Below are 72,089 nucleotides of genomic sequence, written 5' to 3' on the forward strand. Positions count from 1 at the left end.
ACACCTGAGAAAAGGAACAACTGTCTGGCTTTGGGACTCCATTTGAGAGTGCTTAGAATAGCTAGTCATGCATTTCGCTTTTCACATCTTCTTCATGCTTCTTTCCTACGAAGCGTGGGCAAACAATCGGTCACCAAGCGCCGCAACGTTGTTCGAAAACAAGCAAAAAGTAATAAATTTGGATTGTTCATTTAGTTTCAGCAGGTTTTGTTTGATTGAGCATTTTGCAGTTCTTATGACAGTTTTCGAATCAACTCTCCAAGTACTATTACTTCTTTTCAACACTGTATTGTTTTCTTCATCAAATCAATTTAATATTATGAATCCATCGTCGAGCACCTTTCATCAAAATTAAAAATCTTTGATTACATAAGGTTTACGAATCTTGTGGCGTAATTTTCGGGTTATAAATAAATTTTCGGGACCCATTAGAGCAGGCGTTGACATACATAGTAAAGTTACATTAAAAGTAGTGCAAGATAAAATAAAAGAAATTTAATTATTGAACTTTTTAAAACATTTTCATACTTCTTTTTGTTGTATTTTGATCTTTTTTAGGTTAACAAATACATTTTGGTTCGTTGTACCGTTCATTAATTTCCTTAATTGTACTTGACATTAATTCTCTACTCAAATTGTTTGAAAGTGTTTTGGTTTTAATTCCCTGCTCCAATTAGTTTTAGGGTGATTAGTTTAAAGCTAATTTTTCAACCATTTTTGTATTTTTATACTTTTTAATTGTACCACGAGCAGTGAAACTTATGTAACTATGCACCTTTTGACCATAAGTTTTTTTATTTATATAATAATAAAAATGATTATGTGATGCCAGCCGAACTGTCAAACTGCAGTAGACATTTAATCTTCGCTTTTGTTTTCCCCGAATAGTTTGACAGCCGATGGCATTTGTTGGACAAGAAAGTTGATTTGTAAAACGCTGTAAGGCATCTTAGCGGTGAACTATCCGCGATGCAGTGAATGCAGAGAAGGCTCCAGGGAGTCGGATTCTTCGAAATGCCAACCCAGGATCCCAAGCCTTGCCAAAGTAGGGTTGGGCGAAAGTTTTCCCACATTTCATGCCATCGTTCTGGTGAGACGAAGTGGACGAGGTGAGTTCGAGCACCTCGGAGGAAGGCAAGTTTATAAGCTACCGTTCCCAGGCTCAAGGATCAATCAGCTTAGTTTTTCCCCCGTCCGGAAGCCAACCAGTGTGAGGTCTCGGGTGAGTTGACGTCCCTCCCTTTCCCAACCTTTCCAAGTAAATAGATTTGATCTGCAAACCATCGCCATCGGGTGTTCGGTCTCGTTCGGGTGGGTGGTTCTGATTGATTTCTTTCCGATCCCCCCCAAACACGCACACACACACACACTGGGCCAACTTCCTGTCCGCCGACTAGTTGCTGCGTGTGTTACGTTTGATTTCCGATTTAATCAAATGCTGCGTGCGCTAATCTCCGATGATTGGCAATTAAGCTCGCTGCCGGTTTTGCGTTCGTTACTTCGGGCCGGCGCCATTTACATCGTTATCCGTTGTTCTTTTGCGGCCCGCGGGTGCAGCAAATTGATAGGAAAACCACAATCGAATGGCACGTGCAGGTTTGTTTTTGGTTTTTTGACGTTTCGCTTATTAGCCGGCGCCGGTAGGTTTAATGAAATTGTCTTCCACGATCCGTCCACGAGCAAATCAAGCCAACGCACGCCTGTCTCTTGTGTATGCGCTTTTGCTGACAAACAAGGGACAGCTCATTAGCGATTAGCCGCCGGCCATCATCGACATACGATCCGGGCAGCTCGTGGAATGAAAAATAAAATCCCCACCGAAACATTTCCGCCCACACGCCCCAAACAGCAACAGGTGAAAGGCGACGCGTTTCCCAACTTCGCTAATGATTTCACTCCAACCTCGTTCGGGAACTTCCGAAGGGGAAGTGTGGCAAGTCAACATTCGCCCGGAGCATGCTGGGTCATCAATGTTTAGACGAATGTAATTATGTGTTGCTGAGGGAAAATCATTGCCCGAGGTTATTTATTTGATTCCACTTGCTACTGACATGCAACAGAACAAACACGCTGCCATCTTTTGATATAAAGTTAGTTACTTTACTTCATTGGTGTACCAGTTTATGCCTAACCAGCTTGAATCGTGTTGTCGAGTGAGTTTTTCTATTTTAACCCACTTCTGATTGCGAAAACGCATCTTTTATCTCTACCACATTTGTTTTATTGCCATAACACATCAATGTTCATCACCTTAAACAAAGTTTTATCAAGTTTTATCTCTTTGTCGGCTATTTTCTATTCAGCGTTCAATTCTCTCCCTATGTGAAATGGGATTAGTTAGCTTGAATGTAAACTGGGAGTTTATTACTTTCGATAAGGTTTACATAACACTTCGCTAACATTGTAATACGATGGAACCAACAAAGTAAAGGTTAATAATGAACGACGATAAGTGAAAATACAAGAAACACAAAATTAACACGAAAAATGTGAAACAATACATGATAATAGATACAATTTTATTTCAAAGTGCGAATTGATTAATTTCAATGAATGTGGGAGACAATAAAAGATGTGTAAGAGGTAAAAACAGAGGCGTAAGAGACATCAAATGATGTGCTGGATCAAAAGGAGGTGCCTTACGCCAAACAAGAATAATGGCAACCTTCAAAAGAAGGGTAACAGCAAATTTCATTTGTATTCTTCCACAATAAAACGCTAGAAAACAATCAACGCCTGTTCAATATGTCTGACAACTATCGAAAAACATGATACAAAAGCAAAACAATGAATTTTTGAGGGATTAACAAATTAATTTCAACGCAACGATTCCTTGGTGAAGCTGTGAAAAGTCAAAAGTTGCTGAACAAGGTAATAATCAAACAACCCGGGATGTTAAAAGTAAAGGAGAGTTGAGCTAATAAAGCATTTGATGTTGAAGGTCAGAAAGTGTTTGACAGTAGACGATAACTGAAAGCTACAATCTTTTAAATTGACTTTTGGGGACGAAAATTGAAGGAATGTTTGAAAAAATGGAAAACTGCTTTCCTGTTTTCGAGATAAAATTCACCGGAAGCGGCTGTTAGTCGACTGATGGTAAATAAAATCATCCAAACGATCTCACCTTCTGCAGCAGTCATTCCATTCTTTGCTCGCCCGACGAAAACGAACCGGTTCTACGGTTCTGAGGACGTCGTTCCTAACGCCATAGGCGGAATGAACTGCACGGAGTTCATTTTTTATTCGCGCGCTAGCTCTACTACACACGTCTAACAAGTTGTCACTCAACTGTCAACTGTCCAACGAATCCATTCTTTACGGCGCTGTATGTAACTACCGCTAAATTTCCGCCATCATTGATGCTGCGGTGCGGAGTTCGGCATATGGCAGGTTAGAAGTGGTCGCTGCCCTTCCGACGAGCTGCTTCCGGGGGCTTCCGTTCAAGATGAGAATGATGATTAAAAGACGACCCCCCCCACGTCGCACCACGACCCCCTGGTGCGCCGTACGAGCTATTCATCGCGCGTTCAGGTCATTGAGGGTGTCTTACGGTGGGAAGCAGTATTAGACCCCGACAGGTTCAAAGCGCCCAAAGCAGGCATGTATGCTCTACGGCCAGGTGCTGTGCCGAAGCATCAAAGCGCATGCAATGAAGCGCAATGTAAGGAGGCAAGCCATTTGGGGCTGCAACCGGCGTTGTGGGTGATTAAAAACGAACGGACAAAGACAAAACCTCGATAACGAAGGCTTCCACACACCGACAGGGTTCCATCACCCGATGGTGTCGGTGTCCATCGATCGCCCTTTCAACGCGACTCCTCCTTCGGCTCTCAGCGTCAAAGGTCCTTTTTGTATTTCTGCCTATTGCATCCTTCTTTTGCGTCTTAACCTCGATGCATAATTGCATCGGATTGAAGTTTTTGATGAAAAGATCCAAAGACTAACGGTCTGAAGGTATCAAAGGGCTGCAAACAGCAGATGATTAGTGCCTTAGGTAGCTACAACCCATCGGGTGCTCTTTGTAAAAAATAAGCTCAACTTTGCCGAAACCTGAAAAGTGTTACGAACTCAATGCGACCAATTACAACCTCTTAGTAAAGTTATAAAATATATTTTAAAAACTTGCTTGAACCAGAAAATTGATTACACAACAGTAAAACAGTCACGCAACTAATAAACTGTCCTTTAGGTTTAATATGATTTTAAGTAATCAAGTTATATTCACACTTTACGGTTCATAAAGAGGAGAAAAAAGTTGACAGAACAGATTTTACGAAGAAATATTGGAAGAAACATTCTTGAGAAGTGCAAATGACTATGGTAGAATTTAAAACAAACATTTAAATCGATAAGTTTTGATCAGTTAAAACGAAGAAAAGTAATTTTTTAGTTAACAGAAATCTTTTAGAGACAAAAAGTGAGAGAAGCATAAACAATCACCAGATATGAATCAACAGTGCGAGCAGTTTTTGAACTTTTATATGGCTCTTCGAAACCCTTAAAAGTTTTTTCTGTTTCTAAACGAAAAAAAAAACATACATAATAAATGAACTGTACTACTTTTGATGCCTGGAAAAATATCAATGAATTGACAACGTAAACCCTTTTTAGAAGTAATCCAAACCATTAGAACCAAAAAGCTACTAAGACCACGTTTTTGATGTAAAAATGGATGAAATCGCAAATGGATGGCAGTAGTTTTCAAGCAATTTTATTGAAATGAATTATTAAAGACAAAAATGTTGAACGTTAGAAAAGTACAAACATACGCTTAACAATTCAACCACTCGAAAAAGTATTTTTCAAAAGTTTAAAGTAAGTTGATTTGATATAATATCGTAGGCAACTTGTAACTGGTGTAACGAAATGCTTTAGTAACATAAAGTAACGGTTTAGTAACATAATATAACGCGTTAGTAACAAAATGTAGCGCAAGTGTACGTTGCTCCCTTGTTAATCTCTGCTGCTATACTTCCGGAACGTAAACAACAAGGCAGACATTTTTAAATGCACTGGAGTGTGGAACTTTCGCACCGACAATGGCAAACTTTGGCCGCGTTTCACAAAGGCCTTGGCCTGACTATTACTTCTCGCCAATTAGTTCAACCAAATTGAATTAGGTGGTTCGAAAGTGAAGTGTGCATTGGACCCTCTTCGCGGCAGTCTGCATTGGGACCGTAAAGGTCCTTGAGCCGTTCGATGTCAAGGATGCTTCCGGGCTGTGATTAAGAGACTCCCTTCGTTCCTTTCCTTCGGATCCCCCGTGCTTTCCGGTGCGCTCACCGATTCGTGGTATTTCGAAGGGAATGATTGCAAATTTACTTCCGCACAATTAATGTGCGATATTGCAGTGCTGCACTTGCATTCTGCAACCCGCGCGCGCGGTTGTGTTGGTTGCATTTTTGCGTGCTGGGAAAAAAGTCGATCCTTGCATTTTACGCTTTCCCGAGAGGCATCGAGAGAACGGTGTGAGAAAGGGCGAGAGAGATAGAAAGAAGAAGGGAAGAAACAGAAGAAAAGCTACAGGCTGAAGAGCCCTCCGACAAGGATGAGATCGTTGAAAATGTTCGACATCGGCAACTTCAGCCACCACTTCATTAGTATGTCTTCCACCGCACCCTCTCCATCATTCCCCTCCTCCTCTCTCCCCTGCCCCCTCCTTACTCCTCTGAAGAAAGAATTTCAATTTGTCACTCCCGGCCACCCTGTTCCCCGTCGGTTTGGAGAAAGTTCTAGTGCGACGGATGTTGACATCCTTCGGCTTCTATGTTGATTCATCCCCCGAAAAAACTTCACCCGCAAGGACATCCCTGCCTCTGGCCGATTTTTTCCACCAGGAAGCCTTTAAAACTAAATTAAGGCATAAAGAACATGTTGGAGTTGAAGTAAATCAAGTGTTGCAGTGCATCCCATACCTATCTGCAGCAGTGCTCGAACGCAGAACGTCAACTGCGATGGTTATAATTTTAATACTCATCTGTTATTAGTTGCAAAAAGTTATTAAGCCACAACTCTTGAGAATTCCTCCACCGTCTGGAATGTCAGTACGAAATCAGCAGTTGACAATCATCGGTTAGACGTCTCAATAGGTTCATCTACAGTTTTTCGGTATTGAAACCTTCATGTCAAATCTAGCAACTCTCTGATTCGTTTCATTCATACGAGTGTCCAAAATAAAGAAAAGGTACCTAAACTCTTGAAGATAACCTTACAGCGTCGCTTGTTGTGATGGGGTTTTTGGAGGTTCTTGTATAACGAAAGTTTTTGGAAGACACACCTTAGAACCCAACCACGTTTAGTTCGGGCTACTTCTCAATACTAAAAATACCAACAGGTATTAGCCAACCCTGGGAATACTATTTCCAAAACTTGCTCTGTTACCTCGTCGATGTCGAAATGTCGTAGCCAGCTTACGAAGGAAGCAGAGTGGATGAAGTGTCGTGTGGAAAAGGGCTCCATTTTAGGAACACAAAAACAAAACCGATCCGTTTTCCTGAGCCGACCGGGTTCTAGACTAACGACGAGCGGCACCGACCGTAAGCAAAGTAAACAATCCTGCTGTAACTCTTATCACATTTTCACTGCCCTGTCATTCGCTGGCTCTTCTTCTCGGTTTCTCTTTTTCTCTTTGTTTCGCCAGATCTTCTTTTTTAAATCGTTCTTTTACCCTCGCGAATGGGCTCCGAACATCCGTACTTGCTCGTATTCCGCTCCGTAGTCGACTCGACTCCTATCGATGTCGATGTTCAGTCCCCCGAAACGGGGTGATGAACGTCCAACGTCGGTCCAGAAGCAAACTAATCGGAGATATAGAGACGCCAAGCACCCAAATATTGCTCCGACCGGCCTTCGCGGTGTGGCGCCTTCGGGAAGGGGAGGGCTTTTTTAATCATCTCGATCATCGAACCGAGCTCGAACGGAAGGGCAAGGACGAGCGGCGTAGACGTAAGGGTTTGCGCTCGTTTGTTGGTTTTATTACCATTTTCTTCCCGGAAGTCTTGCGGCGGTTCGGTAGTTTCGGTTTCCCGGGTTTGGGTGGAAGTGGGATCTGAGTAAGCGGTCCAGCGGAGATAGGTAAACACCGATAGCCGTCTAGTTTACCCGGGGTTCCGGAACCACCGCCCGATTCGTTACGTAATGGCCGTTTTGCTTCCTCGATATTTCGAGGAACGTCCACTCATTCCCGGCTTAAGCATCGTATTAAATCGGAAAAAAAGGTCGCATGGTTCAGGTTCTTAATCGAAGCCTCATTCGCTCGCAGACGGACAAACAAGCGGGTACCTATACGTGCGAGACGAGGCGCCTGCAGGTCGCGAGCGATCCAGGATGGGTTGGAACGTGGGGGAACCCGAATGGATTAGAATCCCAGCCTTCGACCGAAGTAGTCAACCCTATCCCCTTCTTCCAAGGTTTGCTTGGTTTCGGGGGACTAAAAATATCTGCAACGGTAACGTGAGACCTTTTAAAGCCAACAGCAATCAATGTCTGTACGGTTTAGGTCAAAGTCTGAAAAGGTATTTCATTGGAACTGTCAGACAAAATAAACTCACAGGTCCAGCTGGTTCAAAACGAAGGAACGATGTCCAATCCTGCCGCACGAAAGCAATATCTCGCAGAATGATACTAACTGCAGCGTCTCTATGGAAATTGCAGTATTGAATTCCAGTAAAGCACTCTACACCAACTGACAGTTTACTAGTAAAATAGGCGTATCACGACGATACCTGAAGTATTTTGAAAGAGTAGACAGATGGTTTGTCTATACACTAGTATTCAAGGTTATTTCGGTGAAATTGGCACTAAAAGATATTGAGAACCTACAGAATTCTTCACTTCTACTTATTACGGCTTTCGTGTTGAGTAACAGGTTCCACGTCATCGCTTTTTCCTTCACTCAAACAGTTGATCCCAATACCTTAACAAAGCCTATACGGCACAGTTCGAATGTCAAATATTTCGTGAAGTACTTACCAAAAGCGTATCGAACCCTACCTCCTTCAACCCTTCGGATGTAAATTCTACAATGGGATGTAATAACTACGAACCACCTAGCGCTAGTACGTTGATAAATAAGTGTTGTTTTTATTTCACAGCGTTTCACAGACTAACACACATCGGTCGTCAACCTCTCTCCGGATTAGCCATTAGCCGAAGACCAGACGGTCCAGGTGCAGATGAGTGCTTGGGCACCTGCTGGGCTGTTGCCTCGCCTCACGTAGGATGTATGTGTGCGTGTGTGTGTGTTGTTTACCATCTCAAAATCGGCCAGGATTTCTTCCCGAAGGCCGGAGAATACTGCGACAAAAAAGCAGTGATGTGGTTGGTGTTTGGAGAAGGGGGGAGGGATATATTTAGCTATAGGTTAAGGTTTTCGGGTATCCTCCGCGGTGCCCAATTGACTAGCGATGATGTCGCCCACTGCCAGTTCCCGCCCTAGTCTCTCTCTCTGTTCTTTGGGGTATATATCTAGACAAGGAATGCATGTCGCTAATAGACAAACGTGTGTGTGTGTGTGTGTGTTCGGAGTTGATACAAAACGGTAAGTTACAGTCACAAGCTCTTCACGGTTGCCTCTGCGGGCGTTAACATCGAGCCACGGTCACCTGGCCGCGACATCTTTTGACATCTATGTTGTGTTCTCACAATGGTGTGGTAAGTTCCAAAACCTGCCACACTTCCCGCAGTGTTAGGGAGACTGGCGTGGTCGGCATGGTGCAGGATGGCTAGCTCCGACTCCAGACCGCGTGTATACGATAAATGCTATAGCTTAAACATCGATGTGGTTGGTTGTGCCGTGCAGCAGTCCCTCTCGCGATCGAACTGCTCTCCAGTCAGTCTAGTTCGTCTAATCCGAGGCGTTCGTACGACGGTATCACAGGCCGGGGTAGGGGGTGTGTAGGTGGGAACGCGCACGGCTTCGTCCGGCGGCTCAGGCGATGCGACAGGACTCGGCCCCCGACCTCGGCAGGTGCTGCTAGATGCTGCTCTTCGGCGACGGCGTGCGATCGATGTACTCGATGTCCGGTTGTCCGGAGCGTGCTGGAACTGGCACGGGACCGGACCCACCGCCGCCACCGAGTGGTTCCGCGGATCGGGACGTCGTCGGGCCACTCGTGAGTGCCGTCGCGCTCGACTCCGCCCGCTCACTGATGGGCGTGAGACGGTGGACGGAGCCGGAGCCGGACGATTCCGGGCACGAGACGTGCGAGTTAGCCATCGCCTGGTCGAGCTCCTGCTGCCACTCGGACTCCTTCGCCTCCATCGCCTTCCGCTTGAGCTCCTTGTAGCGATTGTAGACGAGGAACTCCTTCAGCAGCTGGCTGTCGAGCTGGCTGTGCAGCTGGTCGTTGTTCTCCTTGTGGATGGAGCGCTGCTTCGCCAGGCGCTTCTTCTTCTTGTGCAGTGGCTTCGTCTCGACGATCATCTCCTCCAGCTCGAGGCTCGGATCGCAGTTGAGATGGTCTTTCGAAGGCTTGAACGGTGGGTTGGTGCGCTTGGCGAGTACGCGCTCGAAGTCAGTCCCGCGCAGCAGCTTCGTCTGCTGCAGCTCCTTTAGCGTGCTGATCCGCGCACCTGGATGCACGTTTAGCAGCTGTAATATCAAACAAACAGCTCCGAGTTATTCCCCAAGTCCTTCGCACCTACCATTCAAAAGGAACTAATGCAATTAAGCGAATCTACCGTGTGAAACGGACGTCAATATACAGGCTAGACTAGAAGAGAATGAAATATGGAATCGAAATTCTACAAACGTGTCCTTGCATAGTTGTTACAGCCTTCAATGGGCATCGCTTGTGGAAATTTGACACCAACTTCCGCCGTCTAGACATGGCACGGTACGGATGCATTGGAGACGTGTCACCCTGCTCTGGTCACCTTACCTTGGTCAACATGTTGACGAACTGGTCGCCCCAGTGTCGGGGAAAGTGAGGCGGTGTGTTGAGAATGTTCTTCACCTCCGCCAGTGGCGTTGCCGAGTGCACGATGAACGGACGAGCGCCGCAGCGTAGCTCGTAGGCGACGACACCTAGACTCCACCAGTCCACCGGGTAGCTGTAGCCGGCTGTAATGAGTAGAGGTAGCGAGAGGAGAGCTGTAGAAACCGATCTCATCGCTATCTGATAGGCTAACGTTGTCCAACACTGAGCTAGGTCCTTTCCTCGATTTGAAGAACAGCATTGACTATCTGAAGCCGCATCCAAATCCGAACGAAAACTGTACTATACTCCTTATGCTCTGCATGATTCCGGACTGAATCCAGAATGTTCCGATATAATTCACAAACGTAGAATCAAACCTACCAATCGAAACATACATCGTTATCGGTTTGTTTTTGCACTACCTACATTCCTGGAGAATCATGAATCTTGGCTGAATCACTCGGAGTTGATCCGGATTCACCTATTTTGTCCAACACTTTCTTATACGCGAGTGAACCTGCACAAATGTTGATAGCGTAGCGAAGTGTTACATCGACTAAGCTTTTCCTCATCGTATTGGTGGCTCAGCAAAGTCTGCTAGAGTGGATGAGTCATTAAACCCACTTGCTCTGGTAGCTCACTAAAATCTGCTAGCTGCTCTGTTGGTCTACAAAACTCATTAGGAGTTTTTGACCGATAGTTCTATATAGAACCTATTTAGGGATCGTAGGTTGGTGAGCCATCAGCATTTTACCGAGCTAGAACGAGGCAACACTTGACTGAGCTGGATCACTTTACTTCTAAGCTCACTGAGAAGAGCTACTTCATACATCACTAGCTACACCTTTGTACAGCAGAATATCTACGTAAAGTATTTGTAGTAAATTCGTAATTATTTTTGGAGATACATTATTTTTCTCGATGCTAAAAATGTACCATTTGGATTTGGTTGAGAATCTCTGATCTGCTCCGGATGTGTATAAAGAGCGTTTCGCTAACATATCAATTTGCTGACTTGCTGCAGTTGCAGTTTGTCTCGGTGGAAGAAAGAGGCGGAGAGTAGATAATGCAAAAAGGGCTGGGAAAGCAGTAGAAGAAGGAGAAGAGGAAATAGGGAAATAGATTCAGAGATTCGTTCGACCGTTCCGGTGCGGGAGCGGTTCGTGGAGTTCCACTTTAATGATGTGGAATAATTTAATGGTTTATTGGTTCACACACTTCCGTTCGACCTAGCCCTCGACATTGCCCCCCCCCCCCCTCCCCCTTCCTCCTCCTTTCACCCGCCACCTGGCGAACCAGTTTCACCGAACAGACAACTTTTCGTGGGCGTGAGAGGTGCGAGGGAAGTATGCGGCGATGGCGAGAGGGTTGCTGTTGATATTTATAACGATCCTTTATTTTGTACGTATTTCCTCCCGGCCCGTTTGTTTGCGCTTACGTCCGAGGTCCGGGGCTTTTCACCATCGGGGTGAAAAAAGGGTTCTGGTGAGTTGTGTTGAGGGTAGGTTGTGGGAGGGGGGGCTATTATTAATTGCAGAAAATTATGACCACCACCAAGGGCGGGCCGAGTCCTTACCCACTTCCTCTAAGGCACACATAAATACTTCCGGGGCCATGTACGGCTTGGTGCCGGACATGCTGCAGGCGAGCCCGTCCGGGGGCAGGCGGGTGGCGATGTTGAAATCTGTCAGATGCGCGTGCCCTAGCGAGGAGAGAAACGAAAGAAACGAGAGAAAGCTTTGAAACGTTAACTCCACAATAAATAGCTAAAACGAGGTGAAGAGGAAAAAAAGGGAAACAACCTTAGACCTTTGTCCACCGCAACCGGACACAGTGCAAACCGGGTCTACCACAAAGCCGACCGCTAGGAGCCCGGCGTCGTGCAGAGCACATTAATTAGACAACGAAAGCCGTCACCCACTCCATTGCAGCTGTCGAGGCATCCACCCCTAAACACTTGTGTCCTACACTTTTCCCACCGTACACCGGGCCGGGTCTTTTCGGAACCCAAGGAAAATGGGGAAAGGAAATGAACGAAAAAAAACAGCCCGCCTCGTATCCAGCGCAATGCCTTTTACGCCTGATGACACAGAGATAACAATCGGAAGCGATCGATGGACGAAGAATGGGTTTCCGGTTCCGATCGCTCGTCAATTGTCAAAAGCTACATCGCACACCGTAAACACTTCAGCACCGGACACGTCGTCGAACGCGGAAGGGGAAGGAATTGTGTTCGGTTTCATGCTTGGTCTGAGTCCTTCGTTTTTGGAGTGTGTCATTATGCATCTGCCATTACCGTGTGCGATTGAAGTAAGCTGTTGCAATTGCTGCACGACTCCTACCCCAGCCTTATCTTACGTCATTCCGGTCGGGATCAATTTTGCTAATTTGCGTGCTGACTCATCCCCGTCCGTGCTCGATAATCCGCTTCGTGCATTCGAAGGAAAACATTTGGCATCGTGACGAAACGGTGCAAAGTAATCAATGGCGTACGACACTGGACGGGAGGAATACACTGCGTTCCAAAATTATAACTTCACCTAGTTTTTTTCTGTGCAGAGCTTACCCCGAGGATAGGATGTTTTTCAAAAAATATATAACTATTATATTTGTTAGTATTCCATGAATACTTTTCATTAATATTTTTTGGAGAAAAGGGAACAGTGATGTCCCAAAATGATAACCTCACTTAGGGTTTTGATTAACTAATCAACGGAAATAGCATAAAGTCATGATTTAGTAATCAGTGAGTCCTCAATTACGATATATTACTTGGAAAATTCTTGGCTAAACCTCCCCAACTAACATTTCCCAAACATTTTCTAGTGGATTAAGGTCTAAGACATTTTCTTGATAGCTGATCGTGCAAGGTAAGTTTTTGTTCTTTTGCTTACGTGCACGGCAGCATTATATTGCTGAAAAATGAGCTGTTGAGTGTAGTATGAACCACTAAACATAAGTTATTACTTTATAACCAAGACAATACTGTAAGCTAACAACTTCACTTTTCACTTCACTTTATATTCGACTTGTCATTAAAGTGATAAGGATCAATTCGACCTTTTGTTTCGTTCCGTGAGTTGTTTTCCAAGGCCCATGTTCAAATTAAGTGACAAATTAAAGGAAAAGAACTTAGTTACAACTTTTGCCAACTGATGACGTAGCTAGGAACTGGTTTTCTTAGTCAATTTGTATGATCTTTGAAATGGTCTTAATGATATTATGAATTATTTTTCTGAACAACCCAACTTGAAACATGTTTGTATTCTGCTAAGAAATATGTTTTTGTTGGTTATTTTTCCTTGCGATCATTTAGCATATGAATGAAAAAAGTACGTGAGGCTATCATTTTGGGACGCAGTGTGTATGAAAACTCAAATGGCACGTAGAACGGTGGGGAAAGCGACGGACCAACGCAATATGTCCGGGTCCAGACATAGTTGCGCCAATGTAAACCCGCCTCTCGGTCAGCTGTCGTGCTCGGTGGTATTTAAAATTTGTCTGCAGCCCTTCGCCAAGCTCCCACTCTGTCTCGCCACTGTCGGGGTCTTTTTTTTTTCCTCCACGGCCTCCAAGCAGTCATCAGTACGGCGCCAGCTGCCAGCACACAATCTGTGAAATTCCACTGAAATCTATTACCCCCCTCCTCCCACGGTTTCTTCGTCAGTCCACCCGCTTCCGAAACCTGGGAAACATCTGTCAATGTTTCAGTGCACATTGGGCAACCGCTGGGCCAAAAGTGTAAATAAAAACTGACGGATAGAGTCGAAAAAGTTGACAGATCATGTCGCCGAAAAAGTTTACAGACAAAAAATATAATATCAATATAAATTTTTTATTTCATATTCTATTATGAATAAATTAACAAATAATTAAATAAATAAATTGCTGTCCGATATTGCCTATTCCAGGATTCTGTTTTGCTGCCTGGCGGTGAAGTTTGATAGCAACGCGTTAGGCCAGCGGCACTCACCTCAGCGCCCACCGTGCGCCCTCGTTCCCAAAACGCTACCGATGCATGCAAAACGAAACACTTTGAATTCTTTCTGCGGCGTTTATTTCCTAATTTTATGGCTCCCAGCGGAGTTGCACATTACGGTCCGACCGGAACGATACTTTCGTGTTGTGTATGCGAGGGGGCAAGGGGGGGGGGGGGGGGGGGGGGGAACAGGGGCAGGAGTAATAACGAATAGGGGAAACAATTCTCTCGGCGTTTTTAAAGCGAAGCGGTGTGAAGGGCAGCCAAACCAAAAACCGAGAAACAAACGGCGGGCAACCAACGGATTAAGGTGAATCTTTCCTCGTAAAGGAGGGGTGTATCGGAGCCGTATCCTTGATCGGCTGTTTCCACCCATTAGCCTTCGTATCCTTCCGCCATCATCAAATAAACACACACACACATACATGCGTATCCAAATACAACGAAGGCCGTTTTATCGCTTGGTGGCTATCAAAAATTTCCCGCCCGAAAATGGAAATCGCAATCGTGGGCCGCTGTTTTGAGCGAGCCGTTCCCGGAAGTGTGTCCCCCTTATGTATGTATGTCGTCGCTGCGGGACGGCAGGGTTGGGGCCGTGTTGGGGGTATAATAAAAGAAAAATATTTCCTTTATTACTGCCATTTCCCAGCGCGTCCTACTCCCGCGTTCGGCCAATTGAAACCGGAAGTGTGGGTTACGGCAGTGACGCGTACGTGATCGCGCCCTTGACATGAAGGATAATGCCCCCCCCCCCCCCCCCCCCCCCTCCTCCCATGACGGGCAGAACGTGTTTTGATTGCACAAGTCGCGTCCCCCGGGAAAGGATGGAGGTTTCCAGCGCGATCGGAAGAATGCGTCGTCGATGCGCCGAACTGTCAAAACGAGATCCAACGATATAGCGATACGGAACACACACCCACACTCGTAACATAAAAAGCAATTTGTTCTTTCTTCTCTGCTGTGCGTCGCCATGTCCGGAATGGTTGCGAATGGGAATGTATGTTAATGAGGGTTTGGCAAAAAATGACAACCGTGTTTTGCGGACGCTGTTATCAGTTCGTGAGCATCTTGTCGCCAGTTGAGTTTTGACGGAGGTGATTAGACTTTTTAAGAAACGTTGCAATGAAGCGGGGGAGGAACAATGGGGAAAAGGCGGACATTAGTAGATGAATAGTATGATAATTTTAGTTACGTTTCCTTGTAGTAGACAAGATAACTAAGATCGATCAAAATGTCAAAGTAAAAAAAGTGAAAAAAAATGTCCCGTACAAGCTAAAGTTTTGTTTGTTTTTTTGATTGCTTGATATTAATCGTTTCAAGGGTAATAAAATCTTCTACTAAGCGTTCCTGGTCCTTATGAATAAAACATTTAAGAAATGAAACTTTTAACATATAACAAAGCTAATTGAAAACAAACAGAAACTAAACAGATAAGTGTAAAAGAGTTTTATAGTTTTGTTCTTCTCAGTGTGTTTATAGTTATTTTGGCGGACAGGAACTATGGTAGCCATCAAGAGCCAAGAAATTGTTTATCTCTTTGGTTTGAGTCAAGGCCAAGTAGAACACAGAAGTCCATGAAGGATGTTTGCAAACCTCAGAAGCGCCCCAGAATAGACTAAACTAAGCAAAAACAGTTCAGAAGAAGTGTTCTGAACACGAACATAACATAGAACAACACATAATAAACGAGGACTTTTTCAGTTTTAAAACAACTGAAAAGCTACCCAATCAAAAAGTAAAACCATAAATTATCTGTGAAGTTTTTCCACAGCAAAAGATAGTCTTGGACAAAGATATTCTTTTAAAGTAATTGACAGCTTCTTTTGAAATAAAGCAAATAATAACCCTTTCAATAATAAAAATCGAATAATAAATCGGCACAACAACAACTACAGGGTGTTACGTTTTCAACGCGCCGCAAGGTATGCAACTGTCAGCGCAGGCTTTTGGGAATTTTATTTAACGCTGAAAATACCTTTCACTTCCTTCCGCCACGATGCGTTACAAGCAATCTTTTCTTACGTTTCCTTCACAAGAAATAATAATCAAACTTCGTATGGCCACCGGGACGATTTGTTTTTTTTTTGGGGAACGATCCGGAATGTTCCCAAAAAATCATTTCCCGTGGGGAAACAAATTTCAAAAATATTTCTCATTGCCAATCCTGAAGGCACACACATACTTACACACAAACACACGGTGGAAAGTGACGAGAGCCATACCGCTTTGAATGGAAAACCCATCAAAAAGCACCCTTATGCGTGTGTGTTTGTGTGTGTGCGAATATGTTTTTGACGGCTTAGAAGAAATCGTGCTTGAACAAATCACATACTTACGGCTCACACACACATAAACACACATACGATGCAAACGAAAGGGATGCTGCCATCAGTAAGAGATGGCTTTTTTTTCGTTTTTGTTGTGAACAGAAACGAAACCGGACCGACGAGCTGGCGTGAAGGAGCCGTCCAATAATACTGGGTTCGTGTTCGATTGGATCCAATTTTCCAATCAATTGACGTCCGTCGTTTCAAGCTTACACGCACCCTTATTCTTTCTCTCTCTCTCTCTCTCTCTCTCGTCTTCTCTCCGGTTCCGGGGGTTTTGAAGTGACTCCCACCCGAGCGTTGCCGTTTTCCACCAGGCAAGGATTGTGATTTGCGACGATGACTATGAAAACACTTGAGATGGGTCACGCATTATTGCCGGCGAAGCCATTGTGGTACCGGGAGGGAGGAAAAGGGGGGGTTCGGGAGCATCAAGGAAGATTATCATTTTCCGAATTACTGCGGCCGGCGGGGAGGGTGAACCGTGTGTGCGTTCCGGATTTGCGGGCGGATGTCCCGTAAACGACAACAATATGCCCACCGGTGACAGGGTACGTGATTTCATTAAAACATCTTCTTCGGTCCGGGCGAAAGCTGGACATCGTTGCCTTTTTCCTCTCCACCCTCTGAACCTTCCGAGGTTGGTTGTGAAGTCTTTAATTCGGAACTTTTTCCGAAATGGTCGATCGGGTTGAAGAGCCTCTGACAGCCGAATGGGAAACTCGTAAGAAGACGATAATCATCCTAAACAGAGGCGTCGACGTCAATAACGGGAAAACGGTATAAAAATCGAGTGTTTTTTACTAAGATACATACCTGAAAAGGGGTAAAAAATGGGAAAGGTAGATCTATTTACCAATCGGTGCCTTTTTACGTGACTAAAAGTCATTAAACCAATACATTTACGAGGTGGCTACTACTCCTCATTGCAATTGCTTTGTAAAAAGGCAAAAAGGTAACAAAAAAACGCAACAGTGTTATGAACTCATACGAAAAGATAACGAGAAATGTTTTTGAGTAGAGTAATGAAGCAGTTAAAACAAACAAGCGCAAACAACCGGGCGCAAAATGTAACAATATACTATTTCATTATGTATGTTTTGTATTAAAAAGGTCGAAAAAACTACCAACTGCAAGTAAAATATTGGTTACAACGTTACTTCCATTTTTTTAAATTCTTCCAATGAAAAGCGCTCGTTTTTTGCTCTGTAGAGAAGTAAATCAAACGTAAGGAGAAAGCATGGAGAGGGTGGTTTAATTCATTTTGGTACAGGTTTGCATATTTTTAATAAATGTGTTATTTTCATAATTTATTTTTGTTGTTGTTTATTTTTTTAAAGCAATTATGCTTTCGATAATCAACTTTTGAAACTTTTAAGGATAAAATCTCGAACAATTGTGTATTGAAATATGTAATTTTCTGGTGATTTGACATTAAGCTAATTAATAAGTAGTTGAAATATCAAACCATAAGATTCTTCACACAGAACCACTGTGCAGTGGGAGCCTCTCGACGCTAGGAAAACAAAAGGGAAAAGGAGTGGCAAAATGAATTGGATCGGTTTGCTTTTGCCACTTCCCAAGACCATCTGGTCTGGAGTGGGCTTCGGAAGGTGGACATCGAGCGGTGTGCGGGTGGAAAACAATTTCTGATGCCGAGTTGCGGAGTTGCGCAATGAGCTTACCGATAATTTCATTACGGTCGCACTTTAGCCACCCCCCACCTCCTGCCCGGCCGCATCCTCGGTCCTCGGTTCGATTTAACCTCACACCATCGGGACGCCGCACTGATTTTGCCCGCAGCAGAGTTTGTTTGCTCGAGTTTTTCCTTTGCGGAGCCGATTGCAGTGCGGAGAAAAAGGAAAAACGGTAAGTCGACTGTGTGCATTGGTTGCGTTGGCCGCGTGAGCTGCCGGGGTGGAAATGCAGATGCTACGGTGGACGCTGGGCCAGCTGGGAAGAAAAGTGCTTTCCGGAGACGCAAGTGCTGGAAATCGTGGGAGTGCGGTTTCGGACGGGCAGTTACGTCCTTATGGGTTTTATGTAACCAACTCCCGGGTAGGAGTTCTTTTTCCACTGCAATTAGTTTCTGCCTCGATGGTACACCAACGTTCTCTGCCACGTGCCTCCCGAGCGGTTCAAGGCTTACGGGAAAATAATTGCTTTCCTATCGTTCCGTGCAGCGTTGCATCGAATGAAATCCAGCTGCTTTTGTCGTTATTACAACCTTTTGCGCTCGGTGATAGGGACCCCGTGGGGTGAGGGAGGAGGAATAGTGGGAGGGGGGTGGGAGGCATTTGTGTCATCTTACATCCTGCGAAACGATCACTCGCGCCCGCTCGGTTGTAAATCTCGGATGGCAGCGAAGTACCAGGCGCCTCCATCGCGATTTACACATTTTGTACGAATAATAATAATAAATTCCGGAAGAGCATCGGCGTCATTTTATGGCGGACATTCAATCCATCCCAAGGCCCCGCAGGCAGGAGGTGCGATACGTTGCGCGCGGAGATTCATACATCGTTTTTCTACAAAGTACCGGGCGCCTCCATCAAAACCGGTGCACAGTGGCCAGGTTGTAGCAAATAGCGGGATAAAAGCTTCACTATTGCAAACTGTGTTTTATCACGGTTTTTATTTATTTTTTGTTTATTTATCTATGTATTTATTCATTTTTATATTTACTATTACATGCTTGATAATGTTCAAGCTTCATATATAATTTCGACAAGTTCAAGTCAACAAGTTTAACTTTATAATGCTAACTTCTTGTTTGAAGATGAAAAACTGATAAATTGTCATTTTGCTATCATAAACATATTTATTTCTCAAGGATTACTATTAGCTGACTTTTCAAGCCGGAAAAATTAATAAGTCTATCTTTGATGAAGTTTTAATCCACAGGTGATTATCAAATTTCACTTCTTTACCGTCTGACAGTTCCAAATAAATCAAACCGTGGCAAAAGTGAGGTGTAACTGGATGAAAAAATTGTCAATTGTAGGAAAGATTGGAAAATGATTTATACAAGCGGTCATTTTCACGATGGAGACGCCTAGTACCTCGTGAGTTTTCATGAAGATGTAAAATAAACTTCCATTGTGCGATGGTGAGAAGTAGGATGAAATAAGCTGACATTTGACAACGGGTGCGCCAATGTGGGTGAGAATCTCCCGGACATTCAATCGCAGCTGTGAAAGTGTCTGTACATATTTTTTTTATTTTCAACATGAAATCCCTATCGATTCAAATTTCAAAAAATGGGATAGAAAATACACATACTTCGAATACTTTAGATTTGCACACGGTGCTCGAATACACGAAGCAACTTTGTCGCAAAGTCTTCCGTGGCCGTCTTCGGAGCACAACTTTCTGTAGCATTTTACGCGAACTGGGGGGAGTTATGCTCCTCGTCATGCAACATTAACCGCCCTTCTCACCCCGATCTCCATTTTGAGCTGCAATTGCGGTACACCACGATGCATAAAGCCCGAGTGACCTTCCTTTCTTGGCAAGCACTTCGCTTGCGATCGATGGAGAAAAAGACATTGAAGTGGAATTTTGAAGTGGAGACATTGTATTTTATTTTCTATATTATCTTGAAGGTATTCAAGTATGTGGTAGTGCTACATTCAATATATCAGCAATGTAAAACTCGCTTGACTTCGCGAGCCGCAATTTTTCCTTAAACAGAATGACGGTCCATAACGAAGTATTCGTTGGATTTATTAAAATTGGTTCGTATCAATCAATTCTTTTATCTTAAGCAGTCCTTGATACTCCAAATGTTTGTTTTAAGGTAAGTAGAATCATTTCGACTAACTTTGTATCAATTCTGTGTAGTTTTACTACCATGAACAGCTTAGTTTTATGTTTCTTGAGCGAATGTTTCTCGCCTCAAACAAATAACAAAAAACGTTTTTAAATGAAATATGAGCTTTGGATTTAAATTCGTTCCTTTTGAAGTTGTAGTCATCCACCACAAGTTGTCGGTATGATGCGGAAGTCGACGTTGAGTACCGTTTCCTTGTAGAAGTCGATAAAATTGCCGTTGGCTCAATCCTCTTGCTCGTATGAAATTGATCACAAAATCATACGAGAAGCAAACCATTCGATGCATTGTTCCAAGCGGTGGCCCTCTCTGCACTAGCTGTTTAATAGCGTTGGAAAGAACATTTTTCCAATCATTCATGAACGATTCGGAGCGAACACAAAAGTCCACCTTATGCAGGAAACGCTCGAGCGATGGCGTTTGACAAGAATGCAAGGATAAAGGATTAATTTTCCTCGAGCGGTCAACCGAGTTGGGCACGAGGGAGGGAGATGGGAGGGGGCCCTGGTTTTTCTCGTTCATTTCCCTCGCCGTGCCGTGCGGACCGTCGACATCCGCCACTAAACGAGCATCCTGTCGGCGCATCCTCGCTTGGAAGCTGCCTGTTTCGAATGCCCTTTGCAACGATGATGCTGCTGCGATATTGTGGCGCCAGTTGGAACCGGAACTCCGAAACCAAGGTCCGATTAGTGATGGGAACTACGGAATGAATTCACGAGTCACGAGTGGATCTGAATCTGAATTGCTCCGGTTGACCCAGGATTGATTCCGGGTAGTTTCGGTTAAATCCGAACCGCTCCGAATGAATCCGGAATGATCCGAAGTGCTCCGGATGAGTCTGGAATGATCCGAAATGCTCCGAATGAATCCGGATTGATCCAGCATGCTCCAGTTGAATCCGGATTGCATCTATTTCGAAACTTCTTATCAATGAGCGTATTGATTCACTTCATCGAGATGATTTAGTTTGGCTCGAGTCGGGTAAATATGAGGAGGTACGGCCCTTGTTTTGACCACATGATCTATGCAATCGTGATGATTCCTTCAACAAAAGATAGAATTTAATCAGAATTGAGGAATTGACTCTCCATTCCAACGCATTTACTCTGAATTGACTCACTTTATTGAATCGTTTGTCTCATGAATAGTTAAACCGAAGAACAGCACCACTTCCGGAGTTGATCCGGATTCGAAGGCAACCGGAGTTGAATCGACCCAAAATTCGGTGGGAGACCGAATTTCACCCATCACCAGTTTAGCTGCACTCACTCGAATTTCTATCGCCGCAAAAATGTGTTCTACAATCAGCTGTGTGTGTGTGTGTGTGTGTGTGTGTGTGTATGTGCGCGTCTGTAGGGCGGCAGGATCGTCTTCAGCGAGCGTTTCTAGGACGATTGTCGGAAGCAACAATTACTTCACACCCGTCTCGATGTCGCTGCACCGCTGCACTGGCAATAAAATATGCAAAACAATTCGCTCGTCCCTCGGAAAAAGAGGGAAGACGGTGGGGAACAAAGTACATGCGAACGGGGAAAGCTAGTTCCACTCACCCTTTTTGTCCACGTTAGTTTTCCTTTTGAAAACGGAACGGAATTTCAATAAAAACAAATCAAAACTAATGCTCGATGCTGCTCGTTAAAAGCATGCCTTATGCTGTTGGTGTTATTTTGCAACGAAGGCCCCACCGGAAAACCCATTCTGCCGCCGTGGTAGCGAGGAAAAGGGAGCGTGATTTTGATTTTCCCGGACAGCGATTTTCCCAAGTGTTCCGTAAGAAGTATTTTCGATATTAACGATTTAGAAACACTTCACTCCCGTCCCATTCCAGGTCGTGCCTTTTGTGCAGCGCTTTCATTATCGTTCTCGCCTCGCCGTGTTATTGCGTGTTTTCCGCCCATTTTCCGCTGCCCACCCACCGCTGCTTCTCCCACCCGCCATCGCCTGTGATGAGGTCAGCGGCGGACCAAACATCGGTTTTGCGTGAACAAGCGCAATGAAAATCCGTAAATCGGTGGCTCGCTCGTTTCCCGCCTCGCTTTGCCACTGGTTGTTCCCCTTCCCCCTTTCCCCACAACCCTACATTACGACATTGGTAATGTGGCAGTTCGTAGGCAACACGACGAGAAGAAGGATATGCAAATAGGCGTCTTAAATTTGGCGACTTATCAATTCAGCCTCCATGGTTTCTTTTTCGTTACGATTTCGGGCGTAACGCGGGGAAATTGTCATCGTCACTCCAACCGCCGCCCTGCCAAGGCTCTGGATTGCGATGTTTTCCCTCCAACCCCGTCCCAACCATCGCTGGGATTTAATGGCTTTCGGTTTATTGCTCTCCATTGGCCGGCGGTTTTGCGCCCGTTTCCTTTTCTCCTTCGTTTCGTTTCGCGCGTTCGATCTCCACCGTGGTGTATAAATTGGATATTAAAATTCCCCTTTTCCTTCCGCCCCTCCTATTTCTGTCCTGGATACAATTTGCATTATCTGTTATTTCCATCAGTCAACAGTGATTTTGATTTTGATTTCGTTCGCTCCCTCACGAAGGTGTCCGCTCCGCCCGTGTGCCATTCCTGTAGGCACACTTTCACTCGCACACACACACACACCCACAAAGACACACTTTATTTTTCTCTCCGCCGTCAAGAGTCCTTCCTTTCGCGTTATTGATTGTTTTTCGACGGTTTGGGGGGGGCGCAATCGAAGCGCAAAAAAAGGCGAAAGTATCTCCATTAGGGTGATTGAAGGCACGCAGTGCGACATCGAGTCCTTGTGTGAAGGCCACATTTTATCAGACGAAAGAAAAAAAAAAGGATGTTGCTAATGAATTGGCAAAAAAAAAAAACGTAGGGAACCGAAAGAGGGAAAATACATTTTCCTTCCAATGTGAGTGGCTTGTTTGAACCCTCAGATTGATTTGCATGTTCGTGCGAGACGAAAGATAAATTGCTTCAAACCAATATGGTCTGGAGACTAGTTTTTGCCATAACTTTTCGACCGTGGCCGGTTGGCTTCTTGATTTGCCTGATCGTATGCCGTTTGCCTTTATGCTTTTCCTCTTCCATCCACTACACACAGATATCATGCGTACGTGTGACTACATTTGCGTTACAGTGCGTGAATTTGTGAGCGTTCCTTTCCTAACGGTGGTTGGTGAAGAGGGGGGGCGAAATAATATTCCCATCAAAACGCACCCGAATGCGACGGAGAAAGTAAATGCATGGAGTGGAAATGGAAAACAAAAAACAAGCCGCCGCACTCGTCGACGCCTCGAGGGTTTTCGGGGGGGGGGAAAATGATGCGATGGAAGCGATAAAATTATGGAGATGATTGTCAGTTCATATTTTACTGCGAGCGGGATAAAGTCGGCGACGCGAAAAATAGACCAAGAGAGAGAGAGTGAGGAAGAAATAGAAAAAAAACGAGCGAAAAAGATAGAGAAAGAGAGGAACAAATGGGAGAAAAACATCGAATGCATATGTTAATGTAACCGAATCGCAAAGAATAGAAGAGGAAAACACTAAAGCATGGAAACCTAGTCGTGGTAACGCACGAAACACTCGGCTCCGGAAAGGTTACTTGACAAAATTCTTTTCCGTTCCTTCCGAAAATAAACCCGAAAACAGAAAAAAAGGACACACTGTATGGTGGGGCGGAAGGGCAGGGGAGGGGGGAAGGTTTTCCTTTCCCAGACATTAAGACATTTTTCCCTTCCCCGTTGCGCCGTTATTCCTACCCTTTTGGGCCCGGAAAAACCTTGAACTTGTTTCTTCCACTTACCTTCCTCGTCCAGCAGGATGTTGTCCGGTTTGATATCTCTGTATGGAGGGGGGGGAGAAAAGAGGCAAGCGAAAATAATAGAGTATTAATGTTGGGTGGTTTTGCAACCATAACGGCACAAAGCATGTAACAACCTTTGCATCCAATCAAGCATCGGAGATGATACGCTACCAAGGAATTTATTTGATGTGCTCTTGCTTTTCTCTTGTGTCATTCAAATACGTTTTGGTGTGTATGTATGTGTGTCTGTGTCTGTGCTTCCAGGATAAACTCAGACAATATATGCCATCAATAAAATCAATTACGCAAACAAACAGTAACAATGATCGAATTCAATTGCCATCGCTGAAGGACCGACGGAGAACGGTCGGAAAAGTTCCAATCGCTTCCGGTCGGGGTTGACACGGGGCTGGGAAAATGGTGGGCACACCAGCACACTGAACGCTGGACAAAACCACGCACATCACACTGCTTGGGCGATTGAAAACGTTTCCGCTCGGAAAACGGATCGCTCCATCGGTTTGTCAACAGAGCTCTAAGGCTCTAAGGACAAAACGAGAAGGAAACAAGGTGGAAAGGGTGGGGAAGGGGAAGGAAAAGGGACGGAAGAGCCCAACAGGATCGGTAACTTCTTTCATTTACGCCGAGGTACGGCCCAAGGGTGTTTAAAACTCCGACGCTGTGCCTTCTTTTTTCGCGCGATGCGACAGAAAAGTTTTTTAATTGGCAATGTAGCTCTTTTCCCCCTTTTCCTTCAACAGTGGTGTTAGTGGTGGAGAGGAGGGAGGGAGTGGTGGAGGGGTTGGGAAGGTCTTTCTGCATCCTTTCTGTCCCGTTTCTCTGCCTCCTTCTCACACACTGAATAAGCGCCGCCCGATTGCTTTGAGTGTTTTTAAATTTTCCCAGTTTCCCCGGAGGAAAACGGGGGGTGTATATGTGTGTGTGTGTGTGTCTGTGTTAGGCTGCGGGGGATGCAGTGGTGGGAGCCGAATCGTCCGCGGGGGAATCAGGCTCGAAGCATCATAAATTGAGCTGCCATTTTCGGCGACGGGGAAGCGTAAATTTATAATTAATGAAAAATTACGCGTTAATTGGACGGGGTCGGGTCCGTAAGGGGGGAGGAGAGGGGGTGCGAATTGACGTTTGAAGCGTTTTTCCGGGAAGGACATGGGGTGAGGTTCGAGCGAAAAGTGGAGAACGAGAAGCCGGTTCGTGCTGGTTCCGAAACGACAACAATGTTTACACATACTTTTTGTAAAATCGAAACGGAATGTCACAAACGCAGGTCAAATGACAATTTGAATTAAATATGGCGCCCATTAAAATAACGCAAGGGTACGTTATTATCGTCACATTTTTCCAGTTCTCAACAGTACTGATTTTACTTTTCACTGGTAAACAGTTAAAATATACAAAAAGCAGCTCTTGGTTGTCAATAGCTAAAGCCAAATTCTTTCAAGTTATTTTTGTCCTCTAGAGCAGGGATCGGCATACATTTCCTAAAAAAAGGCCAGATATTTAAAAAGAAGCCTAAAGCGCAGGCAATCTTCAATTGTTTACACAACCAGCACAAGATCCGAACACGTGTCTTAGAATCAAAAGAAGGCTAAATACAACATTGAAACAAATAACAAAATAACCAAACTTGAACCGCAACATGTTAGTATAGATCAAGTGTTACCCAACGCAAAAGATAAACATTCGACCACCCACTTACAACAAATAACCATCGCACAGTAGCTTGCTAACCAAAACTAACAACAGTTTCTACAAAAAAAAGTAGTTCAATTTTAAATTGTTTACAGCATATAACAGGAACACCTTGTTAATAAAATTTAATCTTTGTTTTTGGGAAGAAAAAAAACCTGACATTGTGAACAAATCCGATAAAAATTGAGATGTTTGCCGACCCCTGCTCTAAAGGGAAGCAGTCAAAAACAAATAGAAATGATCGCGTTTCGTCATGTGTTGAAAACTCCCTTCCACACACAAACACACACACGTACACAACGCGAGTGAGGATGCATAAATAATCATTATTATTAATGTACGTTTCGGTCCCACCGATATTCCTCGTTCGTCGGGAAACTTTCCGGGGGTGACGGCTTGGTGGGGACGACGTTAACGACGGGGCCGGAAAAGTTTCACCGTCCCGCACCGAGACCGATGATGGATCCGTCAATGGAGGACGTGCGTGAAGTCGCTCGAATTGAATTTATATGTAAATCTTATTAAACCATCCACTTCCAATTTCCAGCTCGGCACACTCTTAAACCCTTTTCCGACGAACCCCATCGACCGCGGGTCGGAACAGCCGGTAACGTGCCCTCGTTCTTGCCAACGAAGGCCCAACTCTAGGCGACGAGTCAAGACCCTCAGTCTGCCAGTCTGACATCGCTTTGGTAAGAGGATATTATCACCCCATAATCAGGTCGTGCCTGCGGGCAGTCTCTCGCACGAGTAGAACCCAAATAATGATGTGAAAGGCGAGGATACATCACGCTGTGACGAAACAATGCTGACGCCGTCGGAACGCAACGCAGGAAGAGACTCATTTTCCCCCGCCAGCAAGTGTGTAGCGTGGAGTCGGGTTTTATGAGTCTTTTGATGAGATCTTTAATGATTCACGACTCACTGACGATAAATGAATCTCAAAAGGGGACATGCACCTATACAGATTAATGGACCTTCTGTGGACCATTAATGTTAAAAGATCCATAAATCATCGACGAAACAACAAAGTGTCTTGTAATAATGAATAGTAATGTTTCAGTCGATTCAATAGGTGTTTAGCAATCTGTCATTTGTTGAAAGATTAAAACTAGAATAAGAATGTGACTGCAAATAAAATTTCTTTAATGTGCCTCCTGGGGATTTTTTTTTGTGTACTTACAAAACAAAGAGCTACATGATTCTCGGGTGATTCGAGATGCGTTGGCAAATCATGCAATCGTCGGTGATTCTTAAACCATGAACTAAGAAAGATTCGTTTGTGTTCGATGAATCTGTTGTGAAGAACTAGAGTGCGGTCTTTTGAATCTTTCCACGAAAGTCTTCAGAGATCAATGATTCGATCCGTGAGCCATAATGAAGCTTAGATGGTTGATCAATCTTTATGAATTTGAAATTATTCATAAAACACTTTTGAGACAATGATTCAGGTTAATTTATTTCGTTGAAGGATTCATTAAGATTCATGAATCAGAGTTACATTACTCCATCTTCTGTATCTCGCCAACTGGTACAATCGGGTTCAAAAGTTCTCTTTTAGACGTCAGCCACCCTCGATATGGTGTATGAAAACTGTTGAACAGTGCCTTTTCTCTCCGATCCAATAATAGTTGGCCCATCACTAGCACTCACCGTCAACATGGGACGGAAGGATGCGGTTAGCGCTGCACGCGAGGAGACTGCAGCCCGAAAGGATTGTCTATATATCCCATTGAAAGCTCCATCAACGGTTGGGTTACGCATCCGGCAGGGATCGGTTTTGGTCCCGGAAGCGTGATGTAGCAACGCTCCGATTCCCCAATTCCTTCCCCAATGCATCGATGCGGTGAGGTTTTGCGTTGCGTATAATGTCGTACCTGTGTGTAAGGGTGTGTGTGTGTGTGTGTGTTTGTATTTGGGAGCCTTTGCTTTCGTCGCGGTGGTTGTTTTATCCTTTTTCCAATTGTGAAATCTCATCCGAAGCTGCAGGATAGCACCGTGTTGTGCGCTCTCCAGACGTCATGCCAGTATCGAATTGAATCAAATTGTGCAAACACGCGAGCTTACAAAGGCGGAGCGCATAGAATTGGAATCCGGCAGGGCGAACTTGCGCGAAATCCAATCATTCTCCCGCGCGTCAAGTGCTCCAGCCTGACGATGGTGACTGACGGCAGGGTCGTACGAAGCCTGCGGGCTGAACAATTGAACCGTATCGCGTCGTATCGCCTTACAGCCGTTGCGAGCGAGGTTAGGTTGGAAAGCCCAACCAGAACTCTGATTCAAACTTCAGCCCGCATCTCAAAAATTGGCCTCTTGGAGCGAATGGAACGCTGGAGCTTTAGAACAGGTTGTAAGCATGAGGGTCGGACGAGTCCCAGAGCTATGTGTGGTTTTTGAGGTTATGAAGGTTCACTGGCCGCTTGGAATATGGACATCACACCAGTGGCAACAGTTGCATTTTAAGCCTCCTTTGAAGTGATAGAATATTGATGAAACATTAGAAACCTGATGAGCTACCACCGTGTTCAATTTACACTTCCAACATGGCGAGTCTGCGACAAGAAGACATGGAAGGACTCAGTTTCAGGGAAGAACTTTCTAAAACCGCTTCCCCGAAATGCTGCACATCCCCGGAAACCACATAATCTGGATCATCATTGATTCACTCCAGCAGCGGTACCTGCTTCTCCCCACTAGCCAGCTTCTCCCACAGCAAACAACATACTGCAAAGTGTTCCCGAACAGCGGTACTCAAGGCTGCCTAACGTCTAACGAGGCTACGTTTAAAGGTGCGTGCGTACTCCCGAGAGTCGGATGGTGCGGCGAAGGACTTCCGCGAGGCCTTCACCTTTCGGTCTCGAAGGAAGGGACGGCACTAAGCGACCAAGAAGTACCCAACGTTGGCAGGTGACGTGGCGCTATTTATGGTATAATTTGTGTCGCCAGCCAGGCCCCCCCCCCCCCCCCCCCCCCCCCGGAATGGTCGTGGTTCGTTCTACCACTTGAAGTGCTTCCCGACTCCTAATCTTCCACTTCAGAACCATTCTGCCTCGCTCTGACAGGACGTCCGTGACGAATGATATTCATTAAAACATCGCAAACCCGAAACCCTCCACCCGGGGAGCGGAAGTGTGCCTCGTTGGTCCTGCAGGGCCCAAACATTCGAGGAGACACAAAGCGGGAAATGGGGGCTGCGGTTGGTGGAATCAATTACGGTGCGTGTCGTACACACGTCGTGCCCGATAGTGTTCGTCCTATCGGTGCCATTATGTCACGGCTGGAAGCCGCACCAGCGAGATGGATTGGTGGCCGATGGCTACACACCGCTGCGAGAGGGTGAGGTGAGCACCTGCGGGCGGGTGGTCAGGGGCAGAAAAAGGCACATCATTAATGGCACCAAAGAAAGCCTCGCAAGGGCCTTGATATCGTAAGCTTTCCTTCCAGGAGCACAAGGAGCAATATGGCGTTTCGCGATAGAGAACGCGTGTGGCGTCAAGGAACTCCTGTTTCACTGTGGAGTCGTAGCACAAGCCACAGAGAACAATCAAAACAGACCATTCTAAACCGTTGTCCAGGTGGAGTTGGCATATTCGTCCTCAGAAACAACTAATCAATGCGTGAAAACGTAGGGAAAAGTGGGGTAAAATGCACTTCAAATTTTAAATACACTAACTAAAAAAAGATGTCTATTAGCTTGAGTAATACATCTTAGGTGTATTTCACGATCCTTTCACATCAACTCTACAGCTGTCAGTCAACATGATTGGTTTGTGTTTTCCTTTATGTGTAAAAGGCGTTTTGAACGTTTTCAAGTTTCACTTAACAGCAACTGTCAAACACTCATTTCACTCATGTGATACCCAACTTTACGTGTCTAAACGCCGTCTAGTAATTTGAGTTGCCCAACTAAAATTGCACTTAAAGTAGCCAAGCTAGACATTTATTTCACAGCAACGAAATTTGACACTTGCTCAACTGACAGCTTGAAACCTATCAAATTGACAGAATAGAGAGTTCTAGTGTTAGAAAAATTTTGCAGAGAAAAGAGGTATTTTTATATAAGACGTGCACATTGCCCCAACTAACTCTACAATGTTTGACATTTAAAGTCAAACACAACATTTCGTTGAACGATTGCAATTGAAATTCCGCATTACAAGTGAATGAGGATCGATGTTGCGAACTACTCCCCCCCCCCCCCCCTTCTGCCCTTCTGTATCACGCACGTTGAGCAGCTGTCAAAACGTTACCCCGGGCATGTAGGGATAACCCCATTCGGCACTTCAAATGCGGCTGGCGTAAACTGTCGCAGCATGCGAACGTAAAAGTTTCCCGAAACGGATATCATCCGCCGGCGCGTGTGGTGTTTAAAGTTGAACGAGTGAGGGTGTGAGTGAAAAGAAGAAAATTGAAAAAGCAAACAACAAGGATGGAAGGAAGGATGTATGTCGACTTTATGCACTCAGCGCATGCACTTGTGAAAGTTTTCATTTAATTAAACCCACAAGCGCGTTAGGTGAAGTAGTACTGTACTTAAACCGCATCACCCGTGTGTGAGTGTGTCGAAACATGTCGAATCGTTACTGTCGTTACATTGGCCGGCACACCATCGCCATTTTGGGGAAGCAATCGATTTGTCATGTCGCTGGTCTACCATTGGCACTCCATTTACCAGTTTTGTTAACCACACTCAGTGGCTTAAGGATTGGCGGTGGCAGTAACGCTGAGGACGAGAAGTAACGCGGTAAGGAGGGAATAATACGTGCCAAATGAAATATTCATAAAGCACGGTAAATATGCAAACGAAAGAGCAGGATTTCATTTAACCACCGATACCAACGCGGGGTGCTGTTGGGTGGGGGGAGGGGGGAAACTCCGGCAAAACCAAACCCCGGTGCCATTTTCTCGGATCATCAGCAGAGGCAGGAAGAAAGCACACCTCCGAAGGGAAGAAAAAAAGAAGACATGCAAACACTCGCACCGGCAGCGAGCATGATTCAATTTGTAATGAAAAATATAATACGTCAACATAGGGTAATGAATACACAGTACCACATAAAAGTCCCCGGACAGCACCGTGTGCAAGTGACTGCCAAGTGGTTTTAGTACACTTTTTTAGCACAATGAGTTTTGATAAAAAAAATTCATAAAATGTATCAAACCAACGGTTTTTACAAGCGTATCAAGGACAAAGCTTTTCACAGAATTAGTTTTAAATATTAGTATAGCTTTTAGTTGCATTTTATACATATTTATGAGGCTAAAACTTTTTAAAACGAATGACAGATGGCATTGCTCCTATCTTTCGGCTAAATTATGTGCTCTTTTCCAGTACTACTAATATCGGTGCTGTAAAATATGATTTGACGGCTCTTTTATCGAAATTTTGACATTTTACAAAGTGTTTCTCTACAAACGCGTATATCACCGAAAGGAAATTATGATAGTTCCCAGTTGATAATCTTTTTCACATCCAAAGATTACTCCTTCTTACTTTTGTAAATAAAACACAAGCCAACAAATCGGTTTGTTTCCTTTAGAGAAACAGACAATTTCAATTACAATACTTCGTGAACGTTGAGTTCATAGAAAGGGGCTTTATCTCTTGCACTTCCTAATTTCAGTTTCTTACTCTTCCATTTTTTTAAAATATGATAATGACTTCAGCATGGTTTTTATTAATTTTCCATATTGATAACACTTATGTGGAATTCATTGACAGTCTCCCCTTTGGCCCACAAAAGCTGCATATTTGAGGTTTGCTTGTGTAAGCCAAAGAAGTGTACGAGGGTGTTTGCGAGCGACTGTACGTCGGAAGCATTACAGTATGGTTTCTGTTCAGGCTGCTGCTCGGCTGGCTGTTCGAGACGGGTTTTGGGGATTAACATTTGGGTGAAAGGAAATGGTGATGCTGGAAGAGAAGCGGGGGATGTGTGTGTGTGTGTATGTGTATGTGTTTATGTGGTTACAAAGCTAGCGACACCGATGCATGGGGCACGTTCAAGATTGTGGAAAAGCAAAGATCCGTGGGTGGATGGTGTTGAGTGGCAATGTGCCACAAAGCGTGAGTCTTTGTCTATGTATGTGTGTGTGTGAAAGTACGCACATGTAAGGCCCGTTTTCACCCGCCGTACATTCGATGGGTTTTACACGGAAAGATCTGTCATCTGCAGAACTTACAAGGCCTTCGAACGCGCACTTACGTGTTTGAATTTTTCATCTTCAACTTCCCCACACCATCAACCTCAATCCTACTCCTCCGACCCCGAGTCACCCTCTGCCGCCTCCCCCGCGGTACTGCTAATCTGTCGATAATCTTCTCTTCTACCAGTAGTTAAATGTTTAAAAAATGCTTAAAAGAAACCTTCAAGGCATCAAAACTATTATAACAACATTAAACCAACGATGAACATCAAGCTAACAGCATTTTCTGTCCGTCTTTTGCGCTTTCCCTTGAGAACCGCTACTTACCGATGCACGACGCGCTGCTTCTGCAGGTAGTCCAACGCGGAACCGAGCTCGCACACCAGCAGCTCGACGCTTGCCTCGGAAAATTCCACCTTCAGTTTTCCGTGCACATTGTGGGAAGCATGTGGAGGAAGGGAAAAAACGGTAGGAGAACGAATAACAGTGGGGCGCCTTTGCGATATTCCGGTAAGATATTCAGATGAGGTAACTCGACACAGTGTGAACGAATCTTTTGATAATTTACAATGACAGCAAAGATATTTGCTCTGTTGATAATTTTAACTAACTCTACTCTAAATAAAACTCTAAACTCTGCTCTAGATAAAACTCTGCCGCGTCCCTCTGGAATGCATCCCAAATGGGTAGTTTCGTGGACCTCACTTAGTGTCAAAACCGAGCCGGAGTAGAAGCTTACCTGATGCTGCAGATGATAGCGCAGATCCCCTCCGGCGAGCAGGTCACAAACCATGAAGAGGTCCTCCTCATCTGCAGAGAAAGAATGCAAAAGGGGCATGAGTCAATGAACAACCGTGTTTGGAGGATGAGTAGCTGCTGTGGACAGGATAACTGTTGCCCCAAAGGCGGGCAGAACGGGAACCGGTTGAGCTTTCATTCTGGTTTCGATCGGGAGGTCAGCAGAAGCGAAACTGCCAGCTTAAACAGGTTTATCTGGATCATGGAACTCATGACTAGGGCTATCAGCTATCCAAGGGCGACGTTATTCGTTTGCGAATCGCGTTCAAACGAGGCGAACGCGATGGCTGTCCAGAAAACAAAATCCAATAAAAATCTCGAAAATCACCCACGTACTCCAAACAGCTTCGCGCACCGCTTCACACTTGTGGCATCGGCTGGAAGGATGGGATTGAATTGGAAAGTAGAGCAACAGCCAAGCGCCACCGGAATCGCGTGGCGAATATTAATCGGCACTGACGGTGATCGGTGTGTTTGAAAAAATAGAAAAAAAAACAGATCCATGAAGCAAAACGTACCGATAAACTTTTCCGACGGCATTTTGCAACCGATCAACGATACAACAGCGTTTGCCACAAATTGTTGCCTCTAAAACACCCTCTGATTGAACTAGCACAGAGTTGTTTTTCTCTTCATTCATCTAGTTTTGACATATCGCATAAACGTTTGTCCCAAATGCAGCCATTTTTAATTTGAAAGCATCCATGTTTACACTTTTAATTACGATTTTTTCTGTTTTGGTCTTTAATTTTGATTCTTTTAAAATATTTAGTATGCCTAGTATAATGCAGAAGTATTTGCATTGTTTGCATTTAGATGTCTTTTGACAGATAAGAAAAATGTTCTTTGAAATCGATAAAAATACAATATTGATTGGTTTTAGAACTTAGGTACAATCCCAATTAACTTTTGATGTTACGAAATCAAAATGAATACATTAATGAATAAATGTGTTAAAGGCAAATATTGATGCCTTGTTGTGAAACGGAAGTGCTTGACAAGTTGACTGCCACATCACCGATTTCGCGGATGACAGCAGCAATCCAAATCAGTCTTTAGCAAAGACTTCCCAGAGGATACACTTTTGCAGTTACTATAGCTTTATATTTTACAAGTGAACTACAATATCAGTGTAAGACGCTGATGTGGTTTGGTACTGTCACCCGCAGAACTGGGTGACGTGGCTGTCAATATGGAAAGGGACAAAATTTGATGTACTATTGAAAACTGGCACCTAACAGACCAAATCGAGTGGCAACCACTGTGGAAATCTGGCCAACGAAGCCAGAGCAGAGAAAGCGAGATGAAGAGAAAGAACGGGAGCGTTATAGAATGGGCCGTAAACATACGTAATCCGTCCCGCGATGACCGTGTGATGGGGATTGGCAAAAAGTTTCCTGTAGTCAGTGGTGATTACGCGATAAAAATAGACCTCTAGCCTGCCCCGTTTTTTGCGGATAGTGGAAGCTGAAGATGGTGAAAATTTCCAATCTAGTCCCGTACCGAGTGTACGTGCTGAAAGTTTGAAGGAAAAACGTCATCCGCTGCCGTTCTAGTGGTAGGCGCCATTTTTAATCTGCTCCGTCAAGTGGCGAAACGGGTTTTTTACGGCCTAAAAGACGTCGAGCTGAGTGCGCTGACATACAAGTGATAATCCCTTTTCCGTTATTTGTTGGTACACTATTGAATGAACTACAACTGTCAAGGGAGAGAATTGACACGGACTCACCCTTTCTCGGCGTGGGTTCGGTTCTCCCTCCATATCGAGTTTTCGACGAACCACCGCCAACACCGAGCTCCTGTACAACTTAGACAATCAGTTTGACTCTCACTCACCTTGAAAGGAAAACCACAGGTTCACCAGAAACGGATGCTCGAGGGAGGCGAGCAGTTCCACCTCCTTCAGCACGCCTCCGAGCGCCCCCCGCCCGATGCAGACGTTCCGACTGACGTACTTCATCGCAAACAGGTTGCCGCTGTCCTTCTTCTGTACGATGCACACCTGAAACATGCGAGCAGAGGTGGGTCGGAATGGTTAACGTCACTATTACGTCGAACATTGGGAACAAAAGAGAACTGGAAGGGGCTGCGCTTCCGCGTCGGTGCTGTCGAGAGGCTTTGTAGAATGTAAACAACATCAAGAAAGGTGCAAAATGGCGAGATTTTTCCTTTTTTTTTGCAAGATTACAAAACAGTGGAAGGTTGTTGTGTCAACATGTTGAATGCTATGTATTTTTAGGATAGTTTTGTAGTGTAATACTGTTTACTAAAATTTCTTTATAAAACTTTTTAAACCAGCGGGTTTAGAAAACCAAGCGAGGACAGGGTTTCTCAAAGTATACATTTCTGCAGTAGCTACAATAATGAGAATAACAACTCTATTTAAAGATTTGAATCACAGTGAACAATCATCACGAAGTCAATCTTTTGTGATTTAAAACGTGTGAAATGATTTATTAGTCGTTTGAAGAATTGAACCCTTAACAGGGATTCGAATCCCAAAAGAGTGAATGAGTGAGTAGAAGAATTGCTAGTCGACATAGAGAATCGAATCCTAAGTAGGGATTCGAATCCCAAATAAGGAATCCCAAGAGTGGGTAAAAGAGTTGCTAGGCGTCGTAGAGAGTCGAGTCCCAAATTGGGATTCGAATCACGAATAGTAACTTTTTTACTCTCTACTCCGGATTCGAATCATTCCTTGGGATCCGTTTAACTTTTTAGGAATTACAATCCCTGTTAAGAATTCCAACCAAAAAGGAGTTACAAAAACTATATGTGAGGATTAAGATAAATCGATTCAAAAGTAAGATTCTACTCACTCGCTCATTCTTACTCAGTTACTCTACGTCATATGCCAGGTGGATGCATAAATTTCGTTCGAATTGTGTGCAAAATGTAGCAACATCGACACGGCGTTGCTTGGGCAAACACACCGAAACCAAATGTGAAATGCAAAAGAAAGCAGAGCAAAGCCTGGTAGCGAAAGAGGAAAACAAGAATTTAAATCGAATGCCAAACCGGGTGCACCCGGCTTCGGAAGTTTCGAAAGCACGGCAGAATCGTCTCGATCATGCACCGCGCGTTTGACATTCAATAAATCCTTTCCGATTGAATAATCACCGGATGGGGGCGCGTCAACTTTCCCTACCAGTCGTCGTCGTGTCGAAGAAAGGAGGGAACAGAATGGAAATGGCAAAAGGGAGAGGAAAACGAATAACGTAAACAGATGCATGTGAAAGGATTTCGCAGCCGAAACCCGTCATGGAAAAGGGCTAAAATTTGAGCAATATAAAAAGAAAAACGGCTCAACCATCGAAATGGAAAGGAATTCAAAGTGAATAAAATGATAGAAAACGAAAAAAGCGAAAATCGTCGAAAATCGGTCACGCGGCAGCCAGATGTGCCGCGAATCTGTAAACCCTCGAAGGAAGGAAGTAGACTGAACGGGAGGGGTATGGGGTACGGAGACATGAGTGATGTATTGCCCGGTGGCACGGTTTCAAGGTAGGTTCCTTCTCCGAGAGGCAAACAAAACCAGCGAAGAAGAAAAGAAAGTGATGAAAATAAAAGGAAAACACACAAAATATGCTTTTATCGTAGCGCGCGCGTTCGCATGAAGAAAGCTAAGCGCTTTTCCGTGTTTTTCCCACCACCATTTTCCCTTGTCGGCCGGGGACCGGGAGTGCCTGTCACGTGCCAGCCGATCGTGACTCAAGCTAGTTCTGAGAGATGTTGTCGGTTGTGTCGGCTTGCCGTTTGAGTGCAACCATTGCTCCAGCTGCTGCAGTGTTTGTGCACCGCCCGTCATTTAAACACGGAGCGTTACACAAGGTGCTGGTGGTTTTTTCCTCCTAGAGGACTTTTCCCAAGAACCACTCGAAGGTCTATGCCTACCTATCCGAGGCAGAGCTTTGTTTGCTAAGGAATAAGCGAACTCCTCCGCAAGTTCTTCTGACAGCTTACATCAGCTGACTTCCTGGAAGTCATCTCCAGAGTGAAGGTGGTCGACCTTACGCATACCTTACGGCTATCCTACGTGTTGCTCTTCGATGGCTGAGGCTGAATAAATAACACCTGCCCCCTCCGAGAAAACGCTTTCGTACCTTCCGGTGCCTCGTCTAAACCAATTACGGTCCCACAATAGGGGACAATCATCGGTATCAGCAGTGTAGAGTCTCGTCCTCTCCACTCGTCCTACCTTCGATGCCTTCGGTCGGTGTTGATAAGTAAATATTTTCCAAAGCGACGTTTGACCTGTCGTAGCCGTAGGTATGCACCTTGCGGGTTGTCTGCAACGTCTTGTAAGACTTTACGCTGCATTCCCGACGCTCTGACACTCACGCTGCGGTTCGTTTTTCGCCCCCCCAACTCCAACCACTCGGTCCCATTAACCTTTGCGCCTCGCAAAAACACTGGAGCTGGTAACCGCAGGATGGCAAACGATCACAACAGCACGCCGGCGTGCGCCTTTAGCTGTCAACAGCAATCCTCTCACCCTCCGTGCGACCCGTCATCGTCGCGTAACGCTTGCGGGAACGTTAATTCCATTAGAACCGGTACTCACTGCCTTTCCAACGACGCCTTCGGCGGACTATTTACTTTCGCCAAACGGCAACGACTAGCGTCTGTCAGTTTCCTTTGAACTAATCAACACTATAGGGAGTAAGTTAGGTCTTGAGGCCCGTGTGCTTTGCTACAGCATAATAAATCAGTTCAACGGATGCTGCCCTAGAGAAGGTTGTACACAAACTTTTAGAAAAATACATTCGTAGGTTTAGATTTGGATTATCCCTCGTGAGTTTAACTAAACAGATTAACGCAAACCATAAATACCCAAAGGTGTTAAAAAAAGTCGACCGATTAAAGTTGTACTTGGCTTGGGAGAGGCATTCGACGCTGACGCAAGCTAACCTATACGATATACTGAAGATTATTTCATAGCTTTCCAAACGAAGTTGGGCGATTGAGCTGAAATCTACGCTCTCAGATAGCTTTAAACCTCCACCAGTATTTTCACAAAGACACAACTCAGACATTCCAACAACGAATTCCACCAAAGTTTTATATAAGCCAAAGAACTATTATTAAGCGCCAGGCTCGTCAGGGATTAGTCTTCTTCTGCAGTAGTCTTCTACTTCAACTAATGTGTACTAATTCTTCCGTTTACTAGAAAAACTATATATGCTTGTAAACCTTTCCTAGATATGAACGACTCAGTTAAGCATCGTCTGGGCAGAATGTTTCCAGAAGTTGTTGTTTGGGGTCAACCTGTCCCCTAAAGGATACGCTATGGAACGCGTGCGAATGCTAGTGTTATGACCGGCGTGCGCTTGATTCCGCTTGGTCCCCAAGGCGCTGCTGCATATGCAAAAGCATGTCGCATGACGATAGCAAAAGTTTGCCTTTGTTCGCATGTGGCATGCGATGCAGCCCTGGAGCAAGCGATCGGCAAACTTCTACCGGAATCGACTTTTGGAAAACTGTGGGCTGGAGATGCAAAACACTTTCATGTCGCACGGTCCGACCGGGGGACAAATAATCCACCGTCGTAAAGTTAGTTCCCGAGGGAAGGGCAGAACCTGCTGATACTCTGAAGTCGATCGATGAAGTGTTCAGGAAAGATGAAGAGGACGGGAGAAATGGCCAAAGGGAAGCGGATGGTACGTGTGCCACGAATCACGAGGCAGCCAACAATTGAGTTAATCAGTTTCCTAACTCGCTACGTTTGCAATGAGAGTCGTGGCAAGTGGCTATCGGATGGTTGAGAGAAGCTCAACCTGGAAGAGACGCTTGGACCATGAAAGAATCCGGGAGTAAAATGACCTGATACCTGGGAGATGGTCCTACAGTGGAGGCACTTGAAGTCATATTCAACTCAATAAGGAAACAAGTTCTTTTTGCTCAATATCTGAACCTGAGGACGGTCGGTATAGCTTTACCATTTCCCTACCTAGTCCACTAAACAGCGTGTAGAAAGCTTGGAGGTCCATCAGGCTGGAATGAAAAGGCGCCTACGGCCAAACCACAGCCGGAACCTCTGCTTTTGACAGCTCAGCCAAGGAAGAAGCTGCTAAAAAGATGGAGCTTGCCCCCGAAAAAGCCTTCCCACCCATAATTGGCATGCAAACTGGCGTGGAGCTGGTAGTGGTCTTCACCCTCCCCTTTTCTCCCGCGTCTCTCAGCCAACCTTTAGTGGTGGCGCCATCTGGCAGGGATTACGGACACCTCGCTGGAAGCATGTGTCAAACGTTGTAACACACGCAGAGCTCCAAGAAAAAACAATCTGTCCAGCCAGCTGGCTTTCCATTTCCGCAGCGCAGAATGCTTTCACCCGAGAATCCCCAAGGACGCACCCCGAAAGTTCGCAAAGACGAGGAACAGAGATATGTCCGAGAGTTTGCGAGTCCGACTTGAGCAACGCTGGAAGCAGCTGAAAAAGGAAAAGAGTGCCGTAGGCTGCCTTATTGCGCAATGAACGGAGGAAGTGTATGAAAGAAAGAAGAAAAAAAACCCCAGAAAGTAGGAAAACGAACCGGGAAAATAGAAATAGGTTAGGGCGTACTAGGCTCATGCGTTCTTTTTACTACCCTTGGTTCCCGCATCTGTTGTTGTAGCTGGAAAATTCAATATCCTTCGTCCCTTTTTCGGTTTGAATCTCGCAATCATTGCGAGCAAACCAAGGGTACCATTAGCTTCTGTTGCCATTTTTGCTTCCCGAGCTTGTTCCCTTTTGCTTGCGAATTACCCACGTCAACCGGAGGCGTGTGAATTTCTTCATCAATCTTTCCAGCACCGGGGAAAAAAAGTATATATACTCCGAATGAAGCAACACACACATACACCAAGACACACACACAGAATCACAGTATGGTGAGATTATGAAACGGCACCTTGCCACCCAGGATGCGATGTTGAATATGACTACCATTGTGCCGTAAAAGAAGCTTGTGACGCCTAAAGTTATACATCATGCCGGCATTCTTTCGTCATCGTTCTTGTCCACTAACCGGTCGGAAGTGCGTCCGGTGGGGGGGCTGGGAGAGTAGGCATCGAGGACGCCAAGTTTATGGCAAAATAAAAGCAAACAACCGGATGTTGTCTCACCGACAAACACGGCGGGCAGACGAGCAGGTTCGGAAGGTTCCCCGCCTGCTTTCAAGTATCTCTGCCTCCGCGATGTTGCGTCTCTTGTCGTTCGCAGTTTCGCAGAATCCTTCTGAACAGCCCTCACCCCTGTCAAGCCAGCCTTCCCCCCGACTTCAGGCACCGTCTACTACGGCGTGGCAGTCACTGAACTTTGTACGAACCGTTTGTTTGTTATTTTTCGGCGCTCCAAAGCTGTTAAACAAATATCAAATCTTGTCGGTGGCTTGTCACTGGGGCGCGGTGGCGCCTCCGCCGCTTTGGAGCTGAAAGAGGAAAATAAACGGTCCCCCCTCCCCGCAACATCGCGACTTAAATCGGAAAGGCGTTATTGGCATAGTTTAGCAGCGGTATTATGATCTCCTTCGCTTGCTGCCTTTCGCAGCTTTCTTTTTGATACACTCACAAGGCCTGTTTTTTTCTATACACCTTTTTCTATACGTCGTTTTTCTGCGTGCAATGAAGGATGAGACACGCTTTAACACGTTGTCTGGCAAGCGTTTTAGCACACTGTTTAATATAATACATTTCTAACATTTATAAAACCGAAGGTATTTGAAGAAAGCCTTTACTATAGTTTTTTTGTTGTACTGTCATTTATTTATGGGGTAAAAACGTTTTAGAGGGAATGACAGCTGACTATCAAAAATGGTTGTCATGGCAGTCAACGTGTTCAGCAACATTAGTATACCATAGCAGCGCTGGTACTAAGGTCGCCTAAAGGTAGGCAACCAGTAAGCACTTTGGAGCAGCTATAATGTCACAATGCTGCTTGGTTAAATTAGCAAACATCTAACAAGCGAACAATTATTGAAGTTTTTGGTGAACACTGTCAATGGCAGCAAAAGGTGCGACATGTTAGCAAATAGCAGGCGATTTCGGGGGATTTAGTGGTTCAACGCTTCCACCCAATCGGCGCCGGTGGCGACTCAGGGGGGGGGGGGGGGGGGGGGGAAGGGCTTTGCTTGTTTACTCTTTTCTCAGGGCTTGGGCAGGGTATGCAAATCGTAAAGAAACAAAAACAACACTAAACTCCACCCATACACCGCTTGTTTTATGTCGCTGTTAACGGCCCTCCGGTCCGGGCTCGTTTCTCTTACAAGCTTGCAGTTCCAGTAGCTTTCGAAGGGCGATAGAACATTGCACGAGAACAACAAAAGCGAATCTTGACAAGATGAAGCTGCACGCCAAGGTTGGTGGTGGATTGTTAAGAACGTGGAGAAAAAACATACAAATAGTAAAAAAAGGGCAGTTAGAACTTAGTGCGGAGGGAACTGTATACGTCGTTAAAGAAACAAAATCCAGCAAGAGCTTGCTGAGAGCCACGGTGAACCGAGGCAATGAGTTACATGATAGTCGGAGTAATACGTTGTGCAGAATTTTAGCACAGTTCATTGGCGTGTTCGTTACCGTCTTAACCAAATTCGCTAAGCTTCGACGCAGACGATAATTGTAGCATTTTTCGGTGTATTACGGGCTTGCTTTCAGTGCACCGTGTTTTTCTACGGTGTCGTATCAGTTTCTATAAGATAGGGAGTTCTTTTTTCTTCCCGAGCTAGCGAAGCCTTTGAACGATCTGTGGGGATTTTGAAAGTATTTTCCTGTACTTTCTACGCCATGTTCCTCCTCAAATTCTCAATGTTCCGCTTTGGTTCCCGCACCAAAATGGCGATCGGTGAACTTTTCAAATTAAAACTACGGCAACGGCATAAATCAAAGGCAACTCTATTACAATATTATAATTTTTGGCGGATGCCGTCGAAAAAGTTGCACCTGGCGTTTGGCAGGATATTAGAAATCATCGCCAGCTGAGCTAGAATAAATAATGGACTGGACGGAAAGTGCTCACACAGCTACTCGCTGGCGATGGTGTGTAACGCGATCCCTGTTTGAGGGGCAACAAAATGAGCCAGTTACACAAACCTCTATGCTGAGTGTTCCGGGCATCTCGGTGGGGAAATAACATTTATGAGGCCTCGACGGTTCCGGACACGAGCCCCGGCTAGCTCCGACAGGGTATGACAGTGTATCGGGGGTGAGGGATGCACAGGAATGGAGCATTGAAGCACAAAGCATCGAGCTGCATACATTAGCATATATCTTTTCCCAGCCATCGGCGAACGAAAGGCAAACGGACTGCGCTCCGCTTCGGTGGTACTGAGTCGATGTTGACCACAAGCGGGGTTGAAGCTGGGTTGGCAGTAGACCCAGGGAAAGGAGTTCAATTTAAGTTGCCGGTTATCTTCGTTTCACTAGCTCAAATCTAGCATGGTGCCCAGAATGGTGCTTTACCATAGGAGAGCGAGCCCTAGGACCAGTGCCATTTCGAGATTCTGCTTACGAGATGCGACACCCAGATGGAATGGGAAGGGGTAGGCATGCAAGGGAGTTCACGAAACCAATTGCTGCTATCACACCTTTGAAAAACCCCTGCATAATGCTGCACGCCACGTTTCCCCCCGGTACAGCATCCGCCTTCGCTCAGTATTTGGGTGTACCGCGCTGTCATTAGAGCGCTTGCAACCGAAGTTCCTGGTCTGCTCCAACCTCTCGCCGGGGAAAACATTTCCATAAATTACCAACGACCGCAACCGATGCGTTGGCTGCAACGGCCGATTCCGTTCCCAGAACTTCCGCACCAAGGGAGGGGAAGAAGTTTCCAAAAAAGCGACACCGACTCAAATATCGACCTCTTTCCGGCTCATATTTGCCTAGAGACGGTGCGGAACGGAACGGCAACGGTACACCAGTGATGTTTTTAACATCCTCAAAAACTGCAGCACATAGACCAACCGTTGTGAAAAGGTAGGCCGAACGGTTCACTCCATCCATGTCGTTACTTTAGAGGGTATGCTAACTTATATGCTATTTCTGCAACAGTATGGAGTTTCTGCTAACTTCTAACAGGCATATCTAACGTCTAAAGCCTTCTGGGAACATCAGAATAGCTCAGTGTTTGGAAAACAAACGAATGGACTTACATCTAAGTCAAACATTCACGCTCTCATTCAAATCCCTTCTCAGTCTCATGAGAACATTATCGCAAAGCTATAGTAAAAACAAAGTTCTTAGAAAGAACATCACTTTGGAAGTCAGCAAACCTGTCGAAGTCAGACGTCTCTAAGCCTAAAACATTAGGCAACGAGAAATAAACCCTCTCGGCTTTCTTTAAAATAGCTCCAAAATGTCGGCCAGACCTCAGTTATCAGGATTACGTTCAGCAGACCTCTCTAAATGGTACTCGAATCGGTTACTTCTTACTCGAACAACCGGCTCACAACATAAACAAACACTGGATATAAAGGACGGGGGTACTTTCGCCTCCGTTGGAGCTGGCGATGTGGTTTATATCTTGATACCGGAAGATGTACCTTGTCTTGCAGTCGCACAAGAAGAAGAACATTTTTGCATTGCTCGGAATTCCGTAACTTTCAAGGCTGCAGCGGTCCAACCGGACGCCTCAATTTCGCTCCTTTACAATCGATTGGAAGGCGCAACACCCTGGGCCACATGGTCGAAACTCCTGAAGTTTCCGGAAAGGGGACCGCTGTCCACGGCGAAAGGCAACTCAAAACACAAATCTGACTAGAGAGCAGGCGAAAGAGGAAAATGCGATCGTAAAAGTGCCAGCTGGTCCTCAGCGCTTGGTGACACGACGAAGTTCTTACCCCCCGGCAGTGGATAGGAACCGCATAGGCAGGCGCGACATCGCAAACATCATTGGGGAGTACCCCGGCCCCGATTGACACTGGTGGGAGCAAAGTTTAATTAAATTCCTGCCCGAGTTGGCCGCGCACTATGTCACAGACTTTGTGTGTGTGTGTTTCAAGCGTTGTTTTGCTCTTCGTCTCGGTTCGGTTTTCGGTCCGATTTCCGCCGGCAATACAGTCAGCGAAAGCGGAAGTCGGTATCCACCGGCACCCTACCATGCCGTGCCACGCTATCCCGGTTTAGAATGGGCCAGAATGTAACGAGAGAAAAGTTCTTTACGCCAAATTTCCTTACAGACTTTGTGTCTATTCCGTGCCGTTTGAAGGACGTCCTGATGACGTATTTTACCTGACGTATTTCAATATTAGCCTCGACTCCGCATGACGAGGCTGTATTTTTGATTAATAGGATTTCAGAGAACAGTTCTACCACGAAAAGAAAGCGTCAAAGCGTACAAATTGAAGGTAGGTTCCAAAATATCAGTCGAAATAACGTCGAAACGGTATCAAACAAGGACATGCAATATTTTTCCGAGCTGAAACACGAGCGGAGGGGGACGTTTCATTGCAAGATTATTCTATGCCCTTAATAATAGGGAACCAGAGCTATTATTCCGCTGAATAATCCCACTAGAGCCTAACCATTCTTCGTAGAGGTTGCTTGTTTGCTCTATCGAGTGCTTTCGGGTTGCGTGTGCGATTACACACAGAGGGAAATGGAATGAACAGGCATAGCCAAACACATTCCGCTGCTGGAAGTTGTGGCAAACATTGAAAGCAATTATCCTGTTTCATTTCTTTACAGAATAGGAGAGAGTGGCTTAATGTCACTGTCAAAGGAGTAGGAACCAAAAGGGCCTTCGAAAATCTTATTTAACCAAAAAAGTTTATAAGCTTGATGTAGTTTTTAATATTGTTCGTATATAACCAGATGTTCTTACTATGAAAACTGAGAATATTGTTAATTAACGTAATAGAAATAATGTATTTCGCATAAGGCATCTTGCCCCACATTACCTTATTTCTGTGGTGCAGTCGCATCCTCAATGTACTGCCTGTTTAGGACTTCCATTCACCTCCATCGACCCCTTTCGGATCGGATTGGGCTTAGGGAATTCGATTAGTTTGTGCATTTATCGTGCACATCGACAGTTTATAAACACACCGTGAGCCTTAACGCGTTAGGCTTCCTCAAGAGATCGCTCGGATGGAAGTTGGCTGACATCAGGGATGTTTTTATTCTGCCCTTAATATCTTCAACACCACCGAAAACAAGGGTCGTGCACGTTACGTTCACTAGCGGCGATTTACGGCCGAAACGATCATTCCGCGGTCAACGCCCAAATACCCGTAACCAGGGAGATAGAGATTAGAGCTGCCTAATGGTAGCGGACCGCAGCGACATCGGCGGGGTGTGTGTGTGTCTGTTTGTGCGCGCGTGCCTATGCGTCTGTAGCAAAAACTTTTGGCCGAGTTCGTGAGTGATTTATGTGCAGCCTGGTCTCGCCGGTATGCTGCGGCATGCCAGGCGAAATCTCTGCCTCCCGAATTCGTAACCCGCAGATGGCGGACGGAGTCAGTCCGCCAAGGGAAGCGGCTAATTTCGACCTGGACCTGGAGGGAAGGGAGGGAAGTCCATGGTAACGAAAGGAAGGAGGTGGGAGGGAAAAACTTTTGGACAGTTCGTGCTTTCCTTTTCGGTGCGCGCGCGGAGAAAGTGAAGCTGGTATGCCGGAAAACTGCGGTTTGTGTGCTCCCGATGGGAAATACCGTTACTACTTCCACCGCGACCGGACGCTGCGAGGAGGAGAGATGAGAGGAGAAGGAGCGAAGAAGTGAGGAAGAGGAAGGAAGAGGGAGGAACATGGTGGGATGGTGTACCGTGCCGGGGGGCCGGACGAAGCGGTTCATTATTGCTTAATAACTTTTCCTGCTAAGGTCATTCGCGCCTCCACCGCGCCACCAGCTAACCTCCCACACCTTCCCCCAGGGAGACATAAATCATGTCGGAAACCGTCGACATCAAATGCCACACTGGCCTGCGAATGCCTACATCGCCGAGCTCAGTCTGTGCTCCAGCGTTGCGGTTTATGCTTACGACGCCATTTTGCGCCATTCGCCATTATTCGAATTCGAAACTTGTAAGCCAAAATCGAACGCTTTTCAAGCGAGGGGAAGAGGCCAGCTGCCACTCTTGCCTCGTTGTCAATCCATATCTGCCACACTGAGCTAAAGGAAGGTGAACCGGACTGTATTCCCTCAGCAATCCAGAAATCCAGTGAAAACCAATGAAAAAGTAAGCAACACAATGAAAAATATGGAGCAGTGGACAGCTGCATTCAGAACTTATCGACGTTCAATACTTTGACAGGACAAGAAATTCAGAACCTGCCAATATAGAAGTAGACTATAGCCTATTAATCAATCTATTTATCAATTGGTTGTAATGAAGTCTTAGTATTTACTTTGTAAACTAGTTTTACCTTAAATCATCTACTCAACTACTAAAGTGTTTAGCCGATTCCTAAGAACTTACAAAGAGTTCAAGTTTTGTTTACTTTTTGTATGGGTCTTCATTGTCTCGGCGCAACCTCAAGTGTCACTTTGAGAGAATGTAGAGTGAACCATTTTAAAAGCTGAAGTTAGAGTGTTGTTGCAGGACTTAGTGTCGGTTTCTGCGGCGCTAAAGCAAACCCGTCGGTGTTGAACTTTGCAGGCGATGATCTCACCTCGAGATCATCCCTCCCACACGTGAACCGTAGGAAAACGATGACACACACGAACCAGGATCGAGTTGTGACTCGAGCAGATAATAGCCAGATGATGTCGTCATCCCCAGGGTTCGGGAGTACCGTGGGTTGGCCATTCGGTTGACTTTACCACGGAACACTTCACACAACTGCATTAGTGACGGTGCATTTTTCGCCGCGAAACATACGAGAGTTGAAGAAAACGTCCAGAAACATCCCCGTACAAACGAGTGATGCTTCCAGTGCAGTGATCAATAAGTTTACCCGACCGTAGGGTAGTTGGCAAACTCCAAACTGTCTGCCTATAAATAGTATCAGACCACGGTTTGCTGCGTGTACTCATTCTGAGAATGACTGAGCAATATCTACTCGTAGGAAGCGACGGTACGGCGGCGGATCTTACACATACCTTGGTGCTTTAAAGTTGACAATAACTGTTGGTGACGTGGTCCTTCTTGCAGAGCCTTGGATCTCTTTCAACATACTAGAACTCAATGTCTGAAGGGAGGCTTAAGAGTGGCGGAAAACCAACATGCGTACAGGATAGCAATTAGGGTTCGAACCACGAAGAGATTGACACGGAATTTCGTTATTTGGAGCTCACACAATAGAAACACACACACACACGCATAAGAAGCGTGCCGTTTGCTGCGGTTGTCAATTTCAATTCACCGTACCTCATTGTGCTGTGTGCGAACACGAACACATCACATGGTGGCTAGGCTGTATTGGATCCCCTCGTTTACTCCCTCCGGTTCCCCGCGGGATCCGTTCGGATGGTTGAAGAAAATGAACCGGAACCAATCTGCACGGTGAAGGGGAAGGTGTCTGCGTGGGTTGAAGGTGGACGGACCACAAAAGAGCAGGTCCTTTTTCTACCATCCGTAAGTTCATAAGGCGGCGGTAACAGCGCACCCGTCAGCGACAAGCCGCATGGTGAGTAGAACAGTTCATTAGTCACAAATGGCACACCACTATGTGTGTGTGTCTGTGTGTGGGTGCACACCGTCAATGGCGGTGTGGGGGGAGAATGCCGACTCCGACGAGTGGGCGACGGGGGACGAGTCGACGTCGACGCGACAGCAAATTGGAATGCCGTAATTCCGTCAGTGTCACTTAGTGAGCTATTATCCCCCGTGCACGGCACGAATAGCAAATGTTTCGGACCCGGGACGGAGGGTGGGAAGTTTCACGGGGAGCTCAGAAGATGGCGCTAACCGGCACCGGCTACGTATCAGTCCCGTTTCCGGAGCATAAAGCATAATGGCGTCAAATGGCACATAAAAGTGGCAATGCGTACCAAGTGGAATCGGAAGCACGATTTACGCGGCGAGAGGAGTCGAGTCGAGTGGAGCGGAACGGAGCGGAACGGAACGGAGCGGAGCGGAACGCGGGGCTCGAAACCACAAGAGCACTCCGTGCGGCGAGCGTTTGATTTCGCTCAAGCGTGAAACCGACCCCGAAAGACAACAGTGTGGTTACCGGCGCACACCCACACGCTCGGGTATGATTTGCACTTTGCTTGTCAAGTGCTATTGTTTCAGCGATGATTAACAAATTCTTTCGCGTACGGTTGCACTCGCCAAACTCGATCGCCATTCATTCGGTCATAACTAAACGACTTATTCCATTTCTTCTCGTAGCGTTACGTAAGCCAGTACGCACTTCTTTGCGAGCAGCTACCAAGCTCGTCCGTGTGTATGTATTTTGACAGTGACTTATACGCTTATTAGATGAGGACATTTAATGTCATCTTCGCCCAGAATTTAACTGTCAAAATAGACTCTGTCAAAAAGCCTGGTCGTGGCAGCCATATTGGAATTCATTTCTGAGTGTCATTGATAGTTTTGTTTACCTATAGAAACACACAACAACGATGCATAAGCAAGTTACCGGTAGTAGTTTAACACTAGAATACATTGTGGTACAAGAAAAAAACCAAAAACGTCAAGAGATAGTCAACAAATGTACTGAAAAGTTCAGTTAGACGTTACTTTATGTACCAATGAACAAATCAAAATAACAGGACATGATAATAAAGCGACAAAGTAAAAATACTTCACGGAAAAAGGGAAGATAGGGCGATGTCAGAAACAACGCTGCTTCTGGAATCGAACATGAAGGCAATCCGGGCAAACGATGAAAACAAAAAATGGCAACCATAACGAAAAGTTGTGTGAAACGTCACATCAGTGAGCCAATTGTTTAACGATAGTGATGGTGAAGTGATGCTTACTTGCACACTAGATACTTTACCTTGCCAAAGCTGCCCTTCCCGATGTTGCGCAGTATTTGAAAGTGATCAAAGTTCACTGAAAAGAAACGTATATTGAATATCAGATGAGTTGAAGGAGAGATATGCTTATCATAAATGAGTCAACGAGGCTATAGAAATGGGATGACTAAAGAGTGTCGATTAAATGAGGTGAGTTTTCCCAAAGCGACCGATATTATTACAACCTTTTGGGCCTCCGACTTCCAGGGGGATGACACTTGATGAGAGTAGAAAGTTTGCAAAGGTTGAAGTAAAATTAACCAGATCAATTGAATTGATCAGAAGTTGGAGCGATTACAGGCGACGCCATCCTGTGGCGTTCAACCGTGTTGCTCTCGCAATAGGCGATACAGGGAGCTCAGGAGACAGGAGATAATCAGCACCGTCCGGGTGGCATGGAAGATAATTATATTTAGCCACTGGTGAGCCACGTTTAACCATGTCATATTTATTTTGGTCAACGTACGCCCCCGGCTTAAAGCTTCGTTTCATAACGCCTGGCGACATCACCATCCAACCAGGGGTACGGTGCTAGATTATTCATAGTGGTAATTAATCCTTATTCTTCTGCCCTAACCAGGCGGTTGGAGCCAGCCGGTACCCTTCGTCTCTCAACTAAGCAACCGTGTTAACCCGTCGAGTGTCACGTTTGAACGTTAATTAACTTTCATTTAGTGTTGGTCCCCGGCACCAACCCCCCTCTTCCGGCTATTGCTTGCTCGCTGTGTGCGGAATAAGATGTACCACTGGCGCTCGCCACTCCCTAGTTCGCCGCAGGGACTGGGGACGCAACCGGGACAGACGCAAGTTTTTAGTGAGTTTCTCAAGGACGCCTGTGGGGAAATAAACAAAAGCATCCAACATCCCCCTAGTTGGAGCGAAGGTGACAGGACCAGGCTAAGGCTACGAAGCGCGTAAATAAAAACGTACCAAATGGAAACCCCTATAGGGGAAAGTGAGGCAATATGCACCAGGGGAGTAAAGTGCTCCGCCATATTTGTAGTGGAATTACGCCATTTCAACATCCATGAAGTACTAGAGTATGTTCATGTCTCATACAAACTACGTTAACCCCTGCACAACAAAACAGGATAATGTAAATTAAGCCTGAAATCATGTAATCGCGTAAGGGATGCATCTTGCCTCACCTTCCCTTACACTCCAACCCGATCTAAAAGCATCTGTTTTTGAACCCACAGACGGGCCAGCCTTTCATGTGCTGTACGATTATGTTTAATTCTCTCCGTGAACAGTTAGCCTTTGCTTTCCGCTGGTGAAATTGCGCTACAGAGACAAACGAGTGATAGATAGAGTTTCGGGACTATCCAAACTGTACTAGTAGCAGTAGTAGTAGTCGTGGTTCATTGCTCGAAAGATAATAATAATTATAGTACATCTACTTATACGAGGGTTGCCTTTTAAGTTTCGGGATTTGGAAAAACTGGTGATGCAATCTGTTAATTAACAATTTTATCGTAAAGCTTGACGTTTTTGAGGTTATCCGTTCTCAGAACGTTTTGACATACGAACGCTATTTGTGTTGTTAAAAAAATGTTTAAAGTTTCAATCGACACGAGTCTTTTTTAAGAGATCTTCGCTTCTTCAGGTATTGAAAAACGTTGAAATCTCAGTTTATTTTTTACGTACGGGAATTAAAAGAAGTCATTTGGTACTAGATCCAGGACTATATGGCGGATGACTCATCAAATCGATGTTTTGAGTACTCAAAAATACAGTTGTTTGAGCCGATGTGTGAGAGCTCGCATTGTCGTGGTGACGGGTGATCCGTCGAAAGCGGTTGAATTTCCTGATTTCTAGGAAGACAACTGGCAAACAAATTGTTGTGTACCACTCAGAATAGACTGTTCTGCGTTGTTCTAGAGGTTTGGTTGCGATATATCCAGTTTTTCCGAAAAAACATGCGACCATTTGCTTGGAAGTGCTTCGTGCGTGAACAACTTTGGTTGGATTCGGCGCATCTTGAAACACCCATACAGTCGATTGCAGTTAAGTTACGGGTTCATTCACGTAAATCCACGACTCATCACCTGTCACGATATTAAAGACGAGTTTTGAAGCACCGCAATCGTATTTTTCGAGCATTTCTTCCGACCAATCGACACGAGTCTTTTTTTGAGAGATTGACAAATTGTGTGGAATCCAACACGAGCAAATTTTTTTGACAGTTAAATGTTCATGCAATATTAAGTATATGCTGGTCCCAGTAATACCTAAGGTTGTCTCTATCTCACAAAAAGTCACATGATGATCTTGCAATATCCGTTCACGCACAGCATCAATTGTTTTCGGAACGACAACTGATTTTGGACGACCTTCACGAAATTCATCTTGGAGTGAACTCCAACCACGATTTAAATCTCCAAACCATCGATAAATACTGATCATTGATGGAGCTTCATCACCAAAAGTTGAATTAAGTTCATTCATGCACTACTGCTGTGTCGATTCACGTCAAAAGTTGCAAAAATTAATCGCACGAAAATGCCCACGACCCAATTCTACAATTTGGCGGACATTGAACCTTTAAACATTTTTTTAACAACACAAATAGCGTTCGTATGTCAAAACGTTCTGAGTACGTATAACCTCAAAAACGCCAAGCTTTAAGATAAAATTTTTAATTAACAGATTGCATCACCAGTTTTTCCAAATCCCGAAACTTAAAAGGCAACCCTCGTAGCTATTAATAATGAGACGTGACGGATTCGAAATCGGCATTTCTTTCCGCGTTGATATAGATAACTTGGTAGTTGAAACTAATTCGGTCATTAACTAATATGGTAAACTATAACACTGGGAAGTATGTGGGAAAGGAATAAAGAGAACTTTGGAAAAAATCCACGGTATTTAAGTAGCCTAATTTAATCTAGCTTATCCTATTATCTAAACTTTAAGGGTTGGTACTTACTCCGGTCCACTAAGTCGCAAGTAAGTCGATCCATTGCTCCTACAAGTATGCAATGTGATGTGCACTACAGGGTTACGAGAGATATGAACGCCGTTTAACATTTTGCAAATTAAAAAAACGAGAACAAATTCAACAGGAACCAACGAGTTGGCGAATCGATATCGTCACATGCAGCATGAACATGTCATATATGCTTTGCCATTGCCTCATCATTGCGGAGCCGTACGTGTCTTGCTCGGCGGAGGGCGGGTTTCGTAAAATAATGACGGCGAACCCATCCGTCACGGACAGCAACAGGTTCGCCTGCAAGCAGGCTTCGAGAGATAGTTCCAACGCTTCACGTTCGATCCGGTTCCCTAATGCTTTCGCGTCATCTGCACCGTCGTCGACAACATCGTCGCTTCGATACCATTTGCTTTAGTGCAGAGCTTGTTAGTTAAACCAACCCCATTCGTTAGCATAAACGATTTGCGGGAGGGTGTTAAACGAGAGGGAGGGATGCTGTCGGAGCAGCCAATACAGCATTCGGTGTCGGTGGGTCGTTCTCTCAAGAAGAAACCTAATCCCGGAAGTCCTCGTTCAGTGTGAGGAAGATCTTTTGGAGTCGGTGGCGGGTAAAGCGAAGGGAGGGAACTAACGATGGAAACGATTTTTCAGCCATCCTGCGAAGAGCAAATACGCACGTTAAACGTCGCGTAAGCTAGACCCGTCAAACCACAAGGGAGCTACAACCAACTGCACGCAAACACGTCGTCGTGGTTGTGGTTACGTGAAATTAGCAACGATTCGCATACCGCAAATCACACCGCGAGGATAAAAGTGAGGTTAGCGTGCCTGGAGGACACGTCACAGCAGCCCTGCCTGGCCCCGTTTACATCCGTGCCCGAGCATGTAAGTGGGCAATTTTAATTTACGTATGCAGCACTCGTGAATGCTCGCTGGGAGTGTGTGGGTTTACGAGCGAGCGACCTCCGCGTCGAAGAATGTCAGCCCCGGCTCGTATGGCGAGCACGTTCACCGGGAATGTTTGCGAAAAGCCAAGGTGGAGATGAGCGTGGAAAAAATATATTGCTAGACCGTCGCCCGGGACCGGGCAGGTGCCAGCAGGCAAGAAGTTGGCCTACTCCTGAGCTAATCAACCGTCACGCGGCGAACAGGGGAGATAGTCCTATAGCCGCAGCCGCCCATGGTGCGCGTAATCCGACTCCCGTGTCCTCCGGTCTTGGGACGACGATGTGGAAATACTAATGCAGAAAGGTTTGGCCACCATTCACCGCCATGTCGTTGGGGGGGAGGGGAGGAGAGGCGTGGTTCCTTCATCGATTTCCGCCCGAGAAGGAACGAGCAGTCTTCCACCTCCGCCACCTCCGGGATGGGATCTGGTGTCCCTTCTACGGCTTCAGCGCAAGATGTAAAAAGACAGTTTGCACCACCCGAGCACACACACTCGCACCCAGATGAAAGGTCCATGGGTTCGATCTGCGAGTGGTATCATATTTTAATAATGTGTTCCGTCGCCCTCACGCCCAAATCTCTTCCCCGGGACACATGAGGATCTGGCGTAGGGGGATATAAAGTGACACTGCTGTCCGAGGTCGAAGGGAGGGACTTGAGAGATTTCGGATTTTAATGAGTTTTATAATCCCGCACGGGTGGGATAGGATCCCGCTCCGATCCGGGATCCGGACTGGTGCGCCATCGTTATATCCCCCCCCAAACTCAGTTCTTCGGTCGCCCGCACGGACTAGCCCTTATGTTTCGGAACATAATCACCAAAACGTACTGCACGCGGGAGAACGTGGGTCTAAGGGAAAATGGCGCTGGCTCTTGGTCGGTCATAGGACATCCCGTGTCCCTCTGGTACATCTAAACAAAACCCGCCCTCCAGTGGGGTTTGTGGTTGGTTCTATTCTAATTCTATAGATGTTTGGGACACAGACAAAGTATTAACTGAAAAGCATTAAAGGTGCGTCTGCTACTCCAATTTAGAACTTTACTCCCTAGTCAACGTTATAGTCAGATTTTAAGTAGTTTTCCTAAACAAACTTTCGGCTCCTCACCGGAAACACAATTTTTTGCAAAAAGAACCTTGTGTTTCACACGACAAAGTAGCAGATATAGGGACGCTTTCTCTCCTTCTCTCTAGTGCTCTCTTCTTTGTCGATTGCAGTATTGTGTCATCTGTTCCTCCAACAGTCGGTTTTAATTACGGATTATGTCATCGCGCTGGTTGTATCAACTTCCAGAGGAATCTTTGTCCGAGTTCCAAAACCCGAACATATCGATTCTCCAAGGTTGACTGCGCTTTAGTACTTCCCAAATCTGCCAAAATTCCGGAAATCGCTTCGAATTCTCCCGGAGCAAATAATTGCCCGCTGGATATTTACAATTCCCCGCTGGATGTTTGCCACGGCCTTCACAGGCCGGTTCCACCATTGAACCATACATTGGAACCTAACGTTTCAGCGTCTATCGTTAGTCTGATTTGTTACCGGTTTGTGCTCTTCCTGCTTCGAGTCTGGCACACGGTCGAAATAGAGCGTGACCTACGGCAGCCCCTGCTTCTGCTACTTAAAATGCCTTCCCTTGTTGAATGGTCCCTTTTGTATGCCTGCGGTTGAGGATTTCGTGATCCCTTTCAAGGACGCTACTTTCCATTCCCCTCATTTTCCCGGGGGGTGGGTAATTAATTGGAAGGCCCTACAGAGGGTGAACAAAATTCCTTCCACGGGTGGAAACTTGAAGAATCTGGTAGTAGGGCACCACTACTCCCAACAGACGTCTGACCCAAACACCAAGGTCATGCAGCAAGGAGAGAAAGAAGGTGGTCAGAAAATGGAAAAACCGGAAGCGAGGGTCATTTTTCACAATAACTATATAGAACGCGCCTTTCGGGTAGACCAAGCGAAACCAGCCGTTTCCAAAAGAAACTCACAAACAGTCGTTGCCTTTAACCCATCCGTGATTGGAACAGTGCGTCAATTTTTCTCCCTAACGTATGTAAGTTTTTCTCTAACTGGGTTTGTCTGTTCAAAATATTGTTTAGAATAAATGTAAATATACAGATTATTGTTTATAAAGCTGCCTGTTGAAAGTTTGGTACTACAAATTTGGAAAAAACAAAAATCACAAAACACAAAAAAATGTAATAAACAAAACAATAGACGTTTAGTAGAGTTTGTCCATAAGGCAATTCAGCCAAGGAAAGCACGCTACTGTGGCGCCTCTAGTGGCGCCAGCAGGAAACTAAAAGTTTAAGTAGTCTTAGTAACTATTAACGACCAAATCATGAAAAATTTCAGACTTTACTTGTTTACTTCTGGACAGACTTTAGTTTCAAAACAAAGTTTATATCCTTGAGTTCACCACTAGAAAGCAGCTTTTTAAACGCGTGAACAAAAATCTACTCGGAAGATCGGTAAAAAGCTATAGTAATAGGCACAAGATATTTTAAGACTCAAATTAATTAATGTTTGTTGTTGTAACAGTGTAATTATTAAAGAAACCAACAACTACTTTTTTTATTTTCACGTTTTCGTCAAAAGCTGATGAATGAAAGACAAACTCAGATGCGTTAGAGACAAAAGCTGTTTCAAAATTTGGCCTTAGCCTTTGAGACAACATCACCTGCTTTCGAAATAAAGTTTGGTGGCAATGGCGATAAAATCGACGCGTAACGCATGTAACACCAGTACGTAACGATACGTAGCGCAAGGGCAAAACACCGGGCCGCGTTCCGTGGAGCACGAAATGCGAAGAGTTGGATATAACTTACACCAAACAAGGATCCCGTCCTTCTCCCCGTCCTACTTACCGTCTTCGTCGGAAAGCAGGCTCGCGTCCTGCCGCGAGGATGAATTGACACCCATTCTCGCCTGCGTTGGGCTTCCGTTGGCGTTTCGCGTCGGCACCGGTGTTGGCCGGTGGCGTCGCCGGTTGACGGTTGCAGCTTGCCCGGTTTGCTCCCCGGGTTGATCGTGATCGGTGGTGATTTAGTTGTTTGCTGAGTAGCGCACTAGCCGTTTGTTCGGTAAGTTTTTCCGCGAGCGCGCTAACGTGCCCGTCGAACCGTATCGACGTCACGCGATCGTTTCGGATGGGCCGCGAAGGTGTAAAATAAAGATTGACACAAAACGCAAACACTCACAGGCACGCTCATTCGGAACAAAACCAGGAAAAAACAACTTTCACCCCAAACAGGGCAGCACACTATCGCTTATCGTTGGAGCTTCAATTTTGTAAATTGTTCTTTTTCGGTTCCACCTTTTGTTTTATCCTCCGGTGGTGTTTTGATTATAATCGCATTACGTTATTTTGTTGAACATTTCGTCCCTCGCACTGGCTGGTTCTCGTGCTTTTATTTTCTCTTTCGTTTTCCTTTTCTTTCCTCTTCACTTGGCGTTGATGTCTGTGTGTAGGTGTGTGACTAACGCTCATTGAAAACCTGCCCGTAGCTGTGTGTTAGTTATTGACTTGGGAGCCGAATTTCGTGAGCTTCTTGTTCTTCGAGCATGCCAAATTGCACCGATGTTTCGCCGAGCTAACCTTCCTCTACGGCCGGTTTACCTTCACAGATTGATGATGCTGCTGCTGCTACTACTGCTCGGCTGTTACTCGCTTAGCACCTTTCCGCTGGTGCTGATCCTTCCGGGGCTCCGGGGCTGCGCACCTTTCAGGCATCAACGCGTCAGAAGCGTTTTATTCAATTTGCATCAATTTGCCTTGCCCACGTCGATTCGCCCGCCATTACCGGCTGCGTAGCCCTCGGCACCACCACCAACGGCGCACCACCGACACCGGCGACACCGGCACCGGAAAGGATTATCGCTTCCAGCATCGAATGGCGGGGAAAACCGAACCGAAGGCCCGCTGCCTCCAGCGGAACGTCTGAGGCACTCATTCTTCTCCGCACACTTATCTCGCTGATTTTAATTTGTTTTCTTTTTCGGAAGCTTTGTTTGTTTAATTGGCAAAGTCTCACATTGGCCCTTCCTTTTGCCGGTTGGTAGTGGTTCGATGCAAACGTTGCTTTCCGCACATTCAGCTCGCTTATTCCTGTTGAGAAGGGAGAAATTGGAGCGAAAATCAAACATGGGCAAGAGAGTTGTAAACTTTTCGACGAAAAATTGTGCAATGTAACCGGCGAATTAAACAAACAACCAAAAGTATTGCATGAAAATGAAACCCGTGGGTAATTGGTCGAAAATAGGGAACAAAACCTACCGACCACGAGGCGCCCCCATTTTTCATCAAGTACCGGGCGCCTCCATTAGAGTGCACTACCAGGCGCCCCCATTTTTCATCAAACACCGGGCGCCTCCATTAGAGTGCAGTACTAGGCGCCTCCATTATCAAGATATATTTTCTTAATTTTTAACTGCAGAAGTCGCGATTTGCAGTGAATTTTCGAAGCTAAAATACAATAAAACTGTAACACGATGTCTTGATGGTTGACTTTTCACGTCATTGCGAGCCGCAATTCGGACGTAAAGCTGACGGGAAACAGGGGTGTATGGGACTTGTGGGAGACCAAACTGGGAGGTAATTAGTTTAACCCCGGCTCAATGAGGCCGAGAGATTTAGTGACGCCGATCATGTTTGCTCGCTCGTAATCATTTACGCGTACGGCGCGTTAAATCAAAGCGCCGAAGGTCCCATTTCGGCATGGAACGTTGGAACGCTGCCGGCGACAGAAACCGGTCCAAGCGATTGATTTATCATCCAGCCATTAAACGAGATCCGGCCCAATTTGCGCCGTGATGTCCAGTGCAGTGTGTGTGTGTGTGCGAGTGTTGGCTAAATGATTTCCCCGTGGCCCCTCTCTCTCTCTCTTTCCTCGGTCTCCTGCGGGAAGATCCCGGCGTCCACGTTGAGCGAGTCAACGAATGCGTGCGATGAGAAACGACGTCCAATAATATGGCAATTTTCTTCACCATTACCCGCCACAAGTCTCTGTTAGCGCTGGCTGCCCGCGCGCATCTTTCATTCTCCTCCCCCTTCCCACGAGGATATTTATCGCAGCGGAAGAGAACCCCCCCCCCCCCATGGCCTCCCCGAGGGACGTATAGCGAAACAATAAAAATCATCACCCATCTTGCAAAAGGCCCGAAGGGAACGTCGCAGCATTTCTCAATCAGCGGATTGCTCCGTCGTGTTTCATCGTGTTGGTGCCCAAACCGTGATGGAGTGGGTGCAAAACCATGGCAGCATTCAGTGTCAACCCGCCGTTTGAGATGTTGGTTGAAATTTCCTCCAGAGAACAAAAGCACACTTCATAAATGAAAATAATTAATTGAAAAATGCAACACCAACCAATAGTTTGCATCTTTGAGCAAAGTTGTACTTTGTTTGCATATATTTTTCAAGCTCTTGATTACCACGTTAACTGCAAAGGGTTTTAGAACACTTTTTAGTACACTCTTACACTCTTGTTTAATAAAATTTCCTAATAGCATTTGTGAAATCAACGGTTTTCGAAGGCCAAGCAAAGACTTAGCTTCCCAATGGACCTTTTTTATTACTTTATATGTAATTACAATAGTTTTTATGTTGTGTTTTCATTCATAAATGGATCAAAAACTTTTTAGAACTAATTGCTACTGTCACCCACTTTTGGGTTGGGACGTGACAGTTGACGTGTTAAACGGAAAATAATTAGAGCTTTTCGTAATTAACACGTTGACTGCCAAACAGCTTTACTACAGTTTTAGTACGTTCAGTTTTGTTAAAAGCTGACTATAAAATTTATCAATCCAACGTGTTTTAAGAGACAAGCGAAAAGTAGACTTCCCAAAGGATATATTTAGGTAATTATTTTGGCCAACACCTATTAAACTCCACTACTTTAAGAGTATAAAGGACTGATGTTGATTGCTGCAGTCACTCGCAAAGTGAGTAACGTGATAATCAACGTCTTAAGAAGCCTATCTATTGTTTGTTCGGCTTTTATTTTCAATGCCTTCGTTTCCTGTACTACGAAGCAACGACAAATTTGTAGTTGAAACTCATTTCAATATCAAGGTTTAAGGTTCAAAAATCGCTCATACTGAACCATTGGTGGTTTGACTCCATCCCCCCCTCCTACTCAAGTGGCTAGTGGGAGGAAATAATCCTTGCCTGCCAACCGAAACGCGACCAGCGACGGTAAATGCGACCGGAATCGATCCACCGATAGCGTAATCGCGATTGAACGATGCTTCCGTTGAGCTCTCGAGCGCCATCTTGTCTCTCATCCTCAGGGCCTCAGGGAGGGAAACTCCCAAGGGGTTTCCCAAATTGGCGGGGACAGCACACAAAACGGGGTCACCGAGTTGCTACAAAACCGACAGCCTCCAAACGTTACGCTCCACCAATACCGAACGGCCTCACGGGCTCCTGTTTCCCCATTCTTGACGTTTTGTTTGTCCCTTCCTCAACTGCCTTCCGTTCCGAATTTGATTCTGTGCCTAAGCCTCCTTGCCTCATTGTTTTGCAACAGTTCAGCTCGTGCTTGTTTTATGTTTTTGTTTTGACATTCCCAAAACCGCTTCGTGTCCTCCGTCGTCTTGCCTGCCGGCCTTCAGTTTGGATCTGTTCTCATCCATTTTGATGAAACGCGCTTCCGTTTCCTTTCGCAATAACTCGCACGCCGGAGTACACACACACACGCGCGCGCGGGCTGGAAAGAAAAGTCAACGTCTAAAGGGAACTCCTCCTCCTCCAATTTGTTTGTTAATAAAAAAAGAAAAGAAAAAGAATATGCTGAAAGTGGGAAACAAACTTCCACCTTCGTGCTGGAACAGGCAAAGAATGTCCGAGTCGCTCGGTGTCCGAGTGCTACGCCACGCAGTGAAAAGAAGTTTCAACTCAAACAACTGATGCCAGGTGGTGTGTGGCTCATTCAGCTCAGTTCATTTCCGAACACGGTGTGCAGGTTGAATGAATATCGTTGTAGAAGAAAAAAAAACAAGCTGGCAAAAGTGGAAGCGCGCACTGCAACACCTTTAAATGATGCGCCCACGAAAGTGGAAGCCGGAAGCCTCTCACCGTTTTGGGGGAGGTGGAGAACACCCGGGACAGGAGGGACGAAAACACGTACAGGGCCAACTGTAGTGGCTGTTAAACGTTCGCCAGTAATGAGCACTTGAGGAACATGCAGCTCTCCGTTCATCCGTTCCGATTTTGTTGTCCTTTCGCTGCTTCGTGCCGTTCTCGCTTTCGCTCGTTTGTGCATAAAAAACTGACACAAAAGAAAAGACACCTTTTAGCTGCGGGGAAAGAGAGGTCACGGGAAAATGCTACTCCAGCTGGACTTCCCAACACTTACTGGGTGATGCAGAAAGTTTCCCAAAAAAAAAAAGAACGAAATCCCACCGTTACGAAGAGTGAAATCGTCGGATTTGAAAGCAAATGTACCACTGTGCACAGTGAAACCACTTAGTTGTCTACGCTTTTATCGTCTCATTCGAGAAACTTAGCGTAATTTCCCATTCAAAGCCATGTGTTTAACTGATTTGAAGATAGCAACATTTACTGTGGCGGGGAGATGCACCACTCCAACGCAATGTCATCCTCGCGGAGACCTCGCTTAAATCTCGTGTATGTGAAAAACATCCTCATTACTTTTGGCAGCCGGTTTCAACCAGGTCCATCTCAAAATGGTGGGAATAGGAACAGACAACGGGTTCCAACCAATAAGATAAGATGATACGTGTTTTATTTTTGGCAACAGGAAAGCGCCAGCTGTCGGGCGATTTATTTTTCCCTTCAAGTACAACTTGGCAGTCAGTAGCTTATTGACAATTGATTGAATGGCTTTTTTTTATTTTTCCATTGAAAGATGTTTGTAGAATTTATAACGTAAAGGACGTTCGACGGAAACAATTTTCCCACAGTGCAGTTCTCCAGTATTGGTTGAGGTTTACTGGAATGGGCCCGATTTAGAGCTTCCCAAGCGTGTTTTATTTCACGCTTTACAACAAAGTACTTGCACCTTGCAGGTGACCTGAAGTAGATCTGTATTGGGTGACCGAAACAAAGCCGATCACTGACCTACCTTCAACAAAAGCCGTCGATCGCTCCCGGTGCTGGTGCTTTGGTTGATAGCGATGCCGATGCGTGTTTGATTGGATGGATTGAGCATTGATAAGTTTCACTCGGCCAACTCGTCCACTACGACAACCGTGCACAACACCAAAAAAAACCCTTCACTGCACTACACAAAACATGCACACCACTGACCACTTGTTGACGTGCCCCAGGAGGAGCTTCCAGCCAGGAGGTCCACCAAACGGCCGTGTCTACGTCTGACCGCAACCGATTGCGATGCGCTACACCACCTTGAAATCTCCGAGCGATGCTCCCGAGTGCCTCTGCCGAACTGCTCGCCGAAGCTTTCCACGGCACACTGATGCGAGGCCATCGCCGGTCGGTGCTTTTTGTACGCGCAGGCTGTGCTTGACCGCTCGCTCGCTCCTTCATCCGACTGACAGCTGCCACACGCCATTGTTAGTGTACACACGCGAGCGCGCGAGTCGGAGCTTCGTGTCGCACTCGGTACGGCGCACAGTGGGGATAGGGTTGGGCCATTACTAAAAAGGGCCAGATGATTAAAAGGAAACCGGAAGCGCGAATGAAGTATCAACTTTCTAAGTAGTAAAGTAGCATAAAAGTGATTAAAGAAAAAATACTATACATTTTATCGTTACACTTTTTTAAATATTTTCATACTTATTTTCGATGAATTTATTTTTTTTTTTCAACATGTACCACTTCGTTTAACAATTTTAATCTTCATTTTTGACAAGAAAACAAACTAAACACTTTTTGTATGAAGCGCTAAAGTTTTCTTACGAGCCCGAAAAAAACAGTTGGCGGACTATGTCAACCCCTGGGGTAGGGTAAGAACCTAGCAGACATTTTTCAATTGTTGATGAATTTGTCGACGAATTGTTTGTTCTTACACTTGATGGCGGAACTGTATTATGTAGCTAAAAGCTTGATACTAGAGAAATCTATGCAGTCTTTGGCTATATTGTGCTGCAGAGTGTTCTCTAGCGTTTTCTGATGCTGAATTAAACGGTTTCTACCTTTAACGGCACTAGGCAACTTTCCAAAATGTCCACTGCTTATCCCATCATGCGTCACTTCGGGTTTTGCTCGGGCGTTTGTAGTATAGTGCGTTTCCAGTGAGTCGCAATCGTCCTTTCGAATCGTTTCACACGACATGGAAGCACGTGGAAGCTGGGAATGTAGGCTACAAAAGACGCATTGGCAGTTGGTTTTGGCTCGCCAATTTGAAGGCTTTTTTGATCCGGCAAGAGTAGCCTATATCATGCTGTCAAACTGACTCCCGGTAAAAACGAAACTACTTAAGCGCGATCATCAAAGGACCCCAAAAACGGGTGATGGACGTGCTGTTTAATTGCATGCCGCACGCGTTTCAAACACCACTCGAGCGGTTCCGCTCTCAAACACGATTCAATCTGTCGTTGCTCACCTATCAAAGGGTACGCATAATTACGCCAACTACAAACCAGCAACACCGACAGCAGCAAAAAAAAACCTTCGTCCCACCGTCGCTGGATTTCGGGCGAAGAAATTGAATCCACTCATTTGTTTGACGTCCTTTCGCAGCGAAACGGGAAAATGATTATCGTCAGCAGCATTTTCCACGTACGCGAAAACACGGCACATGGCACATTGTGTAATTGAAACCGCCACTCATTTGAAAATCAGTGCAACATAAAAAATGAAAAGACGAACCCAACGGTTATTAATTTTTCCCCCGTTCGCCATCGAACACGGGGCTTCACTGGCAAACACACACACGAGAGCTGCTATTGATCACCGGGATGTCACTGGTGTGTAATTTCTTACATAAAAGGATCCGTATGTGGGAGTGTAAGTTTTTATTCCAAAGTACAAACAAAAAAGCACACAGAAAAGTATGCAAAGGTGCAAATGGTAGATGAAAATCTCTGCCAGAAAAACATATAGCCATACATTTCGCATCCGATTTCATCTTTTCCGCTGCGTTACTGAAAACTGCGCGCTTTTTCATGAACTACCAATTATTCATAGGTACTTGCCTTTACGGGGAACAAGTTTGTTTTTTACTGGATTAACGAGAGTAAACATTCCGAGAGCATTCTAAACATTCCGAATGAGGGGAGCAAACATTCCCATCGCAACTAACTTTCCAAGTAATAATTAACAAGTGATTGCAACTAACTTTCCAAGTAATAATTAACAAGTGATTGCAATTAACTTTCCATCTCTGAGGCTTTTTTTCTCTCACACAATGGCAAACATTCACTTCATCGTTAATTTTCAAACGCTTTCTGCACTTTTAAACCGCTTTTATATACGAAAATACCATGGTAACGTAAAATGTTTCATTTATACAAATTTTTATTACCATTCGCTCTTCCCGGTTTGGTTGATTAAATCAAGGCATTCCTCTACTCTTTAACGTTTTGGTTTTGATAGATTCACTAAACCAAATTCGTTTTGTTTAAAACAAGTGTTTTGCAACATTTCTGCTTTTTACAGAATTGTGAAATAAAGCAATTGCAAATCAGGCATTCTTTTATTAATGAAAACTTTGCAATGAAATAACATTAAGGAAAGTTGTAAAGAAATGTAAGTTCAATTCCTTATTAAACATATGTGGTTCACTCTAAAATGAAATTTAATAAATAATGAAATATAAAGTTTAATGGTGAATGTATTGGGGCCTTGGGTTTATTACGAAGTTACAAAATGTTATGTTTTTTAATTCATCGTTTCTCATTTCTTGTTTTTAAGTTTCCTTTTTATGTTTTGGTAAATTCATGCAAAATATTAGCAACCCGTTCAGTTAGTAATGAACAAAGTTTAATACAAAACTATGTCCTCATGGTAGCTTAGTCAATTTAACAATGTTTACTCTAGACTAACCTTCCATAAGGATACTTGTTGCAATCATTTATTCTGGGCTTCAGATAGGTTGTAAAATATGATGACAACCCCTTCTATCATCGACGTCGCTTGTTGCATAAACCTGATCGATTGCGGTTTGTTCTCTTTATGCTTCAACAAACATGCACTTGGTAATTATTAATTCGTCCACGCCACGCGTGATGGGAGTAGGTAAGACTTAACAGCTACCGTGTGTTGGCACTATCGCTTGTAACAGGCACGCGGCATGAAGTTCTCCGTTCACGTTGCTTCTGTCAACTTATTAATACTTCGCACGCTGGACGAAACTTTCCCCCGGGCGGGTCGGAAAAGGCTTCGGTTAGAAGCCCCGAGTTTATACGTTTTATGCAGCGCAACGTATATATTGTGATTTATTTAGAAAAAAGCAATGGTTTGTGCTCGCAAACACGTTCCCGACCCGGCTCTGGCTGGTGCTAATTTTGGAATGGCCCCCGGGAAGCGTACGCTCGTGGTGGATATCACATTTTAATTTCGAACCGAAACACAAAACCGAACAAAAAGTTCCCGGGGCAACGGGAAACGGGGCTTTCTTTCTCTGGTTGGTGGAAACTTGAAACCTTGTATAATTTATCCATTTCATTCCGGTGTGCGGCCGTTTTTCCCCGGAGCTTGGTCTGGCGAATGCATTTGAATGGCTCCACTGGCAGCTTGTACTAGCGCACACGCTCGTGTTTGTGTGTGTGTATTTGCATTCGAACAACATAATTAACTTCATGTAGCGTATGCGGTGCCATAAGAACCGGAGTTCTGGATCGAGTTGGGTGTTTCCACATAAACTCATAATTAACCCGTTTATTACCGGCAAAAAGCGCAAACGGTCAACAGACCGGACAAACACGCGCTGTATGCACCCTCTCTCTCTCTCTCTTTCTTTCTCCCCCTCCCTCTCACGCACCCCCCGCTTCCAGAATGTTGGGAAGAAATCATACAGAGTTATGGAATACTTTGCAACGATTTCGACCCGCAAGCCGGATGAGCTTGATTTGATTGAGCTCGTTGTAAATATGGCGGAGTCGGAAAATTTAATCAACCTTTCCCGTGTACGCCGTGGCTCGGGTGGCTGCAATCAATCGTCGCCCGGAGGATTATTTTTGTTTTCGAAAAAATGATGCTGCAATTGGGAACAGACAAAACAAGAAAACGTAGTAAGAGTTATTACATTGCTATGCGTGACTGGATGGATGGAAAATGCATCGCTCTCCGTCGCCACCCGGCTCGAGAGCCCCACGCTTCCACATTTGCAAGCAAATTCGTCATACTCGACATTACGGTCGCGAATTGCATTGGCAATAATTTATTCGTATCAAATTTATATTGGAGTGGAATATTTGCGTCAAATGTGTGGACACAACACCCTCCGGTTCACGGAACGATCCTACAGGAAAACCGGGTTCGGAAACTGTCCCCAATTTGGTGCTGGTGCAAATTGTAAATCTAATTTTATTTCGCATTTCGTCCATATTTTACGGGGAAGGAAAGGAAAATAGTAAACAATATGATGCGAATTTAAATTTTCGCTTCGATAGCGGTACTACAATTGCATACGTTCGGGCGCATGGAACGAACTTTTCTTTCGCCGAAAACAAGTGGGAGCAGAAATGTTGCCCCCTGGTTTAAAGGTCCCCGAACTCTCTTAAAACTTATTATACTAGTGCATCAGTTTGACATAAAACCGGTCTTTAATTTTGAATATCTCCGGGGGTCAACCTGTACGTTTCAAATATTTTAAATATTTGTTTTATGTGACTATTTAAGCCCCTCTGCAAATATTTTTCTAGTAACATTGGAGTCTACTTTATAGCACATTTTTTAGTACACTCTTTTTTTATGGAATTTGAATATATAATGTATAAAACCAACGGTTTTCTAAGGTTAAGCAAAGACTTAGCTTCCGAAAGAATTAGTTTTTGATTTTACTTTAATTTTTACGTTGCATTTTCATTTACTTATGGGACCAAAACTTGTTATAACTAATGACAGCCATGCCAAATTATAGCCATGGCAGACAACGTGTTTGAAGAGAAAATAAACGGGCTGAAGAAAAGCACATTCGGGAAGAACTCCGAAAGAAGGAAAATAAAATAAATCTATACAAATGATGTAACTAATTAATAAAGGTCACAACGCCATAAATCGATCTAAAATTTTGAAAAGTAGCGCCAATTTCCAGCACTGATTTAAAGCGTAAGTACAAATTTTCTAGGGTACATCATCACATGGAATGGAAGGAACTGACCCAGATTCGGTCAATTCTAAATTAACAGAATAGGACTGTTAGTTATGTACGTGATGATCTTAACAGCATCGAGATCTGGTTATGCTACTAGCAGTTATAAAACTATTTAAAACCAGTGCTAAAATATTGTCCTTTTTACCAGCTCGAAAGAAATACGCTTTTAGCATTTACGTAATATCTACAAAAGTTGATGAAAAACAAAATAACTAACAAATAAATGAAAATTATTGGGATCGTGTACTTGCTTACTTGTCCGTGATTTTTCAACCAAATAGCTTTACTGGCTATAACCCTACATCTACTACCAGCGCGACTGTTCCTTTGCGTAGCTTATTCGTTCGCTTTTTAATAGCTGTTTGACACGTTAGGCGCGCGGGCGAAAAACGGAACCGAATCAGTTCACAAATTTACATTCGCACAAGCATTCCCCGATTATGAATTCCACACGCCTCCCGCACCAGAACCCCAGGTGCGTAGCCGTTGTCGAGAACGGTCAGAGCGGGATTGCAATTAGGTCACAACGTTGGTGTGGTTGCGAATTTTGGACGTACACCAAACGACAAGACAATGGCCGCTATTTGGGTTGTATCTGCTTGTTCAAAGCACATGTTTTGGCGTTCCGAAAAATTAGCCTCGTTCTGGTGCGGGGACCGGTTGGTATTGCAGGACGGTGTGGAGTGTGGCCATGTCAGCGATGTGAACAGAAATGATTATGTACCCTGGAGCTAAAACGAGCGAAAACGAACGGGGGAGAAAAAGGTAAATACTACGATTATCCTGGCTATTGAGATGGATGTGGTGTGTGCGTGTGTGTGGGTTTGCTCGTGTACTTTGACGTGGTGTCCACCGTACGACCTTTCGACCCCCGCTAGGAAGGTGGACCCCTTGCGGTGAACTGTGTACTTCGCCCCAAAGGTACGAAAGGCCGGCTCTGACCCTAACCTATTTTTGGCGCTCCGCAGTCATTTCTGCGCTGGTCCACTATTTTCTCGCCACTCGCCCTAGTGGTTTCGTCCTAGTTGTCCCCGCGGGCTCGTAGTGACCTACTGCTGACCGGTGCCCATTGTTGTTGTGGTGCCGAGGAGAGAGAGAGAGCAGAACCAAAGCGATGGGAACTTAAATCAGAGAAAAAGAAACATTGCCAATCGATACTAACGATCGTGGCCCGACGGAGTGGGGCAGGTGAAAGACCCCTACCGCTGGTCCACAGCCGATCAAGGTTACCGACCAACACACTCCGACACTCCCGGCCGTCCGTAGCGCGATTTTGCGTGTATATTTATCTTTTCGCTTTGAACCGACCAACTCCTTTGGCACGTTCACTCAGCCCGAACTGCTGGTGGTTCCACGTCCCCCCGTCCGCCAGTCGTGCCACTTTTTTGTTTATTGATCGCACGTTCTTCTCTTTCTGCAAAGGGCCCAAAACAATCGCTATTGCGTCGCCTCCATCCCGCGTGTGGTCACTCGTTGAGGAAGAGTGACCGCAACCGATATTACAGCAGGGAGGCGTGCGCGCGCGGGCCCGCAGGTGGCGCGGTGTAGGTGCGAGGGCCGTCACTCACCATTACGTCCGACTTGACGGGCGGTTACGATAAGCGCAGTTGAGATTCAAACGTGGTGCCCGCGCGACACGTACAGCTACGGCGCAGCACTCGTGTAACGGCGCGGACCGGAATCGGAGTAGAGAAAGTGCGTCCAGTGCTGTGTTTTCGTGCTAGGATACGTACCTCCCGTTTGGCAGCCAAGGTGGAACCGCACGATACCGAACGGATCGCCGAACAATCAACCGGCCAGCACGATCAGCACGCCACCATGAAGCACACCAAGCGGTACTTGGTGGGCCTGTCGGCTCTGCTCGTCCTGGTGGTCGGCGGTGGAGTTGCCCTCGGCAGGTGAGCACCGATCCCAGGAATGCGGCATCGTTCCCAAGCAACCTGAAGCTGTCCATCCAGTGTCAACACTATAGTAATCGGCAATTTATAGCGTTGTCCTCAAATATGACTCCTGGAATATCTCTGGAAGACGACGTATCACATCTGTAACAAGCTTTTATCGGAATCTGCAGAATGATTTTGTGAAATTGTGACTTCCCTAGCCTCATGCCCAGCTTCGTAAGGGACTGGGACTATACCACCTTGACGTCCGGGAGATTCCAAAATTTTACTCAACTTGCGAGCTGTTTTTTCGCGGACTAGCGAACAAACCCAATATCTAATGTATTGAGATTAACATTTGAAGCATGCATGGAATTGGCAACATGGCGTGATTGGCTGTTAAACAGTCCGATTTCAACGTCTCCACTGTGGCGACTCCGGACTACAAGAATAGATAATTGTTATAAGAAGAACGTCAACCACGTCCAGGGTTACAAGAAGTTCAAGGCATACACAAAGTTCCTCAAGTGAAGTGTGAGCCAGTTGCTGTCCAAAAAGGCGGGAGATGACTACACGAGAGTAATTTGAAGTTCTTCAATCAATCAATCACCTTCGACAAGCTTTGGGGAATTTTCTTCTGCACAAATATTTTGAAGTTTTGCTGAGTCTCACACTCAGCATGGATGTTGCTGATGGATGGCATCAGTATGAGGTAAATGGTACTTGTTGTAGCACTATCAGATACCAGACAAATAGTACCTTTTTTAAGACCGGGCTGCTGTATCGATCGATAAGATCTTCTCCCTGAACTGCCCGGTCATCCGGCGGTAACGCAAGCAGGCGTGCGATAGGACTGGACGGAGGGCCCACCAATTCGTTCCTGTCAGAAAGGCCAATCACCGCCGATCGGCTGCACTCGTGCATTGTTTTCAGCCGTACTTATCTACTTAAACTGTTGTCAGTTTATTACGGGCGCGTTTTATGGCCCTTGTCTTGTGCGCGGTGCCAGTAAGAAGTGGCCAGCTGGAGCGGCCAATTGATAAGGGAAGTCGAAGGGCCTCTCTTGTACTATGGAGGGAGAGAGAGAGAGCGATGAGATGGTCGATGCTCCACTGGCAGATGTACGATGTCGACTCGGTTGCGGATGCGCTGCTCGGGGAGTTTCAAACGCAACTGCATCAAATGGGATTCAACTGGTCGAGGGATTGAAGGGCATCTTATCTAGCAAGGGAGGATAGGATCGACTGCATGTGCATGGGGTGTGTGGTACTTACCATGGCCTTTTTTTTGCAGGGCGCTTAATACGGATGATGATCTAATGGAAGACATGACGCCGAAGAGCATGGATGTGATCCTAGGCGAGATACGAAGCCTCATGCAGGACTACTCCATCGAGGCCTACATCGTCCCTTCGGTGGATGAACATAACGTACGTATTACACCCACCCACCATAGGTGTTGTGTTAACTGCATCTCCTTTTTCAACGCCACCGTTTTGCAGAGTGAGTACATCTCGCTGCACGACCGCCGCTATCAGTATGTGACGAACTTCACCGGCTCGGCCGGCACGGCCATCATAACGCTGACACAGGCCGCCCTGTGGACGGACTCGCGGTACCACCTGCAGGCGGAGAACCAGATAGACCCGGCCTACTGGACGCTGATGCGCGAGGGTCTCGCCGGCGTGCCGACGCGCGACGAGTGGCTGATGAGCGTTCTGTCGCCGGGCGGTCAGGTCGGCACCGACCCGTTCCTCATCGCGTCGACCGAGTTCGAGCGGCTGGGGGCGGTGCTGGGCCGCAACGGCTACCGGCTCATCACGCTCGAGCGCAACCTGGTGGACATCGTGTGGAACAATCGGCCACCGCAGACGGCGGAGGACCTGCGCCCGATGCCGCTGGAGTACACGGGCCGGCGGGCGTCGGAGAAGCTGGCCGCTCTGCGCGTCGTCCTGCAGGAGGAGGGTGCTAACGTTATCGTCGTCAGTGCGCTGGATGAGATTGCTTGTAAGACCAACACCTAGTGATGAGAATAGCAAACATCACGATGAATTTAAGTTACCTATTTATAATTTAAAACGTGAAAAATGTACTATGAATCGCCACAGAGATTTGAACCCTTCATACAACAAACCCATCTCAGTTTTTATCGGACTTGCTCACGATATCAGGATTGTTAAGTATTATTATGCTTTCTTTTTTTAATAACATCATCATTAACGCACTTTCTCTCCACTTCATTTACTCTTTCAATTAACCTATAATCTTATCTGTCATCCCTGTTTGGGATTTTATTTCTCGCTGAGGATGAAAATCTCTGTGGCGATTAGTAACTCTTTTACTTAATCATTCACACTCTTCGGAATCGAATCAAAAGGATTTAAATCACAAAGAGTTAAAAAACTAGTGGTGTCAGAGAGAATGACCTAGCTTGTTTGATCTCCACATTTTCGCAGGGCTGCTGAACCTGCGTGGCTCGGATATCCGCTACAATCCGGTGTTCTTCGCCTACCTGATTGTGTCGCATGACAAACTGCACCTGTTCACGAACCCCGAGCGCATCAACGAGACGATCCGGGAGCACTTCCGCACGGAGGGGATTATCGGGCCGGACGTGCGCGACTACCGCGACATCCTGGCCGGCATCGACGAGTACGTCCGTGGCGGCAACCGGCTGATCGTGTCGACGGCCTGCAGTCACGCACTGTACGCAGCCATCCCGGCGGACCAGCGGCTGCAGGTGTACAGCGTGTTGGCGAAGATGAAGGCGGTAAAGAACCCAACCGAGGCGACCGGTATGCGGCGGGCGCACGTACGTGATGGGGCGGCCGTCGTGCGCTACCTGCACTGGCTGGAGACGGTCGTGGACGAGGGCAACGTGACCGAGCTGTCCGGGGCGGCCAAGCTGCGCGAGTTCCGCAGCGAGCAGGAGCTGTTCGTCGACCTCAGCTTCACGGCGATCAGCGCGTTCGGCCCGAACGGTGCCATCGTCCACTACAGCCCGAACGAAGAGACGGACCTGGCGATCACGCGCGACGGCATCTACCTGATCGACTCCGGCGGCCAGTACCTGGACGGCACGACGGACGTGACGCGGTCGGTGCACCTCGGCGAACCGACCGCCTTCCAGCGCGAGTGCTTCACGCGCGTCCTCAAGGGCTTCCTCAGCGTCGCGTCGGCCGTCTTTCCGGTGCGGGCGTCCGGCACCACGTTCGACGTGCTCGCCCGCAAGTCGCTCTGGGATGTGGGGCTCGACTACGGTCACGGCACCGGCCATGGGATCGGCTCGTTCCTCGGCGTGCACGAGTATCCGCCCTCGTTCGTCTCGAACAGTGCGTCCCCGAGCAACCAGGGCCTAGTGGAGAACATGTTCTCCTCCAACGAGCCCGGCTACTACGAACCGGGCCAGTTTGGCGTGCGCATCGAAGACATCGTGCAGGTGGTGCCCGCACAGTCCGCGCCGCACAACTTCAACGGCCGCGGCGCACTCACCTTCCACACCAGCACGGTCGTGCCGATCCAGCGGAAGCTCATCGATGTGCAGCTCCTTTCGCCGGCGGAAATTGCACAGCTGAACGCCTACCATAAACGGGTGCTGGAGGAGGTCGGGCCGCTGCTGGAGCAACAAAACGACCCAGCCGCTCACCGGTGGCTGACCGAGCAGACCAAAGAGATTACCGTCAGCTAGAAGCGATGATCTTGTACGATAACAACACTGTGTGAAAAGCGGAAAATCAAACGGAAGGAAAAACAAACTGTTACAAACTGTTTTCTTTTCCACTACCGAAAGCCTTGACGATACGATTTAAAAAAATGAAAGCCATTCTAATGAACCTGAAGCAGTTTTAAGTTAAAGGCCCCCACACAACATAAAACCACGTAAACATTATTTTGCAAACTTTAGAGTGACTCTTTTCCCTACGAATTTAAAACAACATTGAAATCGAAATATTCTTGCTTGTGAGTTAAATTTAACCGTACTAGACTTGTCCGTACATATTTAATAGCTTTTAGTCATTTCATTTATTGGAAATTCAACAAAATTGAGATTAAATACAAATTAGTTGGGCTTTATAATAAAAGAATTAAATAAGCACGCGTGTAAGGCATATCCGACCGCAATATAGGAGACTCCCCTTTGCCACACCTAGAACCTACGCAACCTATCGATCTTCGTTTGCCTTTTCGCGTGCACCTGCAGTCATGTGGAAAATTTCAAATATAACTAGCTGAAACGATATCGCAAGCCTAACTTGGCTGGTCGTAATTGTGGGACTTGTTTTCCTTGCAGAGAAAGTGCGCGAAGGCTATCGAATCACCTCGCGCGGAGTGGAAACGCAGTTTGATGTTGTCGTGATAGGCCGTCGGCTCGTGGAAGGCGAAGAAACAGTTGCTAGTCGACGTTACCATTACGATCTTGTAGCGCCGGGTCGGTAACATTATAACCTCCTCGAAGAACAGATTTACCACGTGCACGACTTCAAGGTGTTTGTTGGTGATTTCGTACGAATCGCTGCAGACTTTCTCGTCCTCTTGATATATCTTCAACTCGACTGTGATCACCCTTGACGACGATTTGATGAACATCCCGATGCCGTACAGCGACACGGGCGTTTTCGAATCGAGCGTGAACTGCAAATCTCCCGGCAGGTAGCCTTCGACTCGGCGCTGACCAAACAAGCGGAGTTCGTGACAGTCGTAGGTTCGCTTTAGGTTATCGATTATGTT

At 45.7% G+C, this 72,089-nt stretch overlaps 3 protein-coding genes across 3 annotated transcripts in view; 1 reads left to right on the forward strand and 2 right to left on the reverse strand.

The window, feature by feature from the left end:
- Positions 1 to 8,974: 8,974 nt before the first annotated feature.
- Positions 8,975 to 55,160, reverse strand: LOC131290603 (serine/threonine-protein kinase 32A). The gene is made up of 9 exons (XM_058319763.1): positions 55,106 to 55,160; positions 48,344 to 48,399; positions 34,321 to 34,486; positions 32,426 to 32,496; positions 32,014 to 32,102; positions 23,833 to 23,870; positions 11,497 to 11,622; positions 9,882 to 10,063; positions 8,975 to 9,592 (listed from the first exon to the last, which is right to left on the reverse strand). Exons 1-9 carry the CDS (start codon positions 55,158 to 55,160, stop codon positions 8,975 to 8,977), a joined length of 1,401 nt encoding a protein of 466 aa, XP_058175746.1.
- Positions 55,161 to 67,300: 12,140 nt separating this feature from the next.
- LOC131291353 (xaa-Pro aminopeptidase ApepP-like) lies at positions 67,301 to 71,049 on the forward strand. Its single transcript, XM_058320554.1, has 4 exons — positions 67,301 to 67,380; positions 68,656 to 68,791; positions 68,864 to 69,368; positions 69,818 to 71,049. Exons 1-4 carry the CDS (start codon positions 67,301 to 67,303, stop codon positions 71,047 to 71,049), a joined length of 1,953 nt encoding a protein of 650 aa, XP_058176537.1.
- A 381-nt stretch (positions 71,050 to 71,430) lies between these two features.
- LOC131290798 (BTB/POZ domain-containing protein 6-B-like) overlaps positions 71,431 to 72,089 on the reverse strand; it is a 1,325-nt gene continuing 666 nt past the window's right edge. The window contains exon 1 of the mRNA XM_058319975.1: positions 71,431 to 72,089. This exon is cut by the window's right edge and continues 666 nt beyond it. Coding sequence (XP_058175958.1) covers positions 71,610 to 72,089 — 480 coding nt within the window. The 3' untranslated portion in view covers positions 71,431 to 71,609.

Source organism: Anopheles ziemanni, chromosome X (assembly GCF_943734765.1).
Source record: "Anopheles ziemanni chromosome X, idAnoZiCoDA_A2_x.2, whole genome shotgun sequence".
Lineage (NCBI taxonomy): Eukaryota > Metazoa > Arthropoda > Insecta > Diptera > Culicidae > Anopheles > Anopheles ziemanni.

Bases quoted from the DNA above. Each gene is read 5' to 3' on its own strand.
- LOC131290603 (XM_058319763.1), bottom strand. From the start codon at position 55,160: ATGGGTGTCAATTCATCCTCGCGGCAGGACGCGAGCCTGCTTTCCGAC. The intron at 34,487-48,343 runs GTAAAGTATCTA...CGCATGTTTCAG, and splicing joins GGAAGGGCAGCTTTGGCAAG to GTGTGCATCGTACAGAAGAA. The intron at 23,871-32,013 runs GTAAGTAGCGGT...CCCTCCATACAG, and splicing joins AAGCAGCGCGTCGTGCATCG to AGATATCAAACCGGACAACA.
- LOC131291353 (XM_058320554.1), top strand. From the start codon at position 67,301: ATGAAGCACACCAAGCGGTACTTGGTGGGCCTGTCGGCTCTGCTCGTC. The intron at 67,381-68,655 runs GTGAGCACCGAT...TTTTTTTTGCAG, and splicing joins GGTGGAGTTGCCCTCGGCAG to GGCGCTTAATACGGATGATG. The intron at 69,369-69,817 runs GTAAGACCAACA...ACATTTTCGCAG, and splicing joins TGCGCTGGATGAGATTGCTT to GGCTGCTGAACCTGCGTGGC.